This window comes from Cryptomeria japonica, chromosome 4 (assembly GCF_030272615.1).
Source record: "Cryptomeria japonica chromosome 4, Sugi_1.0, whole genome shotgun sequence".
Classification (NCBI taxonomy): Eukaryota; Viridiplantae; Streptophyta; class Pinopsida; order Cupressales; family Cupressaceae; genus Cryptomeria; species Cryptomeria japonica.
The window spans coordinates 647,626,112-647,698,200 of NC_081408.1; the positions used below are offsets into that span (position 1 = coordinate 647,626,112).

The window sequence follows — 72,089 nt, forward strand, 5'->3', positions numbered from 1 at the left end:
TTGTGGGGATAGAATATGAATTTCTTTTGTGTCTAGTATTATTTGGATATGATCCCATCCATCGTACTGAAATACAAGAGAAGGATTTGAAAAAAAAAAATATTTAACATTTTTCTCTGGCATGCTTCTAAAAATTCCTTGATCCTGTGAATAACAAGAAACTTTGGGTCTTCAAGAAGAAGAGTACCTTTTCAATAACATAAATACAATGTTTTGCCTAAGGAAGATGATAGAATCTTATCTTCTTATGATTCTCTAACACAACACCACTACAATGGAAATAAAAGAAAGAGCATCCCTTTGTATTCTCAACTCAAAAGCTCATTGTAAGTTTTGCATTATCTTCAATAAAATATAGTTTATTCTTGGTCATTTCTGATTTCTCTATTTGTTTTCCTTCATTCATTTGAATCTAAGAAATCATATCTTACATGGTATTAAAGCAGTAGTGAGTTGTGGGTTAGCAATTTTTGAGGAAATCTAGGACTGTAGAGCTGATATTTTTCAAAAAACTAAATATGCTCTTCTCCTTCATCCTTGGATGATCTGGAGAATCAGAAAATTGTGAAGAAAATACCAATTTCTGGGGGCATTCATACTTCAACTTGTCAATTACAAGTCATTTCAAACTTCCTAGATAAATTTTGAGCTCACCATTGAGTTTAGAGTAGGTGAGAAAGTCAAATCTACCATTTGTTTTGTTTGATTTAGACACCAAAGACTAAATTTGCAAAGGTTTGAAGCGGAAGGTTCGTTACTAGATCCAGCACAAGGCCATCATTTAGAGGCAATTGAGTCAAATCCAACCCTTCCCTTACACTTGGAAGACCCAAATACTTTAAAATCAATTGTCAAATTGTTGATTTTTGACAAATTTACCAAGTGAAAAAAATCATTCCACATTTTCATGGTTTTTTTATAAGTTGAGTTTTTAGATTTTTTTTATAAAATAAATAAAAAAGTCAAGGCATTACTTTTTTAAAAACAAAAAAAAGGTAGTAATAAAGTCAACATCTTTATGAGATAAAATGCTGAAATATAAGCTTTCACATGGTAACATATTTAATGCCAATATAAGGTCTTTATGAGATAAAGTGTTAAAATTAAAACCTTCACAAGAAAGCATATATAATGCTAAGATAAGGTCTTTATGAGATAAAGTGTTGAAATAAAAACTTTCACATGTTAGCATATTTAATGCTAAAATAAGATATTTATTTTGAACTTTTCTCCTAGATTTGTCCCTTTACCAAATCTTATCTAATATTTGGCAATTTGCTAAAATTGGTAAATTTTATATTTGGTTACAAATATTTTTTTTTAAGTGGTCTAAAATATTTGGAGACTTCTATATTTGAAGGATAGTTAAATTTAGCAACGGTTAAATTTAGTGAAAAAAAATATATCTCGACTCCTCTTCTTTGGCAAGTTTAGTTTTGAAGATAAACTTTGACAATGCATAACTCAAGTTTCCAAACTCCGATTTTAATGCATTTTTTGTTAATTTGGCCAATTTTTTGTGCTCTACATGGTAGTGAACACATTTTCCAATTTCAATGTCTGGATTTTCCAAAATTAGCAAACTCTCACACATGACATTGTTTTATTCTTGTTTTGCAAACTTCAAAGTTGCATAACTTTTACATAGACTTCGAACAAAAGGCAATTTTTTGTAAAAGTGCATGCTTTTTCATTTACTTTACAGTGGTGTTGATAGTTTCATTTGACATTGTACCAAAATCATACTTTCAATATAAACTTTTTTATGAAAATTTGTTAAAAACATTGAAATTTGATCCACTTAATGTTTCTTACTGGTGGTAATTGTAATAGCACTAAAAATAAAGTGTCAAATCATTTTTCTTTTTTTTGTGGTGAAGGGGGGGAATCCTTTGATTGAGTCAATTAAGGGGGTCTCTTGGTGTATTTGTGTTCTTGCATCTTTTTCACGTCTGCTAACACAATACTACTACAATGCATGGCATCAAAATTCATGGAATGCCTTAATGCAGCTAAGATTTACACCTTATATTGAACCCACTGATAAGGAAAAACCGATTTGGATGATTAAACATGCAAAAGCACTTGGTTGTCTTAGGAGTTTAATTTGCTTAGATATTATGTTTCAAAGTGAAGGATGTAGATGATGATTGTGCTTGATCTTTTGGTGACTTCTTTTTGAACTGCTTCAGTTTCTTATCAAGTTTCCGTGATTCTTTTTGACCCTTGGTTGACTAGCCAGTAAAGCTTTAGACTGAAAGAAGCTTCACTTATTCTTGCATTAACATTTCTGAAGATGAAGCATAAGGCGTAATGAATGTACATCAGATTGTCAATCTATGAGTGAGAAAGCTAGAAACAAAAGTTGGATATTCAAATCCAAGTTTGTTGAAAGTATTATAGACAAACTGAATATCTTTCTTTTCAAGACCACATGATTTACATTGTGCTCTAAAGTCCTTAACCGTTGTTACATAGTCTTGGATGTTATCCAAAAGACTTAGGATCAAGACTCATTAGTTTGTTATCAATTTGATAACTTCAAACTTCAACAGTTGTACCATTTACAGTTTTTAATTTTTCCCATGCATAATGTGAATTTGTACATCCTTCAATTTTAAACATAATATCTAAAGAAATTAAACTCTTAAGACAACAAAGTGTTTTTGTATGTTCAATCATCCAAATTAGCTTTTCCTTATCTTTAGTGGGTTCAATTACATTGTTTTCAACATAAGATGTAAATCTTAGTTGCATTAAGACATTCCATACATTTTGATGCTATGTATTGTAATCAGAGAAACGGGACTCACCCGAAATCGCCTAAACTCGGCGAGTCCGGGTCCGAGTCAGGCCAAACGAGTCCCAGGGGCTCGGACTCGGACTCGGCCGAGTCTGGCGAGTAAACTCGCCAGACTCGCCGAGTTGGCGATTTTGGCCCAAAATCGCCAAACTCGGCGAGTCCCGAGCCTCGGACTCAGCCGGCGTGGGCATGGTTTAAAACACAAAAAAAAATTAATTTGCATAGTTTTTTTAAATCCGTTTTTTTATGTTAAATGTCTTCTAGCCCTAAAAGTGACTTTCATTTCATTCACTTGCAAAAAAAGGAAGAGTAAAGTGAGTTGGGAAGAAAAACAAGGGTGCATAGAAGAAAAACCAGCAAGGAGGAAGCTCTAGTTTTCTTCAATTTGTCACATTGGAGCTGCATTGTGTTTCGATTTGGTGCATCAAGAGTTGGATAGGAAGAGTTTGTAGCTCATTTCAAGCTTGTTGTAAGAGGTAAGATTGTTTTTTTTAACATTATTTTGTTTCTTATATGCAAAAATTCCATTTTCTATTTATTTATTTTGAAAGTTTTATATTTTCTTGTATGCAAGATCTTTTGTATGTTTGTAATTTGTATGTAGCATGTAGTATGTAGTTGTACCATGTAGGGTTGTATGTAGGGTTTGTAAATTTTATTTTTTTTAAATTGTAGGGTTTGACAAACCCTACAATTTTTTTAAAAAAAAATTTACAAACCCTACTTTAGTTTTTTTGAATGTATGTATTAATTTTATTTTGTATTTGTAATGTTTTATTGCAGCAAACTTCACTTTATTATTTGCCTCAGCTTCAACTTTCACAAAACTATCCTAAAATGTCTACTTCAGCTTCTAGACCCCCCATGAGAAAGGACCCTGCTTGGAAATATCATGAGGATTTTCCAGGGCAAGGAAAGGGGCAAACAAAATGTATGTTTTGCAAAACAATATTCCATGGAGGTATATATAGGCTGAAATACCATATTGCTGGTGTGCGTGGACATGATGCCGAACCATGCCTAAAAGCAGTCTCTGAGGCCATACGTGATTGTTATGTAATGGTTGAGGAGATTGAAAGAAAAAAGAAACAAAAGGAGGATCGAGCGGCCATTGGGAGAGAGACAGTTTTAGGAAGAGGGACACAGTTAGGTTGTGTTGAGGCCCTTCTTCCTTACCTCCATATCGTCCCACTCAGTTTGCTACTGCTAGTGCTTTCGTTTCTGCTTCTGCTTCTATAAGTGGCAGTGCCACTGCCACCGCCACTTCTCATGCTCCTACCACTAGTAGTCATAGTGGGAATGTTACCATTGGACCTAGGATTCATAAATCTAGGTTGGATTCCTTCTTTGTGCCTCGCACTACTCCTGGGTCCCAACCGTCGCTTGAGGGCATGGGTTGGAACAAGGAGGTCCATGATGCTACTAAAATGGCAATTGGCAGGTTTTGGAGCTACAGCTGTATTCCATTCTTTGTAGCCAGGTGAATGTTTTACTTTTATGTTTGATAACTTTGATTGTTTTAATTTTTATAGTTAACTTATCTCATTGAATTTTTATACTTATCTCATTGAGTTTCTTTGCGACAGGTCTCCTTATTGGCAACAAATGGTTGATGCCATTACCATATGCGGGGCGGGGTTCAAAGCCCCTAGTGAGAGTGATTTGAGGGGACCCATTTTGTCTCAAATGGTGGATGATGTGAAAAAGGATTTAGATGAACAACGCCACATATGGAGCACTAAAGGCTGCACCATCATGACTGATGGTTGGACGGATAGGAGAAATAGAACTCTCCTTAATTTTCTTGTTTCTTCCGCAGGTGATTGATTAATTTTAGTTTCATATAGTCTTTAATTTTTTATTTTTTATCTAATGGTTTATTGAATGATCATTGACCTAGCTTTATTTTTTTATTTCAGGGGGCACCGTTTTCATCAAGTCCATTGATGCCTCCACCCATTGCAAGAATGCCACCTACCTATGTGAGCAGATAGAGGAGGTGATTGAAGATGTGGGTGAGGAGAACGTGGTACAGGTGGTGACCGACAATGCAGCAAATTATGTTGCTGCGGGTAAACTTTTGATTACAAACTAATTTTGTTTGCAAATTAATTACTATCTTGTAGTTTGTACCTCCATTAATTACAATTTACAATGCAACAAATTATGTTGCTGCAGGTAGACTATTGATGGAGAGGCACCCATCTATAGTTTGGACTCCATGTGCTGCTCATTGCATTGACCTCATGTTGGAGGATATTGGAAAAATCCCATGGGTCAAGAGATGTGTAGAAAGGGCAAGAAATGTCTGCAAATTTGTATATAATCATTCATGGGTGTTGGCTCTTATGAGACAATACACAGAGCAGAAGGAGTTGCATCGTCCAGGAATCACAAGATTTGCCACAAACTTCCTCACATTGCAGTCCATGCTTAGGTCTAAGCTTGCCTTGAGACGTATGATTGTTGGTGAGGAGTGGTCTTCCTCATCCTATGCTACCACCCCTGCAGGGATAGAGATGGCAGACTGCATTTTTTATGAGCAAGGCTTTTGGGTCCCTTGTGATGAGATAGTGAAGGTAATTTTTTTATAAATTCTACAATTTAGCTTCATGTTTTATAAGTTATTATATGTATTCTCTTATTTGCTCATTTTTCTAAATTACACAATATTTTCAATTTTGCAGTTTGTTAAGCCCTTGGTGGTTTTGTTGCGAGTTGCGGATGGAGATAAGCCCGCAATGGGCTATATATATGAGGGCATGGATAGGGCGAAGGAGGCCATCAAATTCGTCTATGGAGCAGATGAGAGCAAGTATGGTCCCATTTGGGAGATCATTGATAGGAGATGGCATCATCAGCTACATAGGCCCATCCATGCGGCAGCCTATTATCTGAATCCGGCATTCCGTTTTATCCCTTCTTTCAAGGCTGATGCGGAGGTCCTTAATGGGCTATATGCAATCATGGAGAAGATGGGACCTGCCAGTACTTCTCAGATAGACCTTTTTCGAGAGCTACAGATGTTCTCAGATGCACAAGGGGAGACCTTCTCTCGTCCTGTCGCCAAACACGCTAGAACAACTATGATGCCAGGTAAAAATAAATTGTTAGGCTTAATTTTAGTTTTATTCAATACTATATTGTAACTTGTTAAATGAGTTCATGAGTGAGACTGATTTTATTTATTTTTCTCATTTCAAACTCAGATCATTGGTGGAACTTTTTTGGCCCAGAGACACCAAATGTTCAGAAGTTGGCCATTCGTATCTTGAGCCAACCATGCAGCGCATCAGGTTGTGAGCGCAATTGGAGTATGTTTGAGCACATACACTCCAAGAGGCGCAATAGATTATTTGTGGAGAAGATGAATGATCTCGTCTTTGTTCACTACAACCTCCGCCTAAGAATGAGAAAGAATGCAACAGTTGACATGTCTCCTATCATTCTAGATGAGGTTGATCTTGAAGCAGAGTGGGCCAATGAGAATCAGACAACTCCTGGGACTCCTACAGCTGTATTTAGTGATGATGACATTGATTGGATCGACCAGGTAGATATAGAGGCTGAGGCTGTAGCCATGGCAGAGGAGGAGCAGAGAACACGAGCAGAGACAGGAAATACTGAGACTCGGAGTGACACAGCTGTTCCTGTTGTTGGTGAGCATGACACAGCCGTTCCTGATGTTGGTGAGCATGGCATGGTGTCACGGGGAGCAACTATGGCTGCTGAATCATCCAGGACCTACTTTAAACGCCTTCACAGGGGGCCAGGGCGAGAGGGTGCACGGCCATCTCAGCCATAGGCTTGTACACTTGTAGTTGTATTTAGTTTTACTATTTACCTTTGGTATTTGTATGAAACATTTGATGATGATCATATGATGACATGGATTTTTTATTCCATGAGTTTTGTAATATTGTATACATTTGACAATATTTATATATCTATGTTTCTTATTTTCTTCAACTACAATTTGCGTTTATGCTTATGTGATTGATGTATACTTGTGTATGTAATCAAATGAGCCGAGTTTAATGATGTTTTTGTGTCTTTAAGGTGTATTCAATAAAGGGTGTCTGAAACAAGTTTTAAATCTTTAAAAATCTCTAAATTTCTTGAGTTTTTCACTTTCCCGAGTCCAGCCGAGTCTGACGCCGAGTCCCAAGTCGGCCTTGCCGAGTCCGAGCCGAGTCCGAGTCCGAGTCCCGTTTCTTTGATTGTAATTGTATAATGTTAACAATGAAAATTTAAATGGAACCATTTGAAGGAAAATAGAACATAAGTGAAAAAGATATAAAACCAAAAGCATACCAAGAGACCTCCTTAATTCACTCAATCAAAGAAACCCCCTCTAAATAAATACGATTTGGCACTTTATTTTTAGTTCCATTACAATTGCCACCAATAAGAAACACTAAGTGAATCAGACTTCAATGCTTTTTATAAATTATTGTAAAAACATTTATAGTGAAAGTATGATTTTAGTACAATACCAAGTGAAACAATCAACACCATTGTAAAGCACATGAAAAATTATGCGATTAAAAAAAAATCATCTTGATCTGAAGTCATATGCAAAAGTTATGCAGCTTTGAAGTTTGCAAAACAAGAACAAAGCAATGTCACATGTAAGAATTTGTAAATTTTCAAAATTTGTGCATTGAAATTGGAAAACATCTTCATCACCATATAGAGCACAAAAAATTAGCCCAAATTAAAAAAAAAATGCAATACAATTAGAGCTCTGAAACGATAACGTCGTCAAAACTCACCTTCAAAACTCAACTTGCCAAAGAAAAGGGGTCAAGATTTTTTTTTAAAAATCACCAAGTTAAGCTGCTGCTAAATTTAGCTATCCTCAAATACAGAAGCCACCAAATATTTCAGACCATTTTATTTTTTTTAATCTATAACCAAATACAAAATTTACTAATTTTAGCAAATTGTTAAATATTAGATAAAATTTGGTTAAAGGGGCAAATTTAAGAAAAAAACTAAAAATAAAGATCTTATCTTAGCATTAAATAAACTGTCATGTGAAGATTTTTATTTCAACACTTTATCTCATAAAGACTTTATTGTGCCATTAAATATGTTTCCATGTGAAAGTTTTAATTTCAACACTTAATCTCATTAAAATTTTGTCTTGGCATTAAATATGCTACCATGTGAAGGCTTTTATTTCAACACTTCATCTCATAAAGATGTTTATTTTATTACTTCCTTTTATTTCTGATTTTAAAAAAGTAAAGTTTTAACTAGTTTCTTTATTTTATGAAACAAAGTTAAAGCCTTAACTTTTTTTTAAAAACCATGAAAAATGTGGAATTACTTTTGGAAAAAAAAAATTGCTCCACTTGATAAATGTCAAAAATCAAAAATTAGATAATTGATTTTAAAGTATTTAGGTTTTCTAAGTGCAATGGCAGAGTTGAATTTGACCCAAAATGTTCTGAAACGATAACCTTTTGCTAGATCTAGAAACAAACCTCCCACCTCAAACCTTTGCAAATCTAGCCTCCAATGTCTAAATCAAGCAAAACAAAGGGTACTTCTAACTTTCTCAACTACTATGAACTCAATGGTGAGCTCAAGATTTCTCCGAAAAACTTTAAAGGACTTGTAACTAACAAGTCAAAGTATGAACTCTCTCCCGCCCCCCCCTCCCTCGAAACTAGTATTTTCTCCACAATTTTATGATTCTCCTAATCATCCAAGGATGCAAGAGAAGAGTATACTCATGTGTTTTGTATATAATAGCGCTAAAAAAATTCCCAAAAAATTGCTAACCCATAACTCAATAACGCTAATACCATGCAAGATTTGGATTAATGGCCTTACCTAAGACGCAAATGAATGAAGAAAAGCAAATAGAGAAATAAAAAATGAGCAAAAATAAATTGTATTCTACTCAAGTGAATGCAAAACTTACAATGAGCTTAATTGAGAATGCAAAGCGAACCCCTTGGTTATATAGGCCAAGGGAAGAGATACGATATCATAAGATTATGACAAGTATCTTGATTTTATGATATGAGACATAACGTAGATAATTATCATAAGATTGTGACAAGTGTCTTCATCTTATGAAATCAGACAAAAAGTGGTATATATCTCATGTGGACCCTAAGTAAACTTAAGTAATAAAATGTGAAAAGGACCTAAGTGGATAACTAGATGAACTAGTTTGATAATGTACCATATTCACACTAACAGAACTAACTTAGAAAATCCCATCATAGAATAAAATCAGTTTATATGCCTTCATCCTGTTGTGACGTTTTCACACATCGCCCCATTGCAAATGGGGACCCATGTTTTTTGCTTTTTAGGGTTTGTTTTTTTAAGTTTTTTAGGGTTTTGTTAGCTAGCCTGTGCATTTTGAGCATCGCCCGGGGATCACATGGATAAGCAAGTCTGGCTTGAGTGATGTCCTGACCCTGAAATTTGGCTAAGTCTGAAGTCCTGACCCTGAAATTTGGCTAAGTCTGGAATGCCCTGATCCTGAATTTGACTAAGTCTGGAAACTGAAAAACCTCCAAAAACTAGATTTTGCAATATAACTCCTGGAGGTCTGAAACCACTCTCAAACATCCTGAAAGTATATATGGAATATAACTTAAAGTATAAGTTCTTATACTTAAATGTTATATTCCATAAAAAATATCCTGATAGAGAGTGCGAAAAGTCAAATTTCGCTCGTGTCCTTCTCCAAGGGTCCAGAGCGAAAAGCGCTCCTGTCCCTCTCCAAGGGACCAAGGCGAATCGCTCGTGTCCCTCACCAAGGGACCAGAGCGAAGTTCTTCACAAGACAAAATTCAGGCAAAGATCGAGTCAAGTTTACGTTTGAAGGCAAGGAAGGAGGCAAAATGAACGCGTTTAAGATAAATTGACGATTATGAAACGCCAACAAGGGACCAAAATGCTTAAGTTCGCTCCTGTCCCTCAGGGAGGGACCAGAGCGATTTTTGTCTAAGATGATTTTCTTGCCCAGTTTGAGTGGATCCCAAGGCATGAATAAGTGAAAAGGTACGTTACGAAGCCATTGGAGGTAGTTTTTGAAGGTGACAAAGTGAAGTGAAGCATACAAAGCCAAGATCGCTCCTGTCCCTCTCCAAGGGACCAGGGCGATATGATGATTATATTGCCGTCCCTCCAAATTCAAGACACTCCAAGGCGAAGAACAAGGTGGCAAGGACGTCTTAAGGCATCTTCGTCAAGCACAAAGCATCAAAGGTCATCAACATTGAAAGATTTGCACTAAAATATCCCAGTTCGCTCCTGTCCCTCAGGAAGGGACCAGGGCGATATTTGCCAAAGCACTCATTTTCCTTCGAAGATCATGGCAAAACAAACTTGCAAAAGGTTCAAAACGTTGTTAAAGGATAATGGACGAGGAATTGATATCAAGAACGAAGAATCTCACGTAAAAGAATGGAGATCGCTCCTGTCCCTCTCCAAGGGACCAGGGCGATAATGGTCATGAGATGCACTTGTTCGCACAAGAAAGACATTCAAGCTTGAAGGACCCAACAAACATCGCAAAATCAACGTGGAGATGAGAACTTTGAACGTCAAAATTGCAAGAATCAGGACAAAATTGATGGATCGCTCCTGTCCCTCTCCAAGGGACCAGGGCAATGAGGTACGTATCTTTCACCTTCACAATTTGGCATTCAAACAAACATTTTTGAATTTATTTTAAATGCTAAAAATCGATAATCTTTGAAAATTCAATTAAAATGGCATTTAAAATTTGCGCAAAACATTAATTAATTATTTTTGCCTTGTAAAAAAAAATCGAATTTATTAATTAATAAACAAGGAAATTTAATTAATTAATTATTGTTTGCAATAAAAATGGAGCGCTTGAGTTTATTTTATGAAGGTCGGCCTTTGTTATTTATTAAAAATCATTTATAATTGCTTTATTATTACCAAGTCGGCCTTAAGGTAAGTATGAGGTGAGCGCTATAAAGGGAGGGTGAGAATCTTCATTTTCACATTATCATTCTTCATTCACATGCGATTTGAGAAGGTGCGAAATTGTGTTCAAAGTGCGATTTGGAGTTTACAAAGCAAGGTGGTGCCAAGGTTATCCAAGGTGGTGCGAATCTAAAAGTTTCCACTTGAGCGAATTTGCCAAGGCATTAGAGATCACGTCCAAGACTTGAAGGGTGGCGAAGTTGATAAGAGGAACGTTCTTTTGAAGATCACATCAAGACTATCGAATTTCAATTTTGCCTGGGCGAATTTTATTCATTTTGCATTCTAGAGTTAGTTCTCTAGTGAGGTATGGGGATTTGGTTTTATTGTTTTAATTTTGAATTTTAGATCGTCATAGCTTAAATTTTGAATTTTGAAATTTTGAATTCCAGTAGCCCAATTGTTTTTTAGGAAATAATAACTCAAGGATTTATTATGAAGTTTCCTAAAAATTAATCTAATCTATGTTATATATTGCAAAATCATGGTACTAATTTTGAAATGTTGTGTAGGCATCAAATGGAGGTCTCTTCAAGGAAAATCAAGCCGGATCCAGGACGGTCTTCGCCAGGACAAGGGCGACCTCTTTCAATCCAGCGTTCCAAGGCAAGGTACATCATCATCCTGCACATCAAGGACAAAAGGAGTTAGAACAAGAGTTAATTAAAGATAGCCTCTCAACGACATCAAATTGAATATCTAGCAAGCTACAAGTGTCAGATGAGGTGGCGTCCTAGTCATCATTTCTCCAATCAGTGAGGTCCACCTCAGCATGTCCAGATTCAATATACTTAACTCATGGAAGGTGGCACAAACTCCGATGTACCTACCCCGGCTATCCATTGGTCGATTTTTCTAGAAGGGACATGTGTCCAAGCAATACAATTTTGTCATTGGTCAAGCATTAAATGTTATGTAATGGTTGTAACAAACCCTAATTAGGGTTTTCATTGTTGAATCTTGGCCATTGATCTAAGCCATCAAATTGTATTGTGGGCACTATATAAGCCCAGGCATTTCATTTGTAAAAGCTAATTAGCAATAAGTTAGAGATAGCATGTAAATAGTTGGAAGAGTTAGAATATAGTTGATAGAATAGTAATTAGAGTAGAATAGGAGGACAAGGCAAGAAATTGTTGCCATTGATTGTAAACAAACTCCATTTTCATTGAAGTAATGGTGAAATATGTCGTTTTCTTGCAATTTGTATGGTTTCTTGTTGAGTCTTTAATCTTAGATGGTAGATGATTAGATGAATGGAGGAAATGTGATTGATTGATGGTGGAATTCGTATATCCATACTACTAGCAGTTTGTTGATTGCAGACTTGCCTTGTGTAGTCAACTGGAATCATTTAGCTTAAGCTCAATTTCAATTTGTCGCCTCTTCATTGATATGCATCAACTTGGATGGTATCTATGCCTGCGGTGATGATTTGAACATCATAAAGCTTCCCTTAGAAGATCGCACTAGCCTTGTGTAGATGTTCCATTGATGTCAAAACAAGATCTAGTTGAAGTTTCATCAAAAATCAAGTCATTGCTCCTACATTCTTAGTATTAGGATTAGATCCTCTCTTCGCCCTTATCCTTTTTTCATTTTTTCAAATCCAAGTTAGTAAGAGCCTGTGTCCAGCAAAGCAGATCGGAAGTTCAATGTAAGTCCCCTTGTGATCCCAGCAAATCACATCATACCACTGAAGCTTGTCCACACGTAGAGACCCTACTAAAAGAACCTTGGAGTCTACCTAACTGATCCATTATGCGAATCTTCAGCAGTTAGAGACTATTTTCTCAAGAGAGGATAAGATGCCCTTAGGTATTTTATTCTGTGTATGATGGTGTACAAAATACACGTCAACACATCCTCACAAAAAAACATCAAAAACCAATTTCTTCAAATTTAAAAGAATATTGAAGGCCTTTTATTTCATTGTTTTGATTATAGCAACACCTTTCACAAAAAAAAGTTGTCGAATCCAATTGACTTTTAGCTAGATTTATTGTAGATCATGGATCCATGAGTGTTGCAAGGCTCCTACTAAAACATTCTAATTTTACAGATATAACAAGCTTAATAAAGAAAGAAAATATTTTTAAACACTTTTTGATATAAAAGAGAATACATGAAAAAGACTCATAAAAACATGATAGACTAAATAAATAGTAACAAAACAAAAGATCTAAAGCTAGTTTATCTTCTTTGATGGATGAGTTAGGTGCATTGAATTTGGACGCCTTATCTTGATTAGATGTGAATGGATAAGCGATGACTGGGTGCCACCTCAACTTGCTTGATCTTCGTAACTCATCACAAGTTGTAGATGAATGGGGCATATCTCTTGATACTCAAAATTATCAAGCTCATATACAACAAGAAGATCATCACAATGGAAAAGTGACACAAGGAGTAAGACCAATGCAACATCAAGGCAAAGGATAGCAATCAACATCAAACATTCAAGGATGAAATTTTCACAATTTTGAATTTCCTTCGGAAATCCAAGAATCATTGTCAGTATAGCCAGATGGAAGCTCAAGAATGCAAGTGATCAAGACAAGAGATAGTTTCAGAAGAATGCAAGTGATCAAGACAAGTGATCATTGCCCTGGACAGACCTTGTTCTTGTCTTCGACGGTCCTTGTCATTGCCTTCAACGGATTGTCCTTGCCTCCTTCATCCTATAACAGTTGTTCAAATTAATTTTGTGAAATGATATTTGCTTGCAAACAACGTAATTGTCTATGCTAGGATTCATAACCCTCAATTAAAACATGCTCATCTAACCCTTAACATGAAACAAAAGGAAATTTATGAATCATTCCGTCATCTTTTTTTCTTTCCCAATAGAAAAGGAAAGTGCATCATTCTTTTTAATAATCCCGGCTCCCACATTAAATCTTGCTGGTATGGTCGCTTTATTCTATGAAAGTTGCATTTTATTTTTCTATGCCGAAGATAAATTCGATCGAAACGTAGGAATATATGGACCATGAACAAAAAGAAATGGATCTCATTCTTTTTTCTTACTCTAAATGAAATAAATATGAATTTCGGAATATTTTTTTTTTTTTATGATCACCATTACTAATAATGAATCCTTGTCAATGCTCAAAGAAGGTCAAAACATACTAAATAAACACCTCTAAAATGAAAATTGATAAATGACAAGGTATACCAGCACTTAAATAAGGTCTCATTTCAGTAGAAATGATCAAATATTAGTCGATTCAGACCTGCAAATTGATTTAATTATAGCTGGAAACTTCAATTTGATTGATGACTGGGCAAAATTGCCCCTTATCAAGCCAATGCCGATGTAGAAATGATGATTTCCCTTTACTTGTTGATCAATGATAAGATCACTGTCGCTGATAAATATAATATCGTTCTCTTTGATGACAGGTTCGCTGTCTGGAAAGGTCAGTTCACTGTGGAAGATGAACAAATTTGATGCCTCAGCAATCTCGCCTTTTGTTTTGATAAAAAAATCACTGATCACCATGGAATGAATACGACTCCTATCAATGACAAACTCGACTGATATGTATGATTAAATTGCTGCCTTAAATCAGATTCGCTGATCAAAATGAGGTTAATTCACTGTGAACAAGATGAGTTCGTTGTAGCTAGGGATGTTTGGCGTAACCTGGATCACATGCCAATGATAGGATCGCAGATCAACTCGCTTATGTAAAATGTAATAGCTGTTCCAGCTTATGGAGTTGCTTCAGCCAAGGGATATAATGATGCTCACAGCTACCAATTCGCTGTCTCTAAATGAAGTCGCTGTGTGTGTTGAGATGAATTCACTGCCAAATGATGATCCCAAATCGCTGGAAAATGAAGACAAATCAGAATCACTTCACAGTCCCTAAAATCGCATTGAGATGGCCTCAATATCTGTTTGCGATAATAATTGCAGCCAAGAATAAGTTTGCTCATTAGGGCAGAATCGTTGTATATGAAGATCATCGATTTTGTGTGTTGATCAAATGCAATGACCAACACATCTGTCTAATTGCCTTTTTAAGAAACTCGGTACTCCATCACAGGCCCTCGGTAACTTTCATTGAATGCGTTGTAATTAAAACAATGGGGCAAGTTGAGTGCATTCATTTGATGATTTGTGATCTTCACTTTCAGATTGTAAATGAAAGCACCTTATTCAAAATCATGGTGCTTTGGGGAATGAATCAATTTTATTTTTTCACTCTCATTAAATGCATTACAATTACCTTATGAAATGCAATCACCACTCATTACATGCATTGCAATCAATTCCAATAAAGGACTTCGAGTTTTGCAATTTAAAACATTAAATGAAATAGCTTTGCAACCATTTGTAAATGCAATCCGCATGCATTGAATGCATTGTAATCATCATTTATAGCCTGAGTCTAGAACTTAAAAAAAAATGAATTAAATGAGAACAACCAGCTATATTAGATTAAATGGCTTGCACTGATCGAATTAAATTGAAGTCACCAATTTTAAATGTTTTCCTTAAAGCCTTGCATTTACCATTTGAAATCATCTTTTAGTTTTAAAACTCACATTGAATGCGCCTTGTATGAACAATTTATGTTGTTTATAACTAGGGAAAGATGGGTTCGGATTGCCTTAAGGCAACATCTGAACCCATTTAGGACTAGGTCCTATCTTTAAGGGGTAACGTGGCCCCAAGACAAGTCCAGCCCCATCCTCCACGCTACACCAAAAAAGCCTCACGCCACAAAATATAAATTGGCGCCAAAAAGGATTGAGGCCGACCTTGGTCAAAAGAACCATATTAAAGTTAAAGTGCAAACACAATTCAATCACCCATGAAATCAGCGAATTAGCTCTACAAACAAGAAGTGCGCAATCACTAAAGAAGGCTGTGCGAATTTATCCAAGGACTGTGCGAACTTGTCCAAGGATTGGGCGAACTTATTCAAGAGGATATAGGGCATTTTGGTGCACTCTTGAAACATGCAAAAAGGGCAGATCTGACATATAAAGATCAGATTCAGAAAAGCAAGCTAAGTATTGTATTTGTGCAATAAGAGTGAATACATAATCTGACCTGTGGGTCTTTAATGCTGGGTTTTTCCTCCTTGGAGGTTTTCCCAGGGTATTTGTGTTTGTCTCTTGGTTTCTTGTTTCATTCTTGAGTTTACTTGATTATAGTTTACTAAGTTACAAATCTGATTAATAAACTAGGGCATAATCAAATGTTACAAATCTGATTAATAAACTAGGGCATAATTAAATGTTACAAATCTGATTACGATCTAGGGCACAAAATTAACATGGTATTAGAGCTAAGGTGTCACTAACTTCAGATTTTAGTAAATCATTTGTTGCATATAGTTGTTGTTTGTTTTCAAATTAAAATGTTAGGTTTGAGGGCTGAAGATAGACTTGATGGAGCCCTTGATTTTGCTGCTTGGAAAGTCTGTATTCTATTGATCTTTGAAGAGAATGATCTGCTGAAATTCGTAGAAGAAGAAAGGCTGTCCCCTCTAGAAGATGCTGAAGAGCTGAAGCAGTTCAAGAAAGACTCCCTCAAGGCTAGGAAGATCATAATTGAATCCGTCAAGAATCACCTTGTCACTGTCATATCAAAATTTGCGTCTGCCCGGGAAATGATCAAACACTTGGAAGGGATGCATGAACTCAACAACCTCAGCAAGGCCCTTGCTCTAAGACAGCAGCTTCTTCACATGAAAATGAAAGAAGAAGACTCAATCATAGCCTACTTCATGAAGATCAATGAACTAAAGGACAAGCTAAGTACTCTTGATTGCCAAATTTCGGATAAAGATCTTGTTATGATTGCATTAAATGGTCTACCTGATGAATGGGAACCATTCATTCGTAGCATTGGTGGAAGAGCCGATCGTCCCAACTTTGAGCGTCTTCAATCTGATTGCATTGAAGAGGAATCTCGAATTGAGGTAAGAGGAAAACTCAAGAACTCTCACAAAGATAATCATGTTCTCTTAGCTAAATCTAGGAAAGGTGGACATTGGAAGAAAGAAAAGAGAAGCAAAGACTTTAGATCCTCCCCCTATGATCCAAGGAAGAAGTCAAGAGATTCCTCCCATATTCGTTGCTTCAGATGCAATAAGTATGGTCACTATGCCAGAGATTGTCAGAATGATCCCAAGGAAAGGGAAGTCAATTTAAATGAAGTTGTCGAACAAAGTGAGGATTATCTTCTTATCTTTGCTCTATCCAGCAATGTTCCTACGGACAGTAATACGTGGATACTTAACAGTGGTGCCTCCAGACACATCTCAGGTTTTCGTGAGCATCTTTCAGATTTGATTGAAAAAGACACCAACCTTCATGTAGTAATCGGTGATGATGCTCGATACTCGGTAAAAGGTTCTGGTACTACCTCTTTAAAACTAGATTCTGGTATTTCCTTACAACTCTGTGATATTCTTTTTGTACCTGGTATTAAAATAAATCTTATTTCCATTTCTGCCTTAGAAGATAAGGGTTTGGAAATAGCATTTTTTGAAGGGAAAGTACTCGCTTGGTCTAAGAAATCTAATTTCAAAACTACTCGTGTTATTGGAAATAGATGTGATAGTTTATATAAGCTTGCAGCTAATCCAATTCAAGCTCTCATCCATGAGGCCCCTGAATCATGCGAACTATGGCATAGAAGACTTGGACATCTACACTTTCAAGCTCTTCCCACTCTCGATAAAATGGTTAAAGGTATGCCTAAAATTAGTTTATCTCATGATGATGCTTGTAAAGGTTGTGCAATGGGTAAGAATGTAAAGAATCCTTTTCATAAAAGCGATAGTGGGCTAAAGAAAAGTTAGAACTTATTCATTCAGATTTATGTGGGCCTATGGCATCTCCTAGCGGTTTCCTGTATTATGTTTTCTTCATAGATGATTTCTCTAGGAAAACATGGATCTACTTTCTTAAATCTAAAGAGTTTGAAGAAGTCCTAAACAAATTTAAAGAATTCAAAGCCTTAGTTGAAAACACTACAGGAAATCGAATTAAATGTTTAAGGTCTGACAATGGAGGTGAATACACCTCAGGTAGTTTCTATGACTTTTGTGTTAAGGCAGGAATTAAGAGGGAGTTTTGTGTTCCCTACAATCCTCAGCAAAATGGAGTTGCTGAAAGAAAGAACAAGACCATTGTTGAAGCTGCAAGAGCCATGATCCATGATCAAGACCTGCAACCTTTTCTATGGGCAGAAGCATCCAAAACAGCAGTTTATATTCAGAATAGATGTCCTCATCGTGCTCTAAAGGATGTAACTCCTGAAGAAGCCTTTACAGGAATCAAACCTGACATCAACCACCTAAGGATATTCGGGAGCCGGGTGTATGTTCATGTGCCTAAAGAAAAACGAACCAAGTTGGATCCATCTGGAAAGAAAGGCATCTTAGTGGGATACAACGAATCTTCCAAAGCCTTCAGGATCTACATTTCAGGTCAAAGGTATTTTGAGGTAAGTAGAGATGTAACTTTTGAAGAAGATATTGCTTTCAAAAGATCTAAAGGTTCATTATTTGACAATAATGATATGGTGATTGAAAATCAAGATTCAATAGTTGATGCTAACCCTGAGATACAGGAGGAGTCCACTAACCTTCCGGATCAGGAAGTTCAGAATGACCCAACAGAACCCATGGACTCTACCGATATACCTCAGGATATTGTGGTCTGCAAGAAGAGACCACTTTGGCTTAGAAACACGATTCAAGATGCTGAAGGATTTGTTGCCCCCAAAGGAACCTTTAGAGATAGCAGGAGACTCCAAAACCACGCCAACTACATTTCTGTGATGTGTAATATCATTGAGTCTGAACCTCACAATGTCGAAGAAGCTATGTCCCATCATGCTTGGAAATCAGCTATGGATGAAGAGTATGAGTCTATCATCAAGAATGATGTCTGGGACATTGTACCGAGACCCAAAGGTAAGTCTGTTGTTTCCTCTAAATGGTTGTTTAAAATTAAGCATAATGTTGATGGTAGTATTGAAAAATACAAAGCTAAGTTTGTAGCTCGTGGTTTTTCCCAAAAGGAAGGAATAGATTATGAAGAAACTTTTGCTCCTGTTGCTAGATATACTTCTATTAGATCTATAATAGCTATTGTTGCAGCCAAAGGTTGGGAACTGCATCAAATGGACGTTAAGACAACCTTCCTCAATGGTGTCATTGATGAGGAAGTCTATATTGAGCAACCAGAAGGTTATGTAATCCATAAAAGAGATTCTCATGTTTGCAGGTTGAAGAAAGCCTTATATGGGCTCAAACAGGCTCCTCGTGCTTGGTATGAAAGAATTGATAAGTATTTACTAAGCTTAAGATTTCGTAAGAATGATGCTGATGCTAACATTTACTTGAAGGTTTATAATGATGATATTCTTATTTTGGTTTTGTATGTGGATGATTTATTTCTCACTGGTGAAAATAAACTAATCATAAGATGTAAGAAAGAATTAGCCTCAGAATTTGAAATGAAGGATTTAGGTCTAATGCATTACTTCCTAGGGTTAGAAGTATGGCAAAATTCCAATGAAATTTTTCTAAGTCAAGGAAAATATACTATTGATATTCTGAAAAGATTTAGAATGATGGATTGTAAACCCATGCATACTCCTATGGAATCTAACTTAAAGAAATTAAGTATTTCTGCAGCTAACTCTGATTTTGCAGATCCATCTGAGTACAGGCAGTTGATTGGATCCTTGATGTATCTAGTCAATACAAGGCTAGATATCTGTTATGCTGTGAACGCCCTCAGTCAGTTCATGAGCTTGCCTAAACGTGTTCACCTGGTGGCTACCAAGCACATTCTAAGATACCTACGTGGCACTATTGGTTATGGACTGAAGTATTCACTTAATACCTCAATCTTCTTGGAAGGCTATTCAGATTCAAATTGGGCAGGAAGTGTCAAGGACAAAAAAGGTACTTCGGGTATCTGCTTCAATTTGGGCTCTGCAGTGATCTCTTGGGCATGTAGAAAGCAATCTTCCGTAGCATTAAGCACTACAGAAGCTGAGTACATTGCAGCATCCGTTGCATCCAGAGAAGCAGTGTGGCTTCGCAAACTCCTTGTTGGGTTATTTGGTCAAGCTAGTGGTCATACCACCATTCATTGTGATAATCAAAGTTGTATAAAGATGTCAGTAAATCCTGTGTTCCATGACCGGTCCAAACATGTGGAAACGCACTATCACTTCATTTGGGATATGGTGCAAAGAGGCGCCATTCAGCTAAAGTATATTAGCATAGATGAACAGGTTGCGGATATCCTTACCAAACCCTTATCCAGAGTGAAGTTCGAATACTTCAGAGACAGACTTGGTATTGTGGAAAATGAAACCCTGGTTGAGAGGGAGCTCCAATCTCAGTGAATCTATCTGTTGCGCTTTGATCATTCTTTGCTTGTGTGCAAGAATGAAAAGTATTCAATCTATGCTTGTGTGCTAGATGGAAAATTGTAAATCATGTAAAGACCCACTTGTGTATTACACTTTCTATGCTTGTGTGCTAGAACCATCCTATGCTTGTGTGCTAGATGGAACTCTAAAGGTTCAGATTATGTATTCTCTTCTTCCCTAGTTAAGAGGGAGTGTTGTTTATAACTAGGGAAAGATGGGTTTGGATTGCCTTAAGGCAACATCCGAACCCATTTAGGACTAGGTCCTATCTTTAAGGGGTAGCGTGGCCCCAAGACAAGTCCAGCCCCATCCTCCACGCTACACCAAAAAGGCCTCACGCCACAAAATATAAATTGGCGCCAAAAAGGATTGAGGCTGACCTTGGTCAAAAGATCCATATAAATAAAGTTAAAGTGCAAACACAATTCAATCACCCATGAAATCAACGAATTAGCTCTGCAAACAAGAAGTGCGAAATCACTAAAGAAGGTTGTGCGAACTTATCCAAGGATTGTGCGAACTTGTCCAAGGATTGGGCGAACTTATTCAAGAGGATATAGGGCATTTTGGTGCACTCTTGAAACATGCAAAAAGGGCAGATCTGATATATAAAGATCAGATTCAGAAAAGCAAGCTAAGTATTGTATTTGTGCAATAAGAGTGAATACATAATCTGACCTGTGGGTCTTTAATGCTGGGTTTTTCCTCCTTGGAGGTTTTCCCAGGGTATTTGTGTTTGTCTCTTGGTTTCTTGTTTCATTCTTGAGTTTACTTGATTATAGTTTACTAAGTTACAAATCTGATTAATAAACTAGGGCATAATCAAATGTTACAAATCTGATTAATAAACTAGGGCATAATCAAATGTTACAAATCTGATTAATAAACTAGGGCATAATTAAATGTTACAAATCTGATTACTGATCTAGGGCACAAATTTAACAATTTAGAGGTGTGATGGTTTAGCCTTGAAAGGTGCTATCTAATCATGCCACATATTATGTGAACTTATCAAACCAATGTTATGCCTTGCATGTATATCATCATCTTCGTTCATTGCACCTGTTAAATGAATTGCATCATTTTGTAGTTCAAGGCAACATCATCTTTCTTCATCAAAGTGAACTTTGCTTGCTAGAAGAGATCACTCCACTCATAGATCATCACAGTCAAAGGACGAAACGTCCTTGGTCAAAGGACAAGGCGTTCTAGCCTAGAACAAGAAGCTTTCTAGCCTAGAACGAATAGCTTCCTAGCCTAGAACTGCTTGATCATGCAAAGGTATAAATGCTCTAAGTCAAAGGACAAAACGGTTCTAGCCTAGAACGACTGGTGTTCTAGCCTAGAACAACAAGCTTGTTTTCATGCCTTAGCCAAATTTTGGATTTCATTCCATTAGAGCGAACAAAGATGTGAACCATTCACTTCTTAAACCTTGAAAACTGACTGACCTCACTAGAGAGACTTGACTTGATTGGCTCTTGACCAACTACACTTCTTCAAATGAAAAGCTAATAGCTAAAAGACTCAGAAACTAACCTAGAAAGCGGAAAAAAGTGGAGGTCCCCATTTACAATGGGGCGATCTGTGAAAATGTCACAACAAGGCCTCCTCTTACCTGCTTCTTGGAATTTTTGTGTGACCATTTTATCGATTTCAATTAAGCATCTACCTTTTTCCAAATTTGTTGGTTCTCATTTATTTCTCATATAATATTTTTTATAATTTTTTAAGTATTTTTTATATACTTTATTAATTATTTAAAATATTATATATTTTTTATTTTTATTAATATTTGATATATTTTATTTAAAGATTAAATGAACACCCCTCTTTCTTTAAGAAGTCAACCCTCTTAAGGGGATTCCTCCTTTTCTTAAAGGATGTGAGTCCTCTTAAGGGGATTCCTCCTTTTCTTAAAGGATGTGAGTACTCTTAAGAGGGTTGAGTGCTCTATTATAGGCCTCTCCCCCCACATTTTCTCCACAACTTTCAGGATTTTAATCACACCAGGGTATAGCCCCCGAAACATATTTTGGATCTTCTTGGATTTTTGATATAATAGTTTTATTTTCTATATTAAAAGTCATAACCATTCGATCAGAATTCTCCATCGTTGTTTCGCCCATCTTTCACCTAATTGCATGAATAAGGATCTGCACTATCAAAAATAAAACAAGATCTCTTCCTGCATTACATCCCATACCTTCCAATTGTATCTAATATTCCTTTAACACCTGCTCTCTTTCACATCCTTTCAGCTTCAAATTATCTTCTGACTCGTGCCCAACAATTATAATCTCTCGTTCATATAGTGAATTTATACACTCCCTTCCATGAGTGGTGTCATTTATCCCTTCTACTCCTTGGACAGGACTTTTGTCCTCATACAAGGGATTTGTGCATTCCTTCCTAAAAAGTTAATGACTTAAATTTCTAATAAATGTTGATCTTCCATTAACAAACACTTCTTAGAGGTGAGAGGTCATCAAAGAGCACTGAAATATTTATGGAAGAATCGTTACCTACAACATCCAATGCAGATTTCATTGTGATGTTGAACCTATATTTCATTCTCTTTTCTTTTTCTTCTTCAAGCAAACTGTGCCCAACAACACACATCATAAGTTTAGGTTCCATCATCTTTCTTCCAACTCTCTAGCATGTTTCTCTAACTCTTCATCTGACATCATTTCATTTTTGCCTTGACATCCATGGCTTAACTCCCATGGTTCATTTGTAACAAAAGTGCAGCCTCTTTCTTCTCAACTCGCTTTTGATATCTTTATTTTTCTTCTTTGAGATGACTAAAAGTGTGGTCTTCCAAGGGGGTACATGATACCCCTTCTTCTGCGAGCCTTCTTTTGAGTTAATCCTGAATTATGTCTTTCTAGATGATTTAGACTTTGATGCTAGTTGTGATTTTGGTTCCACATGCTCTTCACTTTGTAGGGATATTTTCTCTTTCCCCTTCACTTGTCCCCACTTTGTTTTTATCCACTTCAAGTAGTTTGCAAAAGAAAAATCTACATATTTTACAAATGACAACACTAGCTTCATATCTTCTAATAGGTTATACTACATTGTGAAACATTTAGAAATCTCTTCTATTGATGATCTCATCATTTGTGTAAACAAAGGAATTTCTCTTTGAAACTATGAATAGAGAGTTTCATAACACATTGAAACTAGTCTAAAGCTCTACATTGACACTATCAATAATATCTAATATCCCCTAATTCATAGGATGCAAGAACATACTAGTGTAATTCCCTAATTAAAACATTAATGAAATTACTTTAGAACTTTCTTCAAAAATTCATTTATCAACTATTACATTGTGTTGCACAGGTATGCATCCCTATTGGAGTAAAACTCCATTCCCAGAAACACAACCTGCAATATAACCTTCACAGAGAGAGAAAGATATTTCACCAAAAAGATGAATTAATTTGAAAAGAAGAATAATGTACAATGGTCTTGCTTACATAACAAAAGGCAAGAGAGGTGAGAGCACAAGATAATGACATGTGTCTCAATAGGATGCCAGGGTAGGTAAACATCAACTACCCCACTACAAATATCAATGCACTTGGGAAATATTAAATGCAAGCCTAAAAAGATAAATGCCTAAGTAAACTCAAGCATGAGTAAATATTATTTACTTCAACACCCTCCCCTTAAGTGCAACTTAGGGAGAAGATTATTATGCAATAGGAGCAAAATGCAATACAAGTCCTAGCTACAAACCATTTTAAATACCCATATACAAATGCAAATGCAATGTAATGAAATGAGATCTCTCACAAACAAAGAAAAAGAGAAAATCCCATAGGAGAAAACTAATCTCCAAAAGATAGAAACAAACAAGATGCATATAGAAACAAACAAGATGCATGGATGAAGGACTCATTCACACCCCTAAAGGACTACATACATCATGTATATACAATCAAGAATCCCCTCATAGGAAGGAAATGAGACTATATAGCCCCCCTATAATGGATAATGTCTACCAGAAATGGTGAGTGCTTGAATTTAAAACACAATCCAATGCCTACAAACAACATTTCTCCCCTTGGAAAGAAGATAAACCAAGTACAAATGCAAGAATGTTTCCCATTCTAGATTAAAATTAGGAAGTGGAATACATATGAAGGATGATGATGTCTTTGAAATCTGCTCATATGTCACCAAGTCCTTGGATGATGAAGATATCATGAACCAATCAAGTACACACCCAATTACAATAGAAGGTGACAAACAAGAAACCAATGGAAACTGGTCTTGAACAAGCTCCAAAGACAAGATGAAGTGACAACAATTGTACCACAACTACCATCAAATAGGCAAGATAATGTGATATCCCCATACTTGCAACCTACAAACCAATTTTGTGAAGTCTCTGAGAGAGACAAAATCGCAAAAATGATAATCAAATAAAGGAGCCGATAAAAGATTTGTATCAAATGTCATGGTGAAGAACGAGTAGAGAAATTTGTGGACTCTAGTGTGCTAAAGGATTAAGTTAGTAAAACCAGCGATCATCTATGCACAAGAACAATCATACATAAAGACCAAGTAATGATACAAGAGTCAATAAGACATTATCGGTAATAAGATGGATAGGTCAATCCACTGAGGCAAGGGTATAAAGAAAGGGAATAACTTTGAAGACAAGTATCAACCCAGTAAATTGATGAAGTCAATGAAGGCATCATTTAATGACCAGTTCAGCATGCCCACCGTAAATAATCGATTTATCATACCAGATCAATAAGTTAAGAATGTGGCAAATATCGATAATAGATACTCATCACCAAGTATCAATGGGATGCCTCCATTAGATTAAGTCATATCAAAGGAGATGAGCTATTAAAGACATTTCAACAATTTGCCACCAATACTAAACTAATTACAAATTAATTGACATTGTTTATAATAACAAAGGCGGCAATTGATGTGTTACAACACCAATTGCCAATTGTCTTGAAGGGGTGTGTTTTGCATAAGGAAAGGCAACATTATGAGGAAACGTGTCTCTTCTATCATATATAAGTTTGTTTGAATTAATTACAAGGAGGGAGAAGAAATATACGGATATGCATTCCCTTAGTGGATCATTGAAGTGAGCATCGACCTTGGAGGATTATCTTTGTCTTACTCTTATCTGGTTCGCTCAAGGGAGTTTATATGCAGCACTCGAAGTAGCAAAATAGATGAAAAAATGCAGCTATATTTTATGAATAAAGACACCATACATAGTAATCAATATACTTGACAGTAAGGAATTAGAAGCCCATTTGATACATATCTTCATCTCTATAATCAAAGGAACCACAAAATGTAATCCATGAATTGTCACTTCAATATCCTACACCCATACCAGACATTTCCAGCGCCCATCATTCATCATGAAGTTGCGATGAGTCTAGACGGAAGCCTATTGTAAATAAAATAACTTGGAGTTTCGTATTCCCAATATCAAGCAAAGGGAGAGAGATATGTATCGAAATATAGGGAAGCAATCATTATTAAGGGCATGGAACTATCATAAGAAGGATAATAAGTATGAAGATAAATACGGGAGGGTGAAAGAAAAAGTCTTATTGGTGATTAAAATAAGTACAAAAGGCTATGATGTGCTAAGAGCGGCAATTAACATTATACAAGGCAATGCTTATATGCAACGGTAATTATAAAGCAATCATGGAAAAGTCAACAATTATGAAGTCACGCTTCATAAAGAGGATTACGAAGCACTTAAGTTTATTACAAAAGCATTTCATCAACTTAATAAAGACCATGATGGCAAATTTGTCTATACTCCTCATTAGTGTGGTAGCGTGATTAAGGAAGGGCAACATAGAGATGGTCTAGCATTCATAGTGAAAGTTCAAATGCAAGGATTTATATATTACGAGGGGATCATATTAAGGTGATGATTGCATTAGTGAAGGCAGCGAGTTTCTTAATTAACAACATTGTTAAGAAGCAGTTGTTTAATGGGAAAGCTTTGATTCATAAATAGTAATAAACCCAAAGGTTTCAGAAAAAAGTATGAGAATACATAAGTGCAAACTTACAAAGTAAGTTAGAAAAGAATCTCAATTACACGATTTGAATTATCGATCCTTGTCACGACAATCCAAGGGAGATTATTACAATGAATCAAGATAAGTTCCATCTTTGGAACTATTCTTGAATCTTTAAGTTAAATATTATAATGAAATATTTTCAGATTTGGTAAAATTATATATTATAACTCTCATTTTAAGTCAAAATTGTTGTCCCAGGATTAAAGTATGGTAAATTTCTTAAGGGGACATTACAAGTAAACCCTCAAATGTGTCCTCCAAATCTGAAATGTGACTCCACAAACAATGAGCCAATGTCTGGCAAAAAGGAATCCCAATCAAGAATTGAAATAGATACCTCTTGTGATGACTCACTGGAATTACCAAGAAAAGATGAATGTGTGATCTCAACTGGAGAAGGAGTTATGGATGGAGTCCATGGATCATCATAACTCTCAAGTGTTGCTTCATATTCAAACTCCTCTGAGGTACAATCATCAAAAAGGATATTGTCAACATCATCAAGTGGAAGAAGGCAATCTGAAGCAGAATAATCTAGGGATGAAGGAACATGTGGATCTCCAAAAATCTCCCAAATAATGGTCCAAACTATGTGTGGTCGCTGAATACTGCTAAACGTGGGGTAGATGTCATAGAAATAGCTCTTACAACCAATCAATCCTATGATATGATCATTTTTATTTCCCCAAATTGATTGCTTCCATTGTGTCTTTGGCTTAAGAATGAGTCTGTAAAGATGAGGCAAGAGATTAAGCCATCTACAATGTGTGATGATTCCTTTTGCCCATGACTCATAATTGTCCTCAGTCAAAGTGATAACAAAAGGATGTGTTTTATAACCCATGATTACATCACGGCTTGCCTGCCAATTTATCGATAATTCACCCTAGGGGACCCTTTTTTGCTGCTAAGGTGACCTTGTAAACCATCTATAATGTGTGATGATTCCTCTTGCCCATAACTCATAATTGTCCTTAGTCAAAATGATAACAGAAGGATGTGTTCCATAACCCATGGTTACATCACGGCTTGCCCACCAATTTATCGATAATTCGCCCTAGGGGACCCTTTTTGGCTGCTAAGGTGACCTTGTAAACCATCTATAATGTGTGATGATTCCTCTTGCCCATAACTCATAATTGTCCTTAGTCAAAGTGATAACAGAAGGATGTGTTCCATAACCCATGATTACATCACGGCTTGCCCACCAATTTATCGATAATTCACCCTAGGGGACCCTTTTTTGCTGCTAAGGTGACCTTGTAAGGCATCTACAATGTGTGATGATTCCTCTTACCCATGACTCATAATTGTCCTTAGTCAAAGTGATAACAGAAGGATGTGTTCCATAACCCATGATTACATCACGGCTTGCTTGCCAATTTATCGATAATTCGCCCTAGGGGACCCTTTTTTGCTGTTGAGGTGACCTTGTAGTCATATAGTGAGCCTCTAGTGGTATTTTTTGCCTCAAAGTGCCTTTTAGAGGTTTTTTTTCAAACTTGCACAACATTTGCAAACAAAATTTGTTTTTCGCAAACCAGAGATCAACAAAAAGCTCTTTTCATCAACTTTGCAATAGAAAAGGTATTTTTCAATGGTTTTGTTGTTTGATGTCGAATTTTGTTCGTTGAAGTTTGGATCTTGGTTTGCACAATTTCATTTTGTTGATCTCTATATGATGTGAGAAGTGTATCATCGATGTAATCATAGGTTATGGAACACATCCTTCTGTTATCACTTTGACTAAGGACAATTATGAGTCATAGGCACAAGGAATCATCACACATTGTAGATGGCTTAATCTCTTGTCTATCTTTATTGACTCATTCCTAAGCCAAAGACACAATGGAAGCAATAAGCTTAGGGAAATGAGAATGATCATATCATAGGATTAATTACTTGCAGTATCAGTAAGAGCTACTTCTATGATATCTACCCCAAGTTTAGTAGTATTCAGTGCCCACACACAATCTGGACCATTATTTGGGAGATTTTTGGGGATCATCATGCTCCTCCATTCCTATATGATCCTACTTAAGATTGCCTTCTTCCATTTGATGATGTTGACAATATTCGCTTTGATGATGGTACCTGTTGATGTGCGCTTTATCATTCACCGAACATTAGAATAAAATGTCCAAGGACAATCTACCCTCTCTTGAACAAAATCACTACATGTGCTAAGATTGCATGAAGATCATACGGCGACTCCAAGGTTTATATATGCGAACGAGCGACTTTATGTTGGATAGCTTCCTTGGTGATGTTTGCTGAAATACAAGGGGGGCTTACACTCAACTTATATCATCCACAAGTTAGGACTTAGACAAATTTGACAATAAACGCTATCGTTTTGTTTTTTTGGATTTCAAAAAAAAAAGGATAAAAAAGAGAAAGGTTTAGAAGTTCTATACTACTTCTAAGAACTCGAGAGATGGTAAAGATTAGGTGAAACTAACAACACTTTGCTTCACCACACTAAGGACAACTACACAAAGTAAGTGAAATCTTCAAGGGTTGTGCTAAAGATTTTCATACTATGATTAATACCATCAGTTGAACAATATTTATCCAAAGTAGAAGTTAATGCACCCACAATATAAGCTCAAGCTAACTTTACACGATAAATCATTTGTTCAAAAAAAGTATGGGCAATAATTTCACCAATCTATACTATCAAATCTTTCATTCATCTACCAACTTTGTAAGCAAATCTATTATATGTTGAAGAAAGTATGCAACCATGTGATAATAATAAGGTTTCAAAGCAAAATGCAACTGAACTTTTATTACCAAAGTAGCTCTTAGCAACAATTTCATAAATCTCTCCACACAACAAAATGAGAGAATAGGAGTTTATATAGAGTTCCAGAAAACAAATGAAAGTCCAAGATCAATCTAAGATCAACGGATGAGATCTAAACACCAAAACCCTAATTAGGGTTTCCCATAATAGCAATAAAAGCAAATGCATGGAAGACAAGTGGCATAAGGAGCTATCTTCTAGGAAGGCGCATTCTTATCCTCTTGAGTGACAGTATGTTCGATGAACCTGGACAAGATCGGGCTAACCTCTTCCATCATGACATGTGGCAGCATATTCACCTTGAATTCCATTCCATCCAAATCATCTACATACGTAGCAAAAGCACTCTCCCATTTCTGGAAGGCACCCTGTGGCAGTATATTCACCTTGAATTCCATTCCATCCAAATCATCTACATACGTAGCAAAAGCACTCTCCCATTTCTGGAAGGCACCCCGAATGGACAAGAAATTTGATGCCTTAGTCAAATTCTGTTTCAAGATTGGTCCGGTGATGGCGAAGAAATTCTCTTGGGTCTTGAGCTTTAGATTTTCTACCTGCATGTCATTTTCTTGGCTAGTCTCTTTCCCAGGTACATCAACAGCTACAAAGAAAATCTTGTTTTGAATTTCTCTAATCTGTTCCTCAACTTTGATACCATCAAACTTCACCTTTTCTAGGACCTCACTTCGTGCAACCAATGCCCAATACCATGTGTTGAAATCATATGCAGCCCTTGCTGCAATTATCTTTCCATCAATTAGTTCGTGCTTAGGAATTCCTTCTAACACCCTAAGGCACAAGATTATTCTATCCTGAATATCATGAAGGTCATCCCAAGTTTCTGCCATGTTTGCAATTTTGGAGAGCAAAGAAGTTTGTCCATATGTCAACATTAACTTTTCCACAAATGTGGCTGCTTCTTCACTGTTGCCTGCCATCCATTCTTTAGCCTCTTTAGCTGTCACCTTTTCTTCTTCAAAATCTCCAATTGCTTCTTGTGAGAGATTCAAAAGTGGAGGAGCCACTGTATCGCCTTGATCAAGAGGCTTGGTCAAGTGTTGGATATACCTCTTTATCTGCTCAATTTCTTTCTTATATTCTCTTTTCTTCCCTATTTTTTTCTCCAATCCCACATTAATGGAAATGACTGAATTGTCCAAGTCCTCAACTTCTTGACCCTTTATGGTTGGTCCCAAGTTGATAGTGGTGATTTCATACTCCTAAGGAGTAATGTCTTCCTTTGCCTTGTCCACTTTCGACACAGCAATCTGAACTATACGGCAGCCCGTTTCATCCCTCTGAATTGTAGAAAACTTCTTGGCTGTCTTCTTTACAGCAACCTTCCCTAATCTAACCAAGAAATCAGTTATGTCGTCCTCTTCCTGAACTTCCATAGGCACTTTTATTTTCATTCTTTCCTTTAACCAATTAGGAATCGTAGGTTGTTCAATAACTTCTTCCTGATTGCTTTCCTCACATGGAATATCCTGAACTCCTCAAAGAGCGGAAATCCTTCCCTCTTGAAATTCCTCGTCCAGAATATCCATCTCATTCTCTGACTCAAGTATCTCCGTGTCTGTAGGAGATGGGGGCTCTTGATCCTCCTCTTGGATTGATTCCACATTTCCCATATGGATTGGGGAAGGAATCTTTATTTCAGCTATTGACTCGTCCTCAATAGTTAATACATTGTTCACACTGCTAAATGTGGCAGAATAGGATAGCTCTGACCTCTGTTTCTTTTGAGCAGGTTCCTCATTCATAATTTTCTTCTCTTTTGACCTTGTAGAGCCCTCAACTGCTTCCTTTCTTTTCCTCGAATTAATGCTTTCAATTGGCTTGGCACTTTGAGATACTCCTTCATTCGAAGAATATGATTCTACTACGCCAATCAATTTATAAGTGAGAGTCATATTCTTTCACTTTAGCTCTTGGACTTGCCGATCAACCCACCATTGTGAATACTAGACAACTGGCTGCATCAAGGTGGCTAAATTTGCAAGTTCTAGTTCCGACCATCTCACAGGAGGAAGAGGCCTATTCTCATCAAGGCATGGCTGAGTGTACTCTCCATCATCCTCTAGCTGGTCAGGTACACAAAAAAAGCTCAGTTGTTCTTATCAAACTTACAGGTAATCTGGACCATAGTTTTTTCCTACATCAAATTCATTAGCAGCATTTATCCAAAAGTCCTCGAGATCCACTCTATGCCTGTACTTCTTTTTTGTAGCATATTTCCAATGAAAAATGGAAAGAAAATGGCAGTCTTCTTTTTTGCTCTTTGGAAGCCCTCATATGTTTCTAATTGCCTCAGAACTTCAAGCAAGATCATTCTGTTGGTGGGAAAAATTGACAACCGGTAAGGACATCCAGTAAATCCTTGCACTCTTACATATGTGAATCTTGGATACTGGATAAACCAGGATCCATACTTGCTTATCAAGCTCTTGGCCTCCTAAGTGAGCCTCTGATGGGTTCCTCCTTGCATTATCCTAGTGATTTACATTAAAAATGCATCATTCACTCATTTGAAATGGGATTTTTCGTGACGCTGTAACTATGGGTAACAGTTATAGGCTTTGCAAATTAGCCCTGTATATCTATAGTTTCTTGCCAGTAGGTAAATAATGTAGGAGCTCATGTAAAAGGACCTTGTCCTTTCCAAATTTCTCAGTTGTTCATCTAGGTTGTCGCTGATTATCCGAGACCAATTGAACATTTTGACACTTGAGGTGATCTCGTCAATAAAGTAGTACATCCAAGTTTCAAATGGCGCACCCTGAGGTTGCCCATAACTTTGTTCAACAGCAAAATGATGTCCTCATAATCCTCCTTGAAATCAGTGCGAAGCAACTTCTTTGGCACCTTCTTAAGGGTGGGCATTGGTTTTTCCAGCCACAGCTTATTGACAGTTGCCGTTTAAGGCTCAAGCTGGTCCTCATAAATTCTCTTGGTTTCCTCCTTGATTTTGAATGAAGTTTGATTGTAACTTGGGATCCTGACTGCTTTGCGGATGGCCAATTCTCCGTGATATGCCAACACTCTCCCGTCCGGTGCAATGATCTGTCTTTTTTGAGAATTATAATGTATAGCACATTCAACTATCAGCTCAATGCATTCCACAATTGGTGGGAATCCACCTACCTGGACAAGGTGGACAAGGCCATTTTTCATCATTCATCAAGCAATCATTGTGGGTAAGGGTCCATCCTACCCATACATTCTTCTTTTAAAATCCTTGAAGTCTACATTACCAAGGTTGGTCTCTCCAACCTTTTTCCACTTGGAATTGATTTTGGATTCAACCTGCAACCCTTTGTTGGCGAACTTCATCTGGACTTTTCTCGAGAGTCCTCCTCGAGTGGTCATCAACCTATAAGAAAACATGAAAAATTAACATTATTTCAAGGAAACTTAAAGTTTAACCCTGATTTTGGACCTTTGCCTTAGAATTTCACCTTCAGCCAGTCATAAGAATAAAAATCTGTGAAAAAGCAGATTGTAAAAGTGAAAGAAATCTGTCCAATTTGGTAAAATTCATGAAATACACAGAAAAAGAACAAAAGAAATCAGTCAAAATTTTGGATTTTTGAAACTTCTGAAATTTACTTTTGACTGATTCTGGTGAAAATTTGTCCCCTCTTCTGAAAATTCTTGATAAATTCTGGCTTTTACTCAGAAGATTCACTTCATCCTTCGAAAATCCTTCTTTTGAAACTCCACCTTTCTTAACCTTGAGAGAGAGCTCTTCAATTTTCAAATTGAAGAAGAATGAAGTGAAAATCACAAGTCGAATTGATATAAGGCTGAAGAAATTCGATCCTTTTGGCAACTTCATGTTTTTTTAGAAATTCATCAAACCTAGTCTCTTTCATTTCCTCCAAAATGGCAACTTAACCTTCTTCAAAAGATTTTGAAAGAAAGTTTCTATTTTCACTTATGGCGCCACTTCATACTTAGCCAAAATTTCTTCTCTTTGTCCATGTAAGTGAATGAGTTGGCAAGGAATCTTCTAGATTCTTCTTGTATTCAAAAAATTTCTAAGTGTTGGGCAATTTTTTTTGAAAAATATTGTAAGTGTTGGATGAATTTTCCTTTTAACCTTCCAAACCTGGTCAAACCTCTAACCATGGCGGACTTTGCCATGTGTTGTGCCAATTCACATTTTTCTTTGGCAGATTTACTACTCTTCCAAAAGTGTCAAGGTGGAGTTCATCATTGCTTGGACATTTGCCACACATGTCATGGCAGACTTTGCTTGGCTTAAGCCATTTTAGCCTTGGGCGAAGTGCTGATTGTCATGCCACATTTTGGCCTTGGTGGACTTTATCATTGGCTGGCCATTTCTTGGCAGACTTCACCTACTGTTGTACATTTCCCAGCCTTGTCTTAGCGGACTTGCTCTCTTTTAGGCCATGTTTTGGCGGACTTCACCATGCCTTGGGCAATCTTTTCCTCATGGCGGACTTTGCACTTGTCAAAAGCCAATGTCTCTCAAACTTGGGAGGACTTTAGCTTGCCTTGGAAAATCTTTGGCGGACTTGAACATGGCTTGGGCATTGCCATCTCCCCTTGGGCGGACTTCATGCTTAGCAAGCCATCTCCCCTTGGGCGGACTTCATGCTTAGCAAGCCAACTTCACTTTCTACCTTGGGCGGACTTGACACCTCCTAAACCATTGCCATTTTGCCAAGGCAAAGTTGATCATAGGTTGGACATTTTGAGTTTAGCCTCGGCAGACTTTAACCTTGGCAAGACATTTTCAATCATATGGCATGGCGGACTTTGCCATTGCCCAAGATATGTCCAACTTTGCCATGGCGGATTTTATATTGGCCTAAGACATGACCATCTCCATTAGTAAGTTTTCATGCCATGAGAACTTAGATGATTTTCTTGCTCCACAATTCATGTTTGTCTGGATCAACGCCCTGTCTAGAGATTTTCCCTTTCTTTTCACACTTGGAGATACAATTTTTTGATTTCAAAGACAGGAACCCTGTTGCCATGACCTAAGCAACCCAATCCTAGGTCAATTTTCAGAAAAACTGAAAAAAGCAAAAAAGTTGCTTCCCAGATTGGTCCCAAAGTGCCAAAAATCAAAAAACAAAAAAGCATAATCCCACAAAAATAGGAAGGTGTCAGAATTGACCCTAAGCAGTTGTGTTTTTCATCCTTCAGGCCTTCTAAGCACTTTGATGATGTCCAAACATTGTTCTGAGCATGATTTCCTTGACTGACCTGGATGACCTCTCAAAAACTCTAACTCCAAACTCTCAAAGATGTGTGAAAAGGTCACAACAGTACCTTAGAGTAGTTTAAATATGAAGCAACACTTGAGAGTTATAATGATCCAAAGGCTCCTCCTGCAACTCCTCTTTCTCCAGTTGAGATCACACATTCATCTCTTGTCAATGATTTATTGCAGGAGGTATCTATTTGTCTTCCTAATTGTGATTCCTATTTGCAAGACATTGATTCATTGTTTGTGGTGTCTCCCATTTCAGATTTGGAGGACACATTTGAAGGTTTATCTCTCCTATTTGATGATAGTTGTGGTACAATTGTTGTCACTTCAATTTTGTCTTCGGAGCTTGTTCAAGATCAATTTCCATTGGTTCCTTGTTTGTCACCTTCTATTGTGATTGGGTGTGTACCTAATCATTTTGTGACATCTTCATCATCCAAGGACTTGGCGACATATGAGCAAATTTCAGAGACATCATCATCCTACATTTGGATTCAACTTCCTAATTCCTATCCAAAACGGGAAGAATTCTTGCATTTGTACTTGGTTTATCTTCTTTCCAAGGGGAGAAATGTTGTTTGTAGGCATTGGACTATGTTTTGTCTTCAAGCACTCACCATTTTTGCAAGACATTATCATCCATTATGGGGAAGCTATGTAATCTCCTTCTTTCCATCCTATGGGGGTATTCTTGATTGTATATACATCTTCATCATCGAAGGACTTGGCAACATATGACCAAATTTCAAAGACATCGTCATCCTACATTTGGATTCCACTTCCTAATTCCTGTCCAGAATGGAAAGCATTCTTGCATTTGTACTTGGTTTATCTTCTTCCCAAGGAGAGAAATGTTGTTTGTAGGCATTGGACTATGTTTTGTCTTCAAGCACACACCATTTCTATAGGACATTATCCATTATGGTATGGGGAGCTATGTAGTCTCCTTTCCTTCCTATGGGGGGATTCTTGATTGTATATACATGATGTATGTAGTCCTTTAAAAGTGTGAATGAGTTCTTCATCCATGCATCTCATTTGTTTCTATCTTTTGGAAAGGAGTTTTCTCCCATGTGGTTTTCTCTTTTTCTCCATTTGTGAGAGATCTCATTTCATTGCATTGCATTTGCATTTGTACATGGGTACCTAAAATGGTTTTGTAGTCGGGACCCATATTGAATCTCGCTTATATTGGATAATAATCTTCTCTTGCACTTAAGGGAGGGTGTTGGAGTAAATAATATTTACCCATGCTTAAGTTTACTTAGGCATTTATCTTTTTAGGCTTGCATTTAATATTTCCTAAGTGCATTGATATTTTTAGTGGGGTAGTTAATGTTTACCTACTCTCTACCTACCCTTGCATCCTATTGAGACACATGTCATTATCTTGTGATCTCACATCTCTCGCCTTTGTCTTTATAAGCAAGGCTCTTGTACAATATTCTTCAGCTCAGTCAATTCATCTTTCCAGTGAAATATCTCTCTCTCCATGAAGATTATATTGCAGGTTGTGTTCCATGCAATGGAGTCCAACAATCCCCACCCCTCAAACCCCCATCTCCCAAGGCATTTCAAGGATGGGGGAACATTAGGGGACGTCCCCTAGTTGTCCCCCCCAATATGAGAAAATCTGGAAATGTCCCAGAACATGTCCCCAAAATTAGGGACGGTAGGAAACACATAGGGGACTCCTAGCCATCCCCAAGGTGATCGAGGACATCTCAGACGTTCCCTAACTGTCTCGAGAACGACTAGGCGTCCCCTACAAAAAAAGCAATTTTTTATAACGTTTAAAAATAATAGTTCAACAATTAAAAAAGATTGTTAAATATATCATGACAGCATTACAACACTAGTATAACATGACAGTGTTACAACAGCAATTAAATTAATCATGATAATAGTGACAGCAACGACTGTAGTAGTATAACAACAATAAATATATAATTTTTCAAATTCAGAGTTGATGATATAACAGTTAGTATACTACCAGCAATAATTTGGATTCTGATTTCATTGTTAAAAAAAGATGCAGGAATTCAAAATCCTTGATATGTTATTAGAGTTGTATTTGCCAATCTGGTATAGTGTGGTATTGTGTGAGAAGTACAAACAAATAATTTATTTTTGGAATATGGTTAGCATGCAAGCTTCTACAAACATCATCTAACATCATTTCAACATTGTCATGCTATATTATTGTTGTTTATTGACTCGTAGAAAAATTAACTCTCTCTCGCTCTTATATAAATTACTGTCATTATATTGTTGTTATATATATTGCTGTCATTATATTGTTGTTCATTGAATCATTGTCGTCATATATTTCGACTGCTATCTCTGAAATGCATCCCCTACCATGCCTGAAATGCGAGGGAACATAGATATTACATCATCCATGTAATATCCCCAATGAATAATAATAATGAATAAACTTGGTTTCCCCCTTTTTAACCAAAAATAAACATATAAGATGGCCTCATATCAAACATATAGATATATGCAACCTCTATTAATTAAAGCACCTTTCGCAGATTTTGTAAATGGGACAAATAATTATATTCAATGTTGTAAACACACCTTACAACCCCAAAATTACTCTTTTGTTTCCATTATTAAAATAATGTAATGTTTCTTTAATGGTCATCTTAGTTGCTTTAGGAAGTTTCCTTTTCTATCTTCAGTTCATGATTGTTTCTTTTAGAAAAATTGTCTTTGTAAATCTATTTTAGAAGCCTTCCTCTCCTTTGTTTAATAAATTGATTTACCATAAAACCCATGACACCCTAACCCAAACATTACAATTTGGGTTAACAACAGAATAGACTACAATTAACAAATTGATCATATTTGATAAAACCAAGGTTGTAAATACTTGTTTGCATTCATTGATACCTGTTTCACATTGGGTTAAAGATGCAATAAATTACAAGCTTTTTCTTACATTACACAAGTCTATAATATATTATAAAAAGGCTACACTCTAGCAAATATAAGTAAATAGTTGTACTCAATATCAGTATGAACAACATACAATATAAATCCCGTGCAGTTGGAGTTCTTATGATAAAAGGGTCTGCAATCCCTTAAAATATGCTGCTACAATAGTAATAGCAAACAGAACATGCAAGGTTTACACTCTTGACAACAACAAGTGTCATGCAAACTCAACATCATTGGGATCCACCACCATGAAAGCTCAAATATGACCTCTACATGAGAATAGTCTTTTGGCCAAACAAGTTTCATCCTCTACACAACAAACCAAATGGGTTTTCATCCTCTAGTTTCATACAAATCCAGGGGTGTTTGTCTTTTGAATCTGATTGCTTGAACACAAATGCTCAGAGCAAATATCCAATCAGGGTTTGTGAGTAGAATAATGCATAGTAATCTTCTATTTTGACTCTAAATTCTTAATGCCCTAGGGAAAATGCCAATATCTCAAGGCCAAAATGCAACAAAAAGCACCCATACATAACAAGTGTCATTTTCCTCCAAATTGTAATGTCCCTACTTTGAAATATAATTTAATAATAATAATAATAATAAATTAAAATACAAAAGAATAAAAAAAAATTAAAAAATTAAAATATAAAAGAATATAATTAAATTTAATTAAGTTAATGAATGGTCAAAAGTCATGGAAGGGAAAGTTGTGTCTCCCTCAACAATGAGATATAAAAGGGAGAAGAGAACCTCATTTGAGAGGGGGACAATTTGAAAAGATCAATGGATACCAAAAGATTATTTACAATGTTCCACATGGCACCTCTAGAATGGGAACATCTCCACAATGATGAAACACCAAGGGGACATACCCCCACTACCACCAACAAGCAAGGGACATCCCTAGGATGCCCTGCAGAAGTAAAGGATATTGGGGATAGTTAGGAGACACCCTTCCATCCCTAAAACATTGCTAGTGTTTAAAATAAAATCAAAAACTACAATTGGTGACCTCTTTAAGTGTATTTTTGGATAGAAAAATACAAGGAAATGTAATGATTAGTGTTTCATGATTTCAAAGACTTCAGCCAATTTTATAGAAGGCACTCTCTCTCTCTCTCTCTCTCTCTCTCTCTCTCTCTCTCTCTCTCTCTCTTTATAGAAGACAATCTCTCCTCTCTATGTTTATGGTTTCTCCTATTTGGCACTTTCATGTCTATATTTATGGAGATTCCTTTCAGCATATCTAAAATTGCCTAGAGTTTATAAACTTCCTCGCTGAGATATTGAACAATAGTGTGCATGCACTTTAAGCTCTATCGAATGCACTCCATGCTCTCTAGATTCAATCTACACCTTTCACATTTGGAAATTTGTGCAACTTAGTCAATGTCAATTTATATATTATTACATTAATACATGTTATATAAAAATAATACATGTTATCTAATAATTAAATATATTATTTAATATATTATAAATAAACATTATCAATGTCTAAGGGGTTGAGGTCAATTGGTAGGACCACTTGGTTCTCATGTTGGAGACCAATGTTCAATTGCCCCAAATGATAGTGTGTGGTAGGCTCATAGGTAGAGGAAAGCAAGAAGGGATACAAACTAGTTGCCTTGTAGGAAGAGATCAAAAGATAAAGTGTTCAAGCTATAGGAGTGAAGGATGGAGAAGATGACGTAGATGCCCTAAGAAAAGAAAGAATGCAAGAACAAGGGCACCATAGGATGAGTTTGAATGTATTGTTGTAGTATCCCTCGTCCATAGAGCATTAGCTAAAGCAATACCCTACAAAATGAATTGTATGACATGTGGGTCATGTGAACAAACCCTCACAGTTTAAGGGTGAGAGCCCAAATAAGAACCCCAATCTAAAAAAAATTATAAATTATAAATATATTATTATTACATTATAAATTTCAACATATCTTAATAAATTATAAATATTAATGTATCTTGATATTACAAATATTAATATCTTAATATATACTAAATATAAATACATAAATTTTTTTATGAATCAAAAAATTAATACAAAAATATTAATATATTAATTATTAATAGTCTTCGGACATGTAGTGTTGCGGTTTAAACACTGTTGGTGAAGCAGCCACCAAGGTTCAAATCCCTGCTAGGCCATTGTGCTCGCAAGGCCTTGTGCCTTCGTTGGGCCATTGTGCTCGCGGATTTGAACAAGTGAAGTGTGGGGATGAGGTCCCCTGTTTGTGGCCTCAACGGTTCATAGCTCCGGGTCAAAAGCGTTCACGTGGAGCCGGAGGGCGTGTCGTGCCAACGTCACCGGTCACGTTAAAAAGTTTACCAGGCATAGTTTTTTTTGTTTTTGTTTTATATATATATATATATATATATATATATATACAACTATATTATTTTTATAATTAATTATATTAAAATATTTATTATTATATATTGTGTGTGCCACCATCCCTCTATCATCCCCAAATTTAGGTTCCTGGTCCCCCTATCCCTCAATTCCAAAATTTAATGGAATTATAAATATTAATAATCTTAATATTATAAATATAAATATATCTTAGTATATAGATATTAATATGTTTACTACTAATAATATATAAAACTAAGAATTATATATTGCACATTATTATTTATAATACATTATATTAAAATATTTATTATTATATATTATGTGTGCCATCCATCCCTCTATCATCCCCAAATTTAGGTTCTTGGTCCCCATGTCCTCGAAACTTGTCCCTCTATTCCAAAATTTAGTGGAGTTATAAGTTTTCCTTTAACATTTTCAAAAGCAAAAATAAATGATATACTCTACTTGTGCAACATCAAGATTCTTAGAGGGCTAGGACAAGGAGTACTTTACCAAAGGAAGAAAAGTTGAACACTAGGACCTTTGAAGAGTCAATGATAGGAAAGTTACCTCTAATTTATGCCAAGTCCCTATTGTCCCTAGTTGTGGCTTGCCAGGGTTTCATGCATACAACTTAACATCACCTATAAACACCTCTCTACAAAATGCTTAAGCCAAGGGGAAGGCTAATGATCCAAAGATGGATTGGTTAAGTTAGTGGAATTACAATTAGTTAAGTTGTCTTCCAAGATAGGAATTAAGGGGTTATATTTCCTTGGCTACATGTATAATTTGGCTTTGGAGAAGAGCTCAGGGATGGATGGCCTTCTTGTTGAATTCTACTACATGCTTTGGCCACAAATCAAGGACTTATATAATGTTTAACTAGAGGACATTGAAACTAGGTCTCTAGGAGCTAATATTGACTAGACTGTGAATGGTTGGCAACTCATAATTGTATTAAACACCTCATACAAGATCATAGATAAAGCCTTAGCCAAAAGAATCAACCATCCCCCAAGAGATTGTTTGTCTAGAGTCAATTGGTTTCCTTGGAGGCAATTTTATTTTAGACAACTTGGTACTAGCATGGAAATCCTTGGAATGGGCTCAAAAAAAGGCTCAAGATGTTTTGATTCTCAAACTCAATTTTGATAAGACTTATGATCGTATAAGATGGCCATTCATCCTTTAAATGCTTCAATAGCTAAGTTTTGGTCCCAGGTTTTGAATGTTCATGGATGCTAATGCAAGATTGGCCATCAATGGAACTCTCTCCCCACAATTCCCACTCCAAAAATCCATTTGGCAAGGCTGCCTTCTTGCCCTATTCCTTTATGAACTACAGGGCATTGAAACTAGGTCTCTAGGAGCTAATATTAACCAAGGACTCATTAAAATTATACCCAAAGGGAAGAAAGAAGACACTGTGAATGGTTGGCGACCCGTAAGTGTATTAAACACTTCATACAAGATCATAGCTAAAGCCTTAGAGAAAAGAATCGAACATCTCCCAAGAGATTGTTTGGCTAGAACAAATTGGTTTTCTTGCGAGCAATTTTATTTTAGACAACTTGGTGCTAGCATGGGAATCCTTGGAATGGACTCAACAAATGGCTCAAGACACTATGATTCTCAAACTTGATTTTGATAAGGCTTATGATTGTATAAGATGGCCATTCATCCTTAAAATGCTTCAATGGCTAGGTATTGATCCTAAGTTTTGAATGTTCATGGACGCTAATGAAAGCTTGGTCATCAATGGAACTCTCTCCCGACAATTCCCACTCCAAAAATCCATTCAGCACGTCTGGCCTCTTCCCCCGATCCTTTATGTTCTCAAAGTTGATGCTCCTAGATATCTCTTGCATTATACCCAATCAAACCATCTCATCTATGGTATTTCTCTACCAAGTAATACTACTACTCTTAACTCCCACTTTACTAATGGTAGCATGATTTTCATTCAAAATATTGTTGATGATGTCAACAATTAGTTGGATACCCTTGAATTCTTGTGTTGTTTTGAGCTCTCAAATTGCCATGCACAAAACTTAATTCTAGATGACACTCCCAACCCTCATTCACTTTGGATTCCAAAAGAGTGGCAAGAAATCAAACATGGTACCATTACTAGATACCTTGGCATTCCTTTTGAAATTGGAGTTCCACTGAAAGATATGTGGAGGTAATTCTTAAACAGGTTCAAATCCAAACTATTATCTTGAACATATCTTTTTTTGTCTATGGCCAAGCATATGTAGGTGGCTAATAGAATCCTCTTGCCTAGCCAAGTCTAAATCTCTTCTTGTTGGTTACCCTCTAGAACTTGTTACCATCAACTAATGTAGCTCATTTGAAGTTTTATTTGGTTTGAATGGGGAAATAAAAAAAGCATGCCAACAAGCAAGTTATCAATCATTTCTTGTTTGATCCTCCCTTTCCATAATTGTTGCCCTTCCCCATTACAAGTTAGTTTTTTTTGGAGGCCTCTAGATTGTTGGGCCCTAGGAAACACTAAGGGAATTGGTAGGGATGGGGGCAATTGAGAGGATGGGGTGGGGGGAACCACACCATCCATAGGAGAAGGGTTCAGGTGAAGTGGATGTTTCCAATGTCGAGACCCCAACAATAGGCCCCTCTTTTCTTGGTCTCGTTGTATTCTCCCAAAAGAGAAGGGTGGATTGGGCATCATAGATCCTTTCACACAAGGGGTGTTGCCCTTCCCCCATTACAAGTTTTGATGATTTTTTGGAGGCCTCTAGATTGTTGGGCCCTAGGAGACACTTAAGAGAATTGGTAGGGATGGGGCAATTGAGAGGATGGGGTGGGGGGAACCGCACCATCCATAGGAGAAGGGTTCGGGTGAAGTGGATGTTTCCAATAGGCCCCTCTTTTCTTGGTCTCACTATATTCTCCCAAAAGAGAAGGGTGGATTGGGGATCATAGATCCTTTCACACAAGGGGTTTGCCTTTCAACCAAATGAATTGGTAGAGCTTTGGAAGGAAATTCACCATGGAAACTCTTGGTCCAGTATCCTATTCAGACGGTTGTTGCTGGTAAGTCATGGAGTGTTGTTCAATGGAGTGGCAAGATCCTTTTAGCCCCTTATTTTAAGATCCATGTATTAACTCCTCTCAACTGCAAATGGAAAGCTTGGCAATAGGTTTCCCACAAGCTGTCTTGGTGGAATCGCCTAATCCAAGATAATAACAACCCACTTGCTATGGTTCCTAGATTCAAAGCTAAACACTTCTTCAAGCAAGGTATTCAAACTTTCAAAGATCTATGGGACCCTTAATGCTTCAATTCAAACTATATTGTGCAAGAAATTCAAAAAATTGTGCCCTCCAACCTTCTTATCCTTATCTCTTCTAATTGTCATTTGCGCTTCCTCAAGGATTGGAGGTGGCCTAATGGTTGCAACCTTAGATCCTTTCCTCTCAAAGTCCTCTATAAACAGCTTGTGCCTAGCCTACCCATCTCTAGCCGACACAACTCCCTCTGGAGATGCAAAATAAAATGAGCTGGATGGAACAAACTTAGCCTCCAAATTTGGGAGTCTAAAGCTAATGCCCAGTCCCAACTCACTGCTTGGAATCTTCTACATGCAAAACTCCCATTTGGTTCCTGCCTTAACTTCCTCAGCCCACCCCATTCATGTCCCTTCTATGGTAAAAATGAATCCCTCAAACATTGCTTCTGATTCTGCCATCATGTTAAAATGTTATGGCCTGACCTTTTTGCGTCCTTATCTGTCCTTTTCCATTAAGCTGCTTTTCTAGGATATTCACCAGCTCACAACATGTTTTCAAGTTCTTTTCATCTCAGCTGACCATAATCAAATGCATTTGGAAGTTTTGATCTCTGGTTGCCCTGACACTCATTTTATCCCTGTGAGCTTAAAATTTAAACCATTTGCTCCAATCCTCTAATCGAAATGACCGGTGATGCTATCAAGGTACAGCTAAGGTTTTGGATTGAGGATCATAATTCAACATAGATCAGACTCTTCAGGCCTCTTCAACTTTTGGCATAACTTCCAGCAGTGGTTGTGTTCTCTGTCAGCTGCACTTTATTCATTTGATATATAGTGCTGTTTTTGTTGCTGTTGCTGTGGCTCCATACTCCTTTGTGTGAGCGTGATTTATTTTGGAGTGGCAGAGGCTTGTTTCTCTGTACTTGCATCTTGCTGATACAGTGACTTTCTGTTTTTAGGAGGTATCTATATCAGCCATCAGTTAGCTGTTGTCTTCTGTCTATGGCTGCTACTGCTTTTTTTTTCCAGCACACTTGCTGGTTGCTGCTGTCTTTATCAGCAGTTTTGCTGTTGATCTGTAATCTGTAATATTGATTTGCTTCTTCCAATAAAAAAGTTTGTAGAATTAGCTAACTTTCACTTAATATTCTCATGAAGATCTTCCTTGTACTTCATTCTCTTAATGAATCATTCTAGTATGAAACATAAATGGACTGGGTTGGAGAAATCAGATTGTCAGATCAGAACAGAGAGAGAGGTACATTAACTGATTCAAACACTTAATACTGATGTCCTACTGAAAACATGCATACCTAACAGATTTAATTAAGCCTACTCAAATTTGTTTAACAGGTTTCACTCAGTTGAACTCATCACATGTAAGGACTGTTGGCAAAGAAAGGTTCAGCCGCAGCAAAAACTATCTCTGATAGGGTCTAAATACAGAGCCTGTAGCATTTTGGGAAGCTATAGTGTTGGAGATTCCTTGATTTCAGTGACAAGAAACCTGTTGGGTTCCCCTTGAAGTTCCTTTGCTACTCTGCATATACCTCCAAGGCAAGTCATTGTAACAATCCATGAGTCTTTTCCTTAATGTTCTCAGCAAATTTGTTGAGTTGGGCTATTGCTTCAGCCTCTGAATCTTAAAGGAGAAGTAAAGTGACTAGGGAAGCATGAAAGCCATTGTATGGATTATATGGTGTTTGGATGTTGCTGCTAGAGCAAAAGTACATGTTCAAAGGCAGTAAACCATTGTACCGGCTCATGAGATAGTGGCTTGAGGAGGAGATACCTCACTCTTGTGGCATTTTCTCCCATTTTGGGTTTCTCAAGTCTAAGCTGTTGTTCCTTTCATTGTTATGTGTGACCTATGCTCTCTACTTGCTAATAGATACTTCCTTTCACTGTTGATTGCACTTCGCAACTCCCACAAAGAAAATTAAGCAATAACACAGTCAAAAAGTATCCAGAGGTTATCCAAAAAGCATAGGTGGTCTTAAAGAATAGTTATAACATTCCTAGCTTGTCAAAAGAACATAAATGTTCATGCGCATATCTGCAGTTCGTTAGGTCAACAAATCCCATGACTAGTATGTGATGATCATAGTTTCGAAATTCATATCTCCTCAGCATTGACTTGAATGTAATTGTTTTTACCTAGCTAAATTTTAAGTGTAGTGCCCTCTCAAATGATTTAGTGACTATATTCCTCTGCTTAAGAAACCCATCAATCAGCAACTTGGTTCACTGGAAGAAAGATGCAAAGCTGAAACAGACTAGTCTCAATTATGACTAATGGGCAGCATGCCAAATAGCAAGAACTTTGATTGCTATTGATAAGGGAACTTAAACTTTATGAACATTTACAATATATTTTGAATGATGATCCAAAATGGCTTATCCAAATGATGGATCTTGTTGCGACAATAATGTTATGCTGAAAAGATGCTAACCACGGTAGCAAGGTTTATACAAAGTTAATTTACAGCACCGTAAGGATGCATTTACTAGGCTCACCTATAGGTTTTTTTATTTTATACCAGTGAGTTTCAGGGCCCGAGCACTAACCCATGCATATAAGGCTGGTTGAATTCAAAGTTTGGCTGCAGAGAAATTCTGCTTAAGGGAAAACACACCAGCTGCCAGAAACAAGAAATCCTGATGAATTGGGCATTAAACTTAATAGAGAAGGGAGCCTCATAGTCCCACCTCGATCTGCTATCCAAGAGAAATTCTGCTTAAGGGAAAACACACCAGCTGCCAGAAACAAGAAATCCTGATGACTTGGGCATTAAACTTAATAGAGAAGGGAGCCTCATAGTCCCACCTCGATCTGCTATCCAAGAGGATTTTCCGTAATCAATTGGGTGTCAGCTCTTGGCCACATTATGGAACAAACGCAAGAAAGGGTTGAATGTGCAGCAATTTTTCCTTTTCTATTGCACAAATAATTTGCGTTCAACAAGGTGCACCTTGAAACTTAACCAAACCCTCCAACCGAGTTTGATTGTATATATATACGTAACCAGGCTGTCTTCTCTCTGCAATCTCACTTTGTCTTTGTTGAAAGTTGCATTTTCAATAATATTTGAATTTTCATCCTGCAGAGCATACCACAAGGCCAATACGTAGCTAGCATCTTTGTTTATTGAACCCTCTTTTCAGCACTTATAGCTGAAAATTAGGGTGCCATTTAATTCTCTCAGATCAATGTCACAAAGAGTCCTTCCTACAGGTCAATCTATTGATGATGGTATTTGGCCTGTACATGCCCATTTATACCTAATTCTTCCATTTTCTTCTCTGACATTGACGCCTAACCTCACTTTACAGTATAACCCAAATTCTCGTAGGACATGTCAAAACAGCTATAAAAATGCTATACGTCATTGAATAATTTACTTTTGATTTACATTACAACGGTTTGCGAAAGGAAAGAAAATTCCCCAAATAAGACACAACGAAAAAAAAGTTAAGGTAGACAGGCAAACAAGGTAAAAACAAATTGGAAATGAAAATGGGTATTGCTGACCTGGAGAGAAGAAAGCTGATGCTCAAGAGATTCAAGAGCGTCTCGTATATTTATTAGGCTTAGGGTCTCTGTGTCTTCATAATCTTCTTCTTCTTCTTCCTGTGCCGATGATGCTCTCTCGATAATACAACTGCTCAGCTTTGAATGAAGCTTGGACGCCCTGGAAAGTACAATTGCAATATCCCCTGGCTCTGGCTCCATTGTATACTTCACTTGATGATATTTGTTTCACAATGCCATACACAGCAGCTTTATAGGAATCATGGGATTAATTAAAGCAAAGATTCAGCCACACTCCCACACAGAATAAAAGAAAAGAAACTTCCTTGCTTTCTATGGTAGCATTGTACAAACTTTCCTGGCGATGAAGATTCAGAGATATGTGGAGGAGTCGCTGGTTCGAATCCTATGGTGGGTATAGCAAAAAATATACCCCAAAGAAAAATTAAATTGTTAATGACCCTTTCTTTACGTGGGGCTTGTTTAATGTGCACTTTTCAAACGACGGTCGGGTTAAAAATATTAACCACAAACTAAATTCAGTTAATTAAAAGCTCAGAACGCCTGATGGCCTGTATTTTTTGATAAGGCAACCTCTGTGCCCTCCTTTTATGATTCTTATTTCAACTTTTTTTTTTTAATTAATTAATTATTTTTTTTTTTTTATTATATTACTGTAATGGGAAAATGGAATACCTATTACCGTTGGAAGTGTCCGTTAGAAAAGTAGGAGGCATGCTTTTTTCAGTTGTATCATGGTATAACGTTACCATGTTGGTGAGGTTACCGTTATATTTTGCTTAGCTAATGAAAAGTACGTAAATAGTGGAATTTTAATTAAAAGTAATAAAATTTAAGGTTATTTGGCTTTTTATGATTTGGATTTATTGTTTTAGATTAGATTTGTGGTCTTAAATGTTAATAATTAGATTTTGGCAAAAAAAATTGTTGTCTTTATATGCAACTTAACTATTTATAGCTATTGTTTTGACTTTAGGGTAGTAACAACGTACATTGTAGGATCCATTATGCACGCAAGGGTCAAAAAGTACACATTTAAAAGTGTCCCCTGACACATACTTAAAGATACCCCAATAATCATGCACTTAAAATTGCCAATACTTATGCACAAATGCCCTAGTAGTCATGCACAAATAGACCAATTATGGAGCAAAAAAAGCTAAAATGTGAGCGGCTATTGATACATGTGAAATTTATTAATGGACTTTTAGTTATTATTCTTTTGGTTTCTTGAAAGTTAGTAATTGGGGGGTTGGATGAGCAAGGAGTGAACGGTAATTGGAACATGGATGATAACTTGTGTTCTTCCCCTATCATAGAAGATAATGTATATGACAAGGAGATTAATACTTGTACTTGTTGACAAGTTAAATGTTAGATTTTTTCTAGATGAGACGAATATTTATCTTTTGTAAAGTTAACATGCAATTTTTTTAACAAAAAATATTTAAGTATGAATTATTGTGTGTTTCATAGATTAAGAAGTTTCACTCATTTTGGGGCTTTCACATCATTCAAGAAATATAATAATATTTTTTGTACATTGATGTACATTTTCAAATTTCTTACATTTATGTTATTATAAATTATTGTACTTACTAGATGTCAACCTTTACTTTTTACGGATCTTTTTTATTGAAAAAGAACAAATCAAAAAAAAAAATTTAAAAATTATTTAAACCCAAATTTTGTAATTTGACACAAACTAATTAATAGTTTAGTAGTACAACCTTTTCTATATGCTTGCAAGCCTTTTGGCTATGTTGTTGCTCCTCTCTAAAATAGACTCCATCTGACTATGTAGAAAACTGACTAAAACTAAATGGAGTAAGAAGCTTGGAAGACTAAAACCTTGAGCTTAATTAGGAAACAACTTAATATCCCTCTGTATAACAAGCTTGTGCAACATCCCTTTGATAGAATCCATGAGTCTCATGAACTCTATCATGGCTTTTGTAAAGGTAGAGACATCGAGAGGCAAAGCATTGAGTTTTGACTGCCTCTTTGAGAGTGAACCATAATTTATTTTAACTATTTATAGGAAACATTTAGTGATTCCCATTGCTTGAATATATTCATATGTTTTTTGGCCAATACAAGTATTCCAACCAATAGTGATAATTTTATAAGTTGGGATTCAACGTGAGGAAATTCGAGTTAGCCAAAATGAAATGCATGCAATGTTAAATAAACAAAACAAAGCATTAAAGCATGCAAAATAACTTTGTTTCACCTTCTTTCTTCACCTCATTCTATTGAGCGGGAAGTGGAAATGCGCAATTGATGTCCACTTGATTTGCTCCTTGTGATTGAGGGAATGTGGATTTCTCTCCACTACACAATTAAAGGGATGATATTAGATGGTGGATGATGGATTATGTTTGACAATATTTGGGCATGATAAGGGTGTTATGGATGATCTTCCTTCTCAACTTGACAACATAACACTATGAATATGATGGATGATTTGAGAGAAGAGGAAGCTCCAATTTATAGATTGGAGGGGCCCAAAATGGATAGCCAAGATTGAAGAGGAATGGGGGGTTGGGATTGAAAGTGAGTGGGAGAAGATTTGAGAGGACAAGTGGGAGATCCAAAAGATTTGCCATAAAGGCATTTCTTGTCTCCACACTTCTCAAGTACATGGAGAAGAGTTCCCCAGGTACCTTGGGAAGAGAAGAAAGGAATTTAAAGTTCCTTAGGAGATGACAAGGGGACTTAAAAATTTCCAAGAAAGGAGAAGCATGGGGAGAATAAAGGATAAAGGAATTAAAAATTCCTTGGGAAGAGAGGGCATGGGGAGATGGAAGGGATTTGGAATTCCTTGGATAGACAAAAGTAGATATCATTTAAGGTTGGAGGGTGAAATAGGAAAGCCATTTATGGCAAAGAGTTGACTCGTCCTTAATCAAGGTGGTTAGGGATGTGCAAATGATTAAGGGAGATGATTAGGTGGGTTAATGAGGGATTATGATAGAAGGTAGGTGAGTTAGGAGGATGTGACGTGAGGAGAGAGAATGAGTGGGAGAATTTAAAATTGGAGGAAATGTTAATCATGGCTAGGGTATAATTAATTAGGCTAACTAGTGGGGATTAAGAGGATGATTTGTAGGAATCGGGGCATTAGTTAATTAACTGGAATTAATTAACTAATTAGGATTTAGAAGAAATATTGGCTAACGTTGAGAATTAAAATATTTTAGAAGAATAGGATATAATTAATTTTGATAAATTAATGATAAGGCTAAAGTGATTAAATTAATTAAAATATAATTTAATTAATTTTAAGGAGGGCTAACATAATTAATATAATTAATTATGTGAAAAAGGCTAAATTAATTAAATATTAATTTCATTAATTAAATATTAATTTCATTAATTTTAGGCATCTTCAAGGATCTCTTGTCAATAGTTCATGCTAGTATTTATCTAGCTTGAGAATTAGTTTCATACCCAACTGTGTTTTTAATACTAGCTTCATTGATATTTAAAAAATAAAAGTTGTTTTGTCAAAGCTTTTATGGATAACCTGCATATTATTTTTGGTCCAACATTTTAAGTTAGTTATCAAAAGGCATCATCAAAAAAAAATGATTTGGTAAATGTCTTTCGATGAAAATATTCAATTTAAAATATTGTTTTATTATTCAGGATCTTCCAAAATGGTGGTAGTATACTACTAGATCTACCCAACATCATGGGCATTGATTCCACTCAAACGTTTGGAGATGGGGCTTAGGGTATGGTCTAAAAATATTACGATAACTTGATTAATAATACAAGATTTAATAATTCAAGAGAACTATTGGTTTAAGCAAAGGGTAGAAATATCTAACATCAATCTCAAAATAAAATATATTTTTTGTATACTTGAAAGGAATCTCATATGGATTTTCTTGATTCCTTAAGGCTTTAGATTAAATTTTGAGGTAGGACTAAAGCTATATATTTATATATTTATATATACTCTTAGAGATGGTGATCTTAATACACCCCAATAGGGGAGTGTAGTGTGTTAAAGAGTTACTCAAAACCCGAATGGTCCCAACAAGTCTATGTTATCCATGACTAGAAATAACAATCTAACAAATAGGATTCATGGTTCTCATTAGACTCTTATTGCGTTTGAAGAATGTTAAAGAGAGGACATGTGCAAGACAAATAAATGCCATTATGAACCATGTCTCATTATCTCGCAAGCTCCTCCTTGTCCTTTGAATGCATTTATTTTTAATAACAACATCAAAAAAAAGAACATCTAACTGCTCCCACTCTTGACAATTGCAGTATACTTTACACCTCATCAACTGCTACCTCATGAGCTACAGGGTACACTATGTTGTAAGTAGTTTGATTTGGCTATGGCCCAATAGTTGGACTTATTGTTGCAAGTTAGTATCTAAAAAAAAATCATCCAAATTACTACCATTTATATCATAGATCATACCATCCATAAATATTCACAAAACACATGAATTCATTATATCACATATATCATGTATTAAACCTAAAAAGTATTAACAAATTTTATGCCAAAGTCTTATAAACATATAAAATGCTTCATGGAATATGAAATAAAACAGGTAAAACAAGGTCAATTCTAGAGCCCATTGTTCCCCCAACTATCCTCTTGCTTATCCTTATGCAAGCTAAGGCCTCAGGTTATATTTCAATGAAATAATCCTATCATCTATTGATTCAATGACACCTCCACCTTCCTTTGAATTTAAAATCCTTTCGGATATGTTATCGTTGCCCACATTTCCTTCTCTATAGCCACATCCACCAACCTTCCCCCAAACCAATGAGGAATTGGATACAGGAGAAGTGGTGGATGAAATGTAAGAGGAAGCCAAGTTATGTGGGTGTCTATTGATGCTTTGATGTACTTATCTACCCTTGAAGTTGTGCCAATGTAATTGTGGATAGAATGGGGTTCTTTTTCTTTAGTTATGGGGTGAGCTCATTCCACCTATTTTGACATAATCCTATTGTATCTTTTCCTGGCCATATGACCAATTTCTTGAATCTCTTGTAGTCCTCTTTCATGCATTGTAGGATTTTATTAGTTACTCTTGGGTTACTGATCAATTCTACCCACTCTTCCACAACACTATTGGGCTTTGTTATATTTGTTGTTACTTGAAGAGGAGTCGATTTATCTCTTTCATGGTATTTTTGGAGTAACACTTTTTGTCGATGTATGTTTGTTGGGAAAATGGTGTCTCAACCTTGTACTTACATGGGGTTACTATTTATAGTAAGTTTTCAGTTGAGCATGAAATGGTGCAAAATTCTCTCCAAAGCTTTAGATTGGCTAGATAAGCATGCTGGTTAATTTTCGTCACAAGATCATAACTAGTTTTGAACATATTAAAGTTTTCATTTTTGAAGGGTGCGATGAAAAGTTTAAATTTTATTTTGAGGACTTTAGAGGTTTTAAACTTCCCTAAAAATTAAGAATAACCAAAATAGTAGGTTACGAGGTGATAGATCCCTTTGTGATCTTTCCGACGCTTCAAACGGTTTGTCAATCGGACACACGGTTCACAAGTTATGGCCTCTGAAAGTTTAGACTCCTAAAATAGGAAATATAAAATGCATCAGACACATAAATGGGTTGCAAAAGGGAGGAAAACATGTTGATGTGTTTTTTGACACATCATAGAGAATTTAGATTGGAGATAAGGTCGGATCTACTTTATTGGGTGGTTTTAGCCCATGGTTTTGTAATACCGTTTAACAGTTTCTTGTATTGTATCTCCTATATATGAGATGCATGATATAGAGATTGAGTGTAAGATTCTTATGGTTATTGAGTTGCCTATGAATCTCTAGTTGGTGGTACTTCTGTGAAGAGATTTCTCTACAAGTATACTATAATTTGTTATTAATTTCTGAATAATATATTGAGCGGCTTTTGGAGCGCGGGGTTTTTCTCCCAAAAGGGTTTTCCCCATGTAAATCATTGTGTTGTGGTATGCATGTTATTATGTTTATTTCTATTAATTTTATGTAACTATTATAACGTTCTGTAAAAGTTTTTGCATTACCCTCTTCTCAAGGTTTGTGTAGACACCTAAAAATGTCTCATTGATCATACACTAATTATTCGTCTATTTAATTAAGTAATTCTTTAATTATTTGATTAAACTAATTATTTCTTCTAATCATCACCCTTCAACATTACTAATTATTCAATTTCTATTATATTAATCAATTAATTAGTTAACCCTATCCAAAATATTAATTAAATATCATTTATTTAATTAATTGTGATTTATTCCTTACTTAAACAATCTTTATTATTTAATTAATTCTATTTCTAATGTTTAAATAATTTCATTTAAATTATTTAAATTAATTTATTTATTCCTCAAATTCCCCAAATTCTAATTCCATTTAATTTCATCTAATTTCATTTCATCTTCCCCAAATTCGAATTTCAAATCATTTCACCTAATTTCATTTCTTCCAAATTAACATTTCACCAAATGTGAATTTCAATTAATTTCGTGTGCATTTTAGCATTCGAAAACCCAAATTCAAATCCAAATCCAAATTGAAAATGAAAATCAAATTCAATTTCAAAATCCTACAACACATGTTGAAATCATAATTGATTGATCAAATCAGTTAACTAATTAGTTAACTCAAAAAACACCTCAATCACCCCTTCTCACTCCAAATCACCTTTTCTGACTGATCAATCAATCCACTTATCTCTCCAATCAATTCAGTCTTCTATTCAATCAACTCAGTCAATTGACTAATCAATTGAGTCATCTGGCCAATAAATCTAGTTGACTACTCAATCAAATGAGTTAACAAGTGAATCAGACTAAGTTAACAAATCAATCAACTCTATTAACTAATCAATCTAAATTAGTGAACTATCAATCGGGACTTGAGTTCAAAATCCCTCCCCATCTCTCATGAAAATATATATAAGCAACATTAATTTCTCATTTTAGGTCAGAATCACAGTCTTCAAAACAATTGTCTACTTTATGTAGGAATCCTAGTGCAACACCTGAGGGCCACCTTCATAACACAATTTTGGAGAAGAAAAATGGAAGCAAAGATGCAGGATGACGGAGTTTTTCATTTGAATTCATTTTTATTTTGTATTGATTTATGTTTGAGTTAGCATAATTAGTTAAGGGTTGGTAATTCGTCCTTATTTCCGAATTAGCATTCATAACTATGACATTCAAGCATGAAATAAATGGTAAGACCGACATGAAACACGCTTACTGATCTAACTTTTTTTACTTTTTTTATTTGCAAGGTCGTACAAGAATTTGGATGTGCAATTGGCTTGACAAAAATTTGCAATTGCACATTTTGATGCGCAATTGCTATCATTTTGATGCGCAATTGCTATCATTTTGATGCGCAATTGCTATCATTTTGATTCGTAATTGCTATCATTCTGATTCACAATTGCACTAACTGATGCACAATTGTAGGGATAGCCTAGAAATTAAATTTTATTTGTCATTTTTCATTTATTTCCATTTGCGAGATTAACCCATCAAATTTTCTCAATTCTAGAAAAATTATTTTCATGTATAAAATGTCTCTAATCTAATGGTGGGAAGGGTAATTTTCAAGATTTTAGGTGCCATAAGGAGGAAACAACACAAGACAACAAAAAACATATCAAAGAAAGCGAAAACTTCTCTCTTCTATCTATTTCTTTTTTTTTTAAATCGGTTTAACTGATGCGCAATTGATCTGTCAGAAATTCACAATTGCCTTGACAAAAATTCACAATTGCTCAGTCAGTAGTTCGCAATTGATTAGATGTTAGTTCGCATTTGCAGTGTTGAAACTAAGTAGTGTCGGTCAGATAAATGATTGAATGAGAGACTTCATTTATCTCTTATTCAATCATCTACCTTATCGATGAAATTACAAAACAAATGGTAGACTTTATGTTAATCAATTAGTTTGATTGAATAAACTTGTTATAATCATCTTCATATATATTTCATGATTTCAAGTATCGATTTGCATATATCGATACTTAAACAACATATAAAAACTTGTCATTGATCGTGTTATGATCATATTACTTATGCCATGATCGTGTTCATATGTTTCAGATCAGATCGTATTAATATTGCATATCATAGTTATCGTGTATGATAACTATCACCGATTTTGGTTATCGATCTGCACTTATAATAAACCGATTGTTATCGGGTTAATCAATAATCATTAGCATCTGAAATGACACCGATTGGTATTAGGTATAAACAAAGTTCATTATTATTTGTTATGAAACGACATCTACTTCATACGATCAAGACATGTCTTGATCGGACATGTCAAGAGACATGCCCGGTCAAGGCATGCCTTGATCAAAGGTTATTTACATATATATATGCCATTCGAGTGTTGTAGAAAGACATCGAAATCAATTAATGTTCTATACAGCGATCTGCAATACAAAGGAAATTATGATCAGTAACCAACAATAAAATATTGAATATATCTTCAAGTAAATATAGAAAGAAAGTCTTCTTAGAAAATAAAAGAGAGACAAAATCTATAATCTTTAGATTTTGAACATAAATTTGAATATCATTTACATGGTATCAAAGCCACGATAGGAAGAACCCGAGGCATTCAAATTTGAGAAGTTCAAATCAAAGGTTATAAACATCACATTTCTCCATGGCCAATGCTATCAGATTTGAGGATAGACTTGAAGGGGGAGATAATTTCTCAACATGGAAATTCAGAATAAAAATGATCCTAAGAGAAAATAAAGTTGAATCTTTTATAAAAGATGAATCCAAAGAACCAGAGAATGACCCTGACAAATTGGCATGGATTGAAGGGAATGAAAAGGCTATGAAGATCATAATTGATGGAGTTAGAAATCATATTATGCCAATTCTAACAAAACATGAGATTCCTTACCATATGTTCAAATCACTCAAAAGAACATTCGAAATAAACAATGCAAGTAGAAACTTGGCTCTAAAGAGGGAAAGTAATCATATAAGTATGAATAAAGGAGAATCAATCAATGCATACTTTATGAGAATATCATGACTAATGGATGAATTGGCAACACTTGGATATGAGAATTAAAGCAAAGAGCTAACACTTATTGCTCTAGATGGTTTTCCTAGTACATGGGAAACATTCATTCAAGGCATTAGTGCAAGGGCTAAATATCCAAACTTTGATTGGCTAAGATCAGATTGTCTTCAAGAAGAGTCAAGACTAAACAAGAAAGAGATCAAATATAAGAACATAGATGAAGATCTCCATGTCCTAATGTGAACTCCCACAAGAAAATAAAGAAGAAACACTTCAAGAAGAGGAAGAACCACCATGAGAAAGGTTCATCTAAGAAAGATGTTTCCCATATTCAATGCTTTAGATGTGATCAATATGGGCACTATGCAGCAAGATGTCTAGATAGAATTAAACTACAAGCTACATTTGTAAAAGTGAAAAAGAATAAGGAAGAGCATGATTCTGAGAACCATGTATTCTACTCTACTCTCTCTAACCTAGTATCCAACAAATCTAACACCTAGATCATAGACATTGGGTCTTCAAGACACATTATAGGGTATAGAGAACTATTAGATTCCATGTTAGAATAGATTGATGAAGAAGTAACTATTGGTGATGACTTTGCACATCCAGTGAAAGGAATTGGTACCTGCACCATTAAGTTGAAGTCAGACATGTCTCTCCAACTCACCAAAGTTCTTTTCATTCTAGGCATCAAGAGGAACCTAGTCTCTGTTTCTGTACTTGAAGATGATGAGTATAGCGTAACCTTCATGAATAGAAAAGTGTTTGCATGGCCAAAGAATTCTTCTATCAAGAAGGCTATAACCATAGGGCATAGGAAAGGCTATTTGTATGAGGTATGTACTGAACCTAACCTAGCTCTACTTCATGAGATTACAGATTCTAATGAAATTTGGCATAGAAGATTAGGACATTTAAACTTCCGTGCTCTATCTTCAATGGAAAAGTTAGTCATTGGTTTACCTAAGTTAAAACAATACCATTTAGGTACATGTAAGGGGTGTGCCCTAGGCAAGAATACTAAGAGTTCCTTTTAGAATAGTTCTAGTAAAACAAGTAATGTCTTAGAACTAGTTCACTCAGACCTATATGGGCCCATGTTCGTACCTTCATTAGGAGGGTTTCTATATTATGCAATATTCATTGATGAGTTCTCCAGAAAGATCTGGATCTACTTTCTTAAATGTAAAGAATCTGAAGAGATCCTCAAGAGATTTAAGGAATTCAAATCTCTCTCTGAAAACTCTTCAGGAAAGAAAATAAAAACCCTAAGAACTGATAATGGGAGGGAATACACCTCAAACATATTTAGGGAATTTTGTAAAGAAGCTAGGATTAAGAGGGGGTTCACTATTCCTTACAACCCCCAACAAAATGGGGTTGCTGAGAGAAAGAATAGAACTATTATAGAAGCAGCTAAAGCCATGCTCCTTGATCAAAATTTAGAAACTTGTCTTTGGGTAGAAGCCTCCAACACTGTTGTATACATATAAAATAGATGTCCTCACTCCCACATTGAAGATAAAACCCTTGAAGAAGTTTTTACTGGAATAAAGTCAGATATCACTCACTTTAGGATATTCGGATGCCCTGTTTATATTCATATACCTAAAGAGAAAAGAACAAAACTAGAACCTTCTAGAAGAAAAGGGATCTTTATTGGGTATAGTGAAACTTCTAAAGCTTATAGGGTATTTGTACCTGGACATAGTAATATTGAACTTAGTAGAGATGTAATATTTGAAGAAGACATAGCATTCAAAAGGGCTAGATACTCTATTGAGTTAGAAACTTATGCTCCATCTTCAGACCTAGAAAAGGATCCTGTTCCTAAGGTTCAGAGGGATTATTCAGAAGAGAATGAGAATGAAGTTCAGATTCCACCCCAGGAAAACCCTAAGAAAAGACCACTATGGGTTCACAAAATAGTGGAAGATGCAAGGAACTTTGTAGCTCCTTCAGGGACTTTTAGAGAAAGTAAGAGGCCCCGAAGATTTACTAGCTATGTAGCCTTAATGAATGATCTCTCCAAATCAAAACCTTCTAATGTATCAGAAGCACTTAAACATTAAGTATGGAAAGATGCCATGTCAGAGGAATATCAATCCATCTTAAACAATAATGTTTGGGAAATTGTTCCTAGACCAAAAGGAAAATTTGGTGTTTCATCCAAGTGGCTATTCAAAATCCAACATGTTGTAGATGGTAGCATAGAGAAACATAAAGCCAGATTTGTAGCCAGAGGGTTCTCACAGAAAGAGGGAATAGACTATGATGAGACATTCGCTCTAGTTGCTAGATGCACCTCGGTCAGAGCAGTACTAGCCATTGCAGCAACCAAAGGATGGAAAGTCCATTAGATGGATGTAAAGATTGCTTTCCTGAATGGGAAAATTGAGGAGGAAGTCTACTTAGAGCACACATAAGGGTTTGAGATCCATAATGCAGAATCAAATGTGTACAGATTAAAGAAAGCCCTATATGGACTGAAACGAGCCCCCAGGGCATGGTATGAAAGAATTAACAACTACCTCATGGGATTGGGATTCTCAAAGAATAATGCAGATCCAAATCTATACTTCAAACGAATCAAAGGTGATATGTTGATATTGATCTTGTATGTTGATGATCTTTTGATTGCAGGAGAAGATCACCTTATTGATCAATGTAAGAAAGACCTTGAGAAGGAGTTTGATATGAAGGATTTAGGCCTTCTACATTACTTCCTTGGATTGGAAGTTTGGCAAAACTCTGACAATATTGTGCTTAATCAAGGGAAGTACACCTTAGACATATTGAAGAGATTTGGCATGATGAACTACAGACCCATGACTTCTCCCATGGAAAGTAATCTTCACAAGCTAAAGGAGGTAGCAACAGATTCCCCATTTGTAGATCCTACTCTCTACAGGCAGATGATTGGATCCTTGATGTACCTGGTCAATACTAGACCTGATATCTATTATGTAGTAAATGCCTTGAATCAGTTCATGTGTGAGCCTAAGGAGATACATCTTATGGTTGTGAAACATATTATGAGATACCTTCAAGGTACTCTTAATTATGGCCTCAATTTTGAGAAAGTTGATTTGGATCTTCATGGGTTCATTGATTCAGATTGGGCTGGAAGTGTGACTAATAGGAAAGCACCTCAGGATGATGCTTCAGTTTGGGTTCAGCCATGATATCTTGGATTAGCAGGAAACAGTCATCAGTGGCTCAGAGTTCGACAGAGGTCGAATATATCGCAGCTTCCATAGCTGCAAGAGAAGCAATATGGCTCCGAAAACTGCTTGTGGGATTATTTGGTGACCCATTGAAACCTACTATAATCCATTGTGATAATCAGAGTTGTATAAAACTCTCTGTGAATCCAGTATTTCATGATAGATCCAAATACATAGATATTCCTTGTCACTATGTGAGAGATATGGTGGATAGGAATGTGATTCAGTTGAAGTATATTAGTACAGGAGATCAGACAGTAGACATACTTACCAAACCACTATCCAGAGTGAAAGTTGAACACTTCAGGAAAGGTCTTGGCATGATTGAGTTGTAATTTTCTTTGTAATCTGTACTAATATATGAGATGTTTAATGTGTAAACTTCTTTTTTTGTGTTATGACTTTATGGGCTCCACCCCCTGTGTATATTTCTAAGAGGTGACGATCTTTTAGATAATGAACACTTGTATTTAACATTATAAGGTGACGATCTTGTAATGTTGATATCATGCTGACTTGATTTCATCTTGACTCATGGATGTGCCATGATATGTTGTAGACATTATGTGATGTAATGTCAGTGCACATACCATAACCTGGATATAAGGAGAATATAATATTCTCGAGCATTTTATATCCATGGTATCGCTTGTTATGCGATACTGATATCACGTGTTATGTGATATCTATATCACGAGATGATGTGATATATTTTTGTGTCACGTGTTATGTGATACATCATGTCACAAGCATATGTGATATGATCCTTTGTATTACGAGGTTAGCTAATACATCCTATCATGAGATAGGAAACATTCTTTATCACGAGATGATGTGATTTACACTTGTCATGTGCTATATGACATATTGATTATCATGTGAAATGTGATGCTATATACTTAGATGATTATCTCAAAGTTTAAATAGTTCTCCATTTATCTTCCCTAGCTAAGAGGGAGTGTTGAAACTAAGTAGCATCGGTCAGATAAATGATTGAATGAGAGACTTCATTTATCTCTCATTCAATCATCTACCTTATTGATGAAATTACAAAAGAAATGGTAGAATTTATGTTGATCAATTAATTTGATTGAATAAAATTGTTATAATCATCTTCATATATATTTCATGATTTCAAGTATCGATTTGCATATATCGATACTTAAACAACATATACAAACTTGTCATTGATCATGTTATGATCATATTACTTATGCCATGATCGTGTTCATATGTTTCAGATCATATTGTTTTAATATTGCATATCATAGTTATCGTGTATGATAACTATCACCGATTTTGGTTATCGATTTTCACTTATAATAAACCGATTGTTATCGGGTTAATCAATAATCATTAGCATCTGAAATGACACCGATTAGTATCGGGTATAAACAAAGTTTGTTATTATTTGTATAAAACAATATCTACTTCATACGATCAAGACATGTCTTGATCGAACATGTCAAGAGACATGCCTAGTCAAGGCGTGCCTTGATAAAAGGTTATTTACATATATATATGGCATTCGAGTGTTGTAGAAAGACATCAAAATCAATTAATGTTCTATACAGTGATCTGCAATACAATGGAAATTACGATCAATAACTAGCAATAAAATATTGAATATATCTTCAAGTAAATATAGAAAGAAATTCTTCTTAGAAAATAAAAGAGAGACAAAATCTATAATCTTTATATTTTGAACATAAATTTGAATATCATTTACATGCAGGTTTAGGTTAGAATGTTTTTGTTTATTCTTCTTTATGTTTTCTGTCAATAATTAGTTATGTTTCTGTAAACAAAGAGGTCAAATTTGTAACCAACTTAGTCCAACTTTGAAGTAATAACTTTTCACTTTGAACTCGAAACTACAAACCGCTTACACCATTGGAAAGATCTCCAAGAGCTCTAGTTCCAGTCCTTTTTGGATGTGCCTATGGCAATGCCCATAAAGGATTGTTCAAAGTTTCGAAGGCTAAAAATGCTCTGAAGACCTCCAAAAATGTCATTTACTAACATGTATAAAATACTGAAAATTATATTTTTAATGTTTTTGAAATTAGTTTCTGAGCATTTAAAGTTCTAGTTTTTCTTCATTCTCTGTCATGAAAGTGTTTTGTATCCATTGACAGAGATGTCAAAACTGTAACCGAAGCAAAGGATTAGGCTGGAGAGCCCACCATGTGCTAACAATTCTTGTGTTTTCTTGTAGGGATAACTAAACTTAGTTTAGCTAATTTTTCTTTTGGTGCCCTTAAAAAGAACAACACAAATCTCATCATTGCTATGTTGGTTAAAATAAACCCCATGTATTTTGGAGCAACATCTCCAATAGTTTAGAAAACATCGCAATGAAGATTTTAAAAGAGCCCTTGTTCTCCATGTCTTCAAGGTGATAGGTATATGCTCTCCCCTTAACTAGGTGACCAAAAAGCCAGACCCATCTTTATCATGCTTTATTTCATTTTTTGAATTAGGATAACACCTTTAGAAGACCTGCCTCCCAAGTAGCCCATAAGGCCAAGTGAGAGGGAATGACTTAAGTGGCAACGACCAAAGCCAAGTAATCCCAGCCACTATAAAGAAATGTGTATGTGATGAAAATCATATGCGACAAGTGTTACATGTTGTCATAATGACGTTATGTCTGCCTTAGTGCCTATACGGTACGTTAAAATCTATCGAGCATAACCTCTACAAACTGGGAGACCTCCCTTAATAGAGTGTAAAACGCTATTGATTTTGACCACTTGAATGTAACCCTTTCTAAACACCTTAGAAATTAGAAGCCCAACTAAGTCAGTAACCAGACACTTTTATTATCACAGTGCAAGGGTGGGGAAGAATCTGCCCCCAAGACACTCACCATATATCTCTTAGGATAACGAGCCAATTGAGGAACAATCTTCTTAGGTTCAATTTCTGAAAAAAGGCAAAAAAAAATGAGTGCACCCTAGGGTGTGACAGGGTTGTTTGAGCTGACGGAGTATCAAGATGTGGGTTGTGGTATTACTTGTGACCTTTTGACCTTAGGAGAGTTTTCTTGATGTGTTTTTGATTGATCGAAATCTTATCGAAAATGAAATGGGGTCTTGAAAAATATCTCAACATCTATAAGGATTTGAAAAAGTCCTTTAAACAAGTGCTCTCTTCTCTTAGTTTAGAATTATTTTCTTTGCTTTGCTACTGTGTCTTTGCAACATCAACATCAACAAGATCAAACACCCTCAACAAAGTCAAGTGTCAACATCAACATCAAATCAAAAACACACATTGCAACATTCTAGAAATGGAGAAACCATCTTACATGTTATGATCTTAGGTCCAAACCAATCAAGAGAACCTCATCAAATGGCGTTATGCATTTCATAGGGAAGGTGAATAATTCATCCCTTCCATTTCTATTTTACCATCATCCATATAAATTTTGGCTCAACAAATCAAGACTTTGCAACAATAAATGAGAGACGTGACTAGTCCTAACAACCATAGGGATTGGTTAGAAAAAATGATGAGAGAAGTGATAATCAAAAGAAAATCATTATCATGCCAACATTGCTTCTCTTGTGAGACCATTCAAACATGCCAACCTTCGTTCTCCAACAAAATCATTCCCACTTCACTTCAACCAACATTAGAGTCGATTCAACCTTATTTCAACCCAACATATCAATCATATTAATTACATCAATCCAACATTAGAAGCCCTTTCAACCAAAATCAAACCCCTTTCAACCAAAGTCCAAATCAACCATATCTATCCACTATTTCATCATCCCCTAAAGTCACACACGACCAATCCATGCCATATCTATCCAATAACACAATCTCCCAAGGGCTATCCATAATACAAATCCAATCTAATCCAAGTCATGATGCTAGTCATTTCCAAGCTTCAAAAATTCAAGATCCAATGCCATCATATATTCAATTTCCAAGAAAACCCACTTTAGAGAGTCTGTTTCAAAATCCTTTCTCATCAGACCAAAGTGTTGAAACCTTCCAAAAATCTTCCATGCATATCCAAACTCCTTCCTCGTGTCAAGAGAATAATCCAAAATCAAATGAAATGAGTCATGAAATAAATCAAGATCAAGAACAAGCCCTCCCATCCTATCCAATTTTTTATCAAGATCCCACTGACGAAGAATCCTATGATGATCCTCTCATTCTTTTATATTCCACTCATAATGATACCCTTTCATCTCAAGAACAAAGTATCCTTCCAAGTCCCATCTAACATCCTCCTCCTAAGCAAGATCAGGACATCTCATCCATCCTTCCTAGCAATCCATTTCCAAGTCAAGATTAAAGAATCCCTTCACCTTCATGTCCTAAACAAGATCCCATTATTTATCCAAATCCTTATCAAGATCCCTCTTTCCCTTCATCTCCATGTCATAATCCTCCATGTTCCTCACAAGATTCCCTCTCAAATGAACTTAAAATTTCTCCTCATGATCCCAATCCCTCTACACAAGTTTTTCATGAACCCCTTATCAATGAAATCACCAATCCAGATCATACTGCAGAGAACAATTTATCAATGATTATATGTGCGCTATTTTCGCATGCCAATGTAGTGACAAAAACAAGCATAATACGAGTTAATGAGATCAACACCTAGTTGGCTTCATCATCCTCTTCAAGTGCATCAATAGAAACAAACATAACACCCACTCATGTCACAACTTTAGAACCAGAATCTATTTTCCTCATACACCTGCACTTGAAAGACTAGGGGCAAGAATATCTATCATAGTTGAATCGATTTGAAAATGATGAGACTATGGCTCAATTCATGGGTACCAGAGCTGAATTTCCCTTTGATGATCCACAAAATCCAAAAACTGAGAAAATCAACATTGAAGATGCCAAACATGTGCACCTAGCTGAATATCCTATTGAAAACGAAAGGTTTATCTAACTCTTCAAACATAGACTAATGAAATATTTACACAAAATTCATACAGACCCAATAACAAAATCCACCTTAAAAGAAACTAAATCTAAAGGTTGGGTTAGTTTAAATTTTATTGCATAGCATATTTGCATTTCAAATTACATAACATATAGTTGCATATCATTACGACTTTCTCATATACTTGCATCAATAAAACAAGGCGATTGTCTAAATCATTTCCTAGATACTTGTTCATGAAGTCTTTAGGAGATCTTTAGTCATTTATGTTCAACATCACCTTATGATTGAGCTTTATCCATGGTTGAGTGGAGGTTTCACTATCAAGTCTTGTTACCCAAAGTCTACCAATTGCTATATCTCATACTTTAATCAATAGCTCTAAGTCATTACAGATACCTAGTTGGTCATGTGGCTAGTGAAAAATTTAAAATTCTACTTCAGCACCGCTGTAATTGTCATACCCAAGTAGGTTTCAGTACTTACAAGTCAAGGCAATAAAATAAAAAAATAAAAAATTTATGCCAAATATCCATCTCAAAGTAAAATAGCATAGATATATAACTGAAATCTTATGCAAAAATGTGCAATAAATCTTGACTAAGGGAACATGTGAGTAACTCCATCAGGGCTATGGATGCCTGCTGGCAATGGAGCAATATTCAAGAGAATACAGTGTATAACCTCATTGGAGCCCTAAAAGCTTGTTGACAATGAGGCTCTATCCAGGTTGCTTTTGAAGTCGGAATAACTCATGTAGTTGATGGTTATAAGAGTCGGAATAAACTCAAGTGCACACACATGGGCAAAAGAAGATCAAAGTTTCAAGAATTGATGGAGAAGTTTTATACACCTCCATTCATAAATCTTGGTTACATAGTGTGTTAAGTTGAATGGTCTAAAGGTCTTTTGAGAACGGGTTGAACTCCTATCTTTGAAATGTTTCACATCTTTAATTCAATTAGTGCATTTCAGATTGAAAGACGCACACGATCATCCTTGTTCGAATAGGAACTGCATCTTCATCATGTATCTTTCATTAGCATAACTCATATCAAAAAATTTATTGTCTCCATATGCATTGCCTAGATCATTGTGTCATATAGGTCTGCATATTGGGGGCATAAGTGAAAAAAAATCCTAAAAATTAGATGAAGTCTTGAAAATTTTCTAAAAATCAGACAAAGTCTTGAAAAAATCCTAAAATTCAGATAATGACCTGAAAAATCCTAAAAATCAAAAAAATTCTTGAGAAAAATTTAAAAAATCATAAAATGTCTTGAAAAAGTCAAAATCACAAAATGTCTTGAAAAAAGCCATAAAAATCGAAAATCAAAAAACAAATATGAAAATCAAAACAAGAAAGCATGGGCCATCCATCGAATCAAATCAACAACAAACAAACTCTCAAAGTCTACAATCAAATTGATCACGTGTCTTTTTAATCGATCCTTCGATCAAAATATATCAACATGTCTTATACAGGGAAGGGTACACTCGAAACCAGACATTCTTATTGATCATCGAGCAATCAAAACAATGACATAGATCAGTATGGCTATTGGATTTTGTCCTATTTAGCCTTATCTTTATCAATTGATGGCAGTTCATGTTTCATCTTAACAAAACTTAAAAGTTAGAAAACAACAAAATCAAACAAAAACAATCAAAAATCAATCCAAAAAACCTAAAAGTCAAAAAACTTGAAAAACAATCAAAACTTGCAATAAAATGTCTCATGAGAAACAAATACCCTAGTAGATATCCAACAAACACTTCGCACGAAGTTAAACAAAGGATATAACTATCTTATCAAATATTTGCAACCAACCTGATCAAGTCTTATCAATTGTCGATATCCACATCAACGTGATCATTATCATGTCTTAGACATAATCAGATACACTCGAAACCAGACAAATCAGTCTTAAACGGGGTCCAAAACTTCTGAAACTAGACATTATCAACCATCACATCAAACAAATCAAAGCAAAGGAATAGTCAATCTAGCTACTAAGTTTTGTCTAATTTGGTTTTTATCTTTTATCAATTAGCGAAGATCATGTTTCTATATTACTCAAGGATGTCCAAAAGTGACTAGAGGAGCCATGATGAACATGATCCTTTACTTTGTTTGTTGTTTGTGGTGTGAACCAATGAAGTTCTAGGGAAATTTCTCTAATGGGTGTCTATGATGGGAGAATTCAACCTGTGAATACCACACATACCTTGACCCCTAGCGTAATTCCCATAATGGAGGGTTCATTCCTTGTCTGCTACATGTTTGTTTCTTGCAATGAGATATCTTTACATCTTGGTTCCTTATAACCTGATGTACACAACTTCATTGTTAAATAATAAGGCTCAGTGATGAAAATGTGTTTCACTATGAATGGAGACAAGAATACTATTCATCATCAATCATATCATTTCATTTCTTACCAATTTTTGTCTGATCTCATTATGTTGATTGTATCAATCAAGATCACTCTCTCATCAAGCATCTTTTCTTCGATCAACTTGATCATTCTTTCATCTAACATGATCTCTCTCATCACTTAATTCCAATCTTCTCATCTATAATTCTATCATTTTCTCATATTAACTATTCTATCTATTAATAAATTATTCTTCACTTTCATCATCTTTCATCCAATTTTGATCTATCATTTGTCTTATACAAGATTAGCCCTTCCTGAAACCAGACACGATCATCTATCTTTGTCTTATACAAGATGTATCCTTCCTAAAACCCAACGTTTTGATCATCTTTGTCTTATACAGGATGTGTCCTTCCTGAAACCAGAATTTGTCATTATCAAATCAATCCTATCAATCAAATAAATCCTATCAATCTCATCAATTCCATCAATCCTATCAATCTACAAATTATTCTAACCATTTCTTCTATCCAATCAAACTCATTCATGTCATAAACTAACCATTCTTCCATCTCTCATATAACATTCTTCTTCTTTTGAGAGATCATTCATGCCTTCAATGCACAAACAATCTCTCGAGGGGCCATCCTACCAACATTATCGAGGCATACTGGGGTAGATTTTTTTTTGTTTTCTTTGTAACAACATCATTTCGACATTGTCTCAAAGAGCGGCAAATGTAGACACTTAAAAATGTCTCATTGATCATACACTAATTATTTGTCTATTTAATTAAGTAATTCTTTAATTATTTGATTAAACTAATTATTTCTTCTAATCATCACCCTTCAACATTACTAATTATTCAATTTATATTCTCTTAATCAATTAATCAGTTATTCCTTACTTAAATAATCTTTACTATTTAATTAATTATATTTCTAATGTTTAAAATATTTCATTTAAATTATTTAAACTAATTTATTTATTCCTCCAATTCCCCAAATTCTAATTTCATTTCATCTTCCCCAAATTCGAATTTCAAATCATTTCACTTTATTTCATTTCTTCCAAATTAACATTTCACCAAATGTGAATTTCAGTTAATTTCATGTGCATTTCAGCATTCGAAAACCCAAATTCAAATCCAAATTAAAAATCAAAATCAAATTCAATTTCAAAATCCTACAACACATGTTGAAATCAAAACTTATTGATCAAATCAGTTAACTAATTAGTTAACTTAGTTAACTCCTCAATCACCCCTTGTCACTCCAAATCACCTTTTCTGACTAATCAATCAATCCACTTATCTCTCCAGACAATTCAATCAACTCAGTCAACTGAATAATCAATTGAGTCATCTGGCCAATCAATCTAGTTGACTACTCAATCAAATGAGTTAACAAGTGAATCAATCTAAGTTAACAAATCAATCAACTTTGTTAACTGATCAATCTAAATCAGTGAACTATCAATTAGGACTTGAGTTCAAAATCCCTCCCCCTCATGAAAATCCATATAAGAAACATCAATTTCTTATTTCAGGCCAAAATCATAGTCTTCAAAATAATTGTCTACTTTATGCAAGAATCCTAGTGCAACACCTGAGAGCCACCTTCATAATACAATTCAGGAGAAGAACAATGGAAGCAAATATGCAGTTCGAGGGAGTTTTTCATTTGAATTCATTCTTATTTTGTATTGATTTTTATTTATTTATGTTTGAGTTAGCATAATTAGTTAAGGGTTGGTGATTCGTCCTTATTTCCTAATTAGCATTCATAACTATGACATTCAAGCATAAAAAAGTTAGTGTAGGAAGTTGTTCCGCTACTTAACTTCCTTACAAGTTGTATCAGAGCCTGATCACCTTTGGTTTCAGTTGTGGGTTGTTGGTTTTTTTAAAATAATTCATATTTGAGTGAGAGATTGTACAAAAGATACTTTTTGATCTTGTTGCAGGAATTTTCAGATGACAAGTTCATTAGGGAGAATAGAGGTGGGGAAATTTGGAAGTAATTTTGAGATGTGGAAGCTGAAGATGGAGGATTTGCTAATAGATCAAGATATGTGGGATGTTGTTGATGCAAATGTCTCAAGACCCTCTAATCTTATAGCAACTACTCAATATTATGTTATGGACCATAAAATGGAGGGTCTAATTAGATTGTGCTTGGTAGACTCTATTCTAATCAATGTCCATGAAGAGACCTCTGCAAATAATCTTGCTGAGATGTATCAGGCCAAAAATTTATTGAATCAGATTTTCATGAGGAAGAAATTGTATTCCTTGAGAATGGAAGAGGATGGATGGATAATAGACCACTTGAAGCATTTAATATGTTTGTGGCTCAATTGGTATTTGTTAGTGTTAAGATGGATGAGGAGGATAAATGTCAGATCTTGCTTTGTTTTTTGCTTATTCACAAGATTTTCTTGTTATGGCTATTGGTAGTACTTCTATTGTTTTGAAGCCTAAATATGTGGTGGGTGTCTTGCTTGGTGAAAAGATGTAGAGGAAGGTATCAATTAGTTCTAAGGAAGCCCTAAATTTTCATAAAAGACCTAAGGAAAAGGCAAGAAGAATGAGAAGGGTAATAAATCCAAGTCTAGAGGGAGATTGAAATCTCATGGAAAGTCCAAAGTCATTTGCTAGAATTGCAGTAAATCAGGATAAATCTGTAAGGATTGCAAAAATGAAAAGAATAAGAAAAAAAAGAAGTTTGATTCTGATTTTGAGTCCAAGAAGGAAGATGGTGATGCATTCATTGCAACTTTTGCTACTCATATAGGTAATAATGCATGGTTAATTGACTTAGGTGCATCTTTTCATATGACTTCCAATAAAGATTGGTTTTCTAAATGTAAAGAATTTAATGGAGGTAACGTGTACTTGGGTGATGATTCACATTTAGATATTGTTGGTCGTGGTAAAGGTAGAATCAAGTTTCCTAATGGTAGAATAAAAACTATAAGCAGTGCGTTGCATATCTCTGGATTAAAATGAAATTTATTATCTATGAGCAAACTAGCAGATGTAGGTGTGCAGGTAGTCTTTTACGATGCATGATGTAAGATGATGCAACCATAACCGGTAAACCCTCAAAAGAGAACTGACTGGCTTAAGCAACAAGAGTAACACAACAAAAGCAACAAGAGTAACACAACAAAAGTAACAAGAAAACATAATAAGATTATAAAAACAGATCATATTATTGTCTTAGAACTTCCGACAACCAACCGGTTATCATCATACAATCATCTTAGAACATCCGGTAGTCAACTAGATACATGCAAGATACAAGCTAGATACAATCCATCTGGAACTCTCAGAGTCAACCGAATCACTAATCATGAATATAAATCCTTATTCTGATTTCTACTTCTTATATCTTACAAATGATTACATAATACCCTATATATACCCTCTGGAACATATCTGGGTCGACCACAAAAGATTACATTTACCAATGCAGGAAAATGAAACGTGTAACTAGGTTGGCCCTAAGAATGAAAGAAATTCTTTTGATAAATAACAACCAAGAAGTTTGGATCGGCAGGAAGCTCGATCACACACCAAAGAACATCAGACAAGACCCCAAATAGATCCACACGCCAAAAAACCACTATAGAAATGAAAGAAAACCAACTGGTAAGCACAAGAACAATCTCAGAACCAAGAAACAGTCAACCAAGAGGGATAACTAACCAGAAAAGAACCCAAATGGACTGAAAATCTAGAATTAAGCTCATGAATCAGCCTACAGACCAAAAATAGGATCTACAATGAAAAGAAAGCAACGATCGGCACCTACCGGTAGGAACACAAAAAACTAAACACTGAACTGAACATGAACTAAACTGAAAGGAAATATTTTTGGTCGATGCAAGATTGCTCATAGACCAGGGATGCTCCTACATAGTAAGATGATTAAGGGTGTTATGGTGATTGATAGGTGTCAGATTCAACACTTTGTATAAGCTAGAGGCATACACTATTGAGTGTAATAACACTTCTATAAAAATTAAATATGTGGATACTTCATTTGAATATTTGAGGGTTTCACCTTTAGTGAATGAACATGGGTTTTGGGTACCTAAGGGTGCTCTTTCTTTTGAAGGAAAGTTACTTGCAAAGAAGACTGTGTTATGGTGCTAGATACTTGGCCACATTGGAGAAAAGGGTCTAAGTGATGGACACAAGATGCCACTGAGAGGGGGGTGGGGGTGATATTGGTATTAGAGCCTGGTCCTCTATTTTCAGAAGCCTAACAAATTGAGGAAGATCTTGACACCGGTAAAGATGGAAAATCTGATGAAGCAACTTGAAGGAGCTCTTACTGACTATGATGCAGAGAAGTTGAAAAATATCAAATTAGAAGATGATTTAAAAGCAGCTCAGGACAATATGATACTCCACCGGCAGGACAAAGCAATGCTCCACAGACAGAATGTTCTTCATCAAATTGAAGAAAATTATCTTGAGGGTTTGGCAATCTAATGACACATGTGCTATTATTCCCTCGGTTAGAGAAAAGAAGTTGAAAATCATTCATTACCGGCAAATAAAGTTAAGCTAATACATTACCGGCAAGCAATTAATGTGCTAGGTAGCAGAAAAGACTTTATAAAATAAGGTTTTTGGCTCCATTTCATTTCACCGTGAATTCAAACTTTCAGAGAGCGCGAAGATTTCTGAGCTAAGGCATTCCGAGCAAAGAGGCTAAGCACTTCAGCAATCAATCCATCCAAAGGTAGAAAAAGGTATTTATCATCATGGCATCCTCCTCTTCACTTGAATTCATAGCAAACCCTACAGTAGTCAAGGTTATAAAATGACCCAGGCCCGTGTTTCAACTAGTTCCCGAGGTAGCTAAGAAAGATGACAACACAGGTGCTTTTTCAAAAATTCCAAAAGGTGTTGTTTATGCAGAAGACCCTAGAATGTATATTCATTGCAACATAGAGGAATTAGGTGATGAAGAAATCAAAAACATGTATAAGTCTGTTATATGTGACAACTCTGGGAATGTGAAACCTGAACATAAAATTGTTGAAACCCTAGGATTCACTGAAATCCTCTGCATTCCTGAATTTCCCAAGGAAGTGGTTAGGATAGTTTTAAGCAGGGTACATGGTTCATTCTTTTGGCTTGACTCAGTGCATAAAATTACAAAGGAAGCTGTGAAAGCAGTAACAGGGTTACCCTCCACTGGTAGCAGACCCGACAAAACCAAGAAGGTTTCCAATGACTTGGTAACAAACTTAACTGGTGCAACATCCGACAAGAGATCATTGAGGGTTAATGATGTGACCGATACAAATGTTAGATTTGTTAGCATGATTCTAGGTTACAAAGCAACTCATGCTAATAGGCTTAACTCAGTTTCCAGTTTATGCATAAAAAGTGCTTATGACATGGTTAAGGACAATGTAAAAATTGATATCTGTGAATGGTTAAAGGATGAGTTAATTGACAATTTAGCAAGAATCAAGAAGGATAAGAAAGGAACCTTTAGATTTGGAAATTTACTTGTATGCTTAATGCTACACATAACCAAACAAGCTCCTGGTATAGGCAACAAGGACTTTGGATTTGACCTACCAGTAGGAAAACAATTGTCTGACTTATTCAACAACATGGGTGAAAACAGAGAAAAGAATATCAATGAGTATTTTCAAGCACTAAACGTCAGAATGAATAAAAGAATCAGACTATCACAAGAAATTGTCAACAAATACAAGGATGATATATGTTTTGTAATAAAAAAGGATGAGATTTGGATGGAAGCAGTCATCCCAAGAACAATCTGGGTTATAGAGATGGGGTATGAAACAAATGACCACATAGTGGAAACTTATGCCAAAGCACTTCTGGAAGCTCCCAATGAACCAAGGGAAGAAGTATTTGGTAGTGCTGAGACCATCGAAAGTCAAATTCAATCTAAAAAGAGAGTGAAAAAGGTTGAGGCATTTGTGAGAAAAGGAAC

General features: G+C 35.7%; 2 protein-coding genes across 2 annotated transcripts; one reads left to right on the forward strand and one right to left on the reverse strand.

Annotated features, from left to right (window-relative positions):
* The first annotated feature begins 4,026 nt into the window (after nt 1-4,026).
* LOC131875506 (uncharacterized) lies at nt 4,027-6,872 on the forward strand. Its single transcript, XM_059220017.1, has 6 exons — nt 4,027-4,283; nt 4,390-4,622; nt 4,723-4,875; nt 4,982-5,382; nt 5,491-5,899; nt 6,013-6,872. The coding sequence occupies exons 1-6, from the start codon at nt 4,195-4,197 to the stop codon at nt 6,606-6,608; spliced, it is 1,881 nt and encodes a 626-aa protein (XP_059076000.1). The 5' UTR covers nt 4,027-4,194; the 3' UTR covers nt 6,609-6,872.
* Nucleotides 6,873-13,357: 6,485 nt separating this feature from the next.
* LOC131047683 (uncharacterized) lies at nt 13,358-47,021 on the reverse strand. The gene is made up of 2 exons (XM_057981478.2): nt 46,475-47,021; nt 13,358-13,473 (listed from the first exon to the last, which is right to left on the reverse strand). The coding sequence occupies exons 1-2, from the start codon at nt 46,673-46,675 to the stop codon at nt 13,393-13,395; spliced, it is 282 nt and encodes a 93-aa protein (XP_057837461.2). The 5' UTR covers nt 46,676-47,021; the 3' UTR covers nt 13,358-13,392.
* Between the last annotated feature and the right edge of the window lie 25,068 nt (nt 47,022-72,089).

Excerpts from the sequence above, each read along its gene's own strand:
- LOC131875506 (XM_059220017.1), top strand. The coding sequence starts at position 4,195 with ATGGGTTGGAACAAGGAGGTCCATGATGCTACTAAAATGGCAATTGGC. Across the intron at positions 4,623-4,722 it reads TTTTCTTGTTTCTTCCGCAG|GGGGCACCGTTTTCATCAAG; the intron begins GTGATTGATTAA and ends TTTTTATTTCAG. Across the intron at positions 5,900-6,012 it reads TAGAACAACTATGATGCCAG|ATCATTGGTGGAACTTTTTT; the intron begins GTAAAAATAAAT and ends TTTCAAACTCAG.
- LOC131047683 (XM_057981478.2), bottom strand. The coding sequence starts at position 46,675 with ATGGAGCCAGAGCCAGGGGATATTGCAATTGTACTTTCCAGGGCGTCC. Across the intron at positions 13,474-46,474 it reads ATCAGCTTTCTTCTCTCCAG|GATGAAGGAGGCAAGGACAA; the intron begins GTCAGCAATACC and ends CAACTGTTATAG.